Below are 72,089 nucleotides of genomic sequence, written 5' to 3' on the forward strand. Positions count from 1 at the left end.
TCTATATCAAATCATGTTATCTATATGCAGTTATCTTAGCCAGCCAGCTAACTTTAGCTATTTAGCCAACTAGCTATGTTATCTATATGCAGTTATCTTAGCCAGCCAGCTAACGTTAGCTATTTAGCCAACTAGCTATGGTCTACGAGCTGGATACCAACTTCCGGAGACCCAGTTAGAACCCAACTAACAAAACCCAACTGAAACATAACTGCAGATCAAAAGAGCAGAGACATACAGAATGATGGCAGGGGAAAATCCCCAACATCCAAAATAGACAGATTCCAGATGTCAGTCAGCTAGCGCGCTAGCAGTAAAGCCAAAATTGGGAAAAAGTTACAAAAACTCCCGTAGTCTACTTCCCAGAGAACATGCTGAGAAGTAGTGATGAGGGGGAAACGAAGCTTCCTGTAGCATCGACGCTTTCCAGCCAAATGGGTCAAAAATAGGTTCATTACTCAAGGCTTTGAGCAACACAGAATTTAGAACAGCCACATTTTTATAGATGACATCCCACACGCCCTACTGACTGTGCAGCGTCGCCTTTATGTCTTCTACTAAACCACTGGCCGTGTTGGAGAGCATCAAATCCATGCTGCATTGTGGGTAAATGTTGACTGATTTATAAATAATATAATGAGTAGTTATTTATGATGCAAGGTGATTTGTAGATCAGTCAATCGGCAGTCGCCTGCATTTTGTCGGCTGCATTGTCGAACAAGCCTATTACTAAACCAATCAGGTGGTTGTTTGACGAAATGAAGCTTCAGACGTCATTGATCACGTGCTGCTGATAAAGTGATACAGGAATCGGCACACTGCTTTGAAGTATACTGCTTAGGGATTTCAACGCATTCCTTGTAGCTCCGGTATCAAACCTAAGATCCCTACTGAAAAGTTAACAAAACAAAAAGGAACAAGCAGGTCTGATTTTCTCTTTTCTTTTGAGCCCACCGCAAGAAGGTACCAGAGCTGAACCGTGTTAACGGGTTCCCACTAGATAACACAACCACACAGTGCATGAAAAACATGAGTAATAACGCAAAAACATAACTGTTTGTACTTAATAGGTAACCAGATCGTGACTACAACTAAGTTCCTAAGTCTTTAACCACACTGTGTTGTTACATTGGTGAGTAAAAACTCATGCTTCCTACCCTTTAACTTTTTGTCTGAAAATAAAATCTACATTTTACTCAACTTCGTTACCCACTCCAGTCAGCAGATGGCGATGTGGGACTTTAAGGCTATGCTGCTAGTGTGACGTATAATCTAGTGGACGGGACGCTTCTTTCAACAGCAGCAACAGTTAGTCAGACACCTCGGTAGCTTGCTAGACAAAATAGCCCAACCAATAAAGCTCTTTAGACGCTTTCGTGTATATTAGCCACTGTGTTTTAAACCCACTTCTGTCGTCTAGTTAGTTATCCCATTTAATTTCATATTTACGGTGTTGTTGTTATTGGTCAGCTAGCTGGCTGGTTAAGTTAGCACTAGCCTAGCTAGCTAACATCCCCGACCATGAGGTCACTAAGCTACTCTCCTCCTGCTAAAGAAGAGGAGGTCTGCTGGACGGAGAAAGAAGCTCTAGTGAAAGAGGAGGAGGAAGAGGAGGATGTTACAATACAAAAACAAGTAGAGGGTGAAGCTGTTACCGTGAAAGAAGAAGAGAAAGACGTTACAGTGAAAGAAGAGGAAGACGCGTTCAGAGTGAAAGAGGAGGAGGATGTTACAGTGAAAGAAGAGGAAGACGCGTTCAGAGTGAAAGAGGAGGAGGATGTTACAGTGAAAGAAGAGGAGGAGGAGATGACTGTCACATCGAAAAAGGAGGAGGAAGAAGAGGAGGAAACTGGATATCTGGTTCCGGTTTCCCAAAGGCATCTTAAGGCATCCAATGGTTCTAATGATGAACTAAGCAGTAAGATGCTTTTGAGAAACCGGGCCCTGATTAACACTAGTAAGTACTGTCTTAAAAACAGAGGCACAACCTCTGCAGTTGTTGAACTGATGTGTGGTGTTAAAGGGGGAATTTGCAGTTACTACATCCATATTTGGACTTTTATATTATTTATATATATCCATTGATTCTTGAAGAATATAACACATGCCTCATGAGCTTAGTTCAACTGTCGTACCCCATCAGATCCCAAAATAAGCTTTTTCTACTCCAATGTTTAGAAACAATGTAAATGTAAACCAACACTGTATCGCCTCAACATGGTTAAAACTATAATATTGATGTCATGGATGGTCAGTCCTTGCATCCATAGGTCTGTCTATGATTTTGAGAGTAGTTACATTTCCCCAGTCCCATCCTCATCTTATTACCAAAACAGTGGTGGAATGACAGCTTTGTTATTGTTTGAACTGCAGATTGGTTGATTGATTGATGTGTGGCTTTTTTTAAAGGGGCAACCTAGGTTTTAAACAGCAGCAAAATTGGGGGCTGGAGAAATGTAACCACTCTCAAATTCATGGAGAAAGTTATTGTAGCAACCTTAACCCAAAACCTAGCGACCTCATCAAGAAGTTCAGACATCTTGGTATAACAGTTATAAGGTGTTGGCTTGACAGTCTCTGGACCCAGGTTTGAGTCCAGCTCAGGGCTACCCCTGGAATTCACTACACTATGAATACAAGGACTGGCCATCCATGAGGTCAAAATCATAGTTTTAACCTGTTTTTGAAGATATACAGTGTTTATTTACAACCAGTGGCATTATACAGTGGGGGAAAAAAGTATTTAGTCAGCCACCAATTGTGCAAGTTCTCCCACTTAAAAAGATGAGAGAGGCCTGTACTTTTCATCATAGGTACACGTCAACTATGACTGACAAAATGAGAGAGAAAAAATCCAGAAAATCACATTGTAGGATTTTTTATGAATTTATTTGCAAATTATGGTGGAAAATAAGTATTTGGTCAATAACAAAAGTTTCTCAATACTTTGTTATATACCCTTTGTTGGCAATGACACAGGTCAAACGTTTTCTGTAAGTCTTCACAAGGTTTTCACACACTGTTGCTGGTATTTTGGCCCATTCCTCCATGCAGATCTCCTCTAGAGCAGTGATGTTTTGGGGCTGTCGCTGGGCAACACAGACTTTCAACTCCCTCCAAAGATTTTCTATGGGATTGAGATCTGGAGACTGGCTAGGCCACTCCAGGACCTTGAAATGCTTCTTACGAAGCCACTCCTTCGTTGCCCGGGCAGTGTGTTTGGGATCATTGTCATGCTGAAAGACCCAGCCACGTTTCATCTTCAATGCCCTTGCTGATGGAAGGAGGTTTTCACTCAAAATCTCACGATACATGGCCCCATTCATTCTTTCCTTTACACGGATCAGTCGTCCTGGTCCCTTTGCAGACAAACAGCCCCAAAGCATGATGTTTCCACCCCCATGCTTCACAGTAGGTATGGTGTTCTTTGGATGCAACTCAGCATTCTTTGTCCTCCAAAAACGACGAGTTGAGTTTTTACCAAAAAGTTATATTTTGGTTTCATCTGACCATATGACATTCTCCCAATCCTCTTCTGGATCATCCAAATGCACTCTAGCAAACTTCAGACGGGCCTGGACATGTACTGGCTTAAGCAGGGGACACATCTGGCCCTGCAGGATTTGAGTCCCTGGCGGCGTAGTGTGTTACTGATGGTAGGCTTTGTTACTTTGGTCCCAGCTCTCTGCAGGTCATTCACTAGGTCCCCCCGTGTGGTTCTGGGATTTTTGCTCACCATTCTTGTGATCATTTTGACCCCACGGGGTGAGATCTTGCGTGGAGCCCCAGATCGAGGGAGATTATCAGTGGTCTTGTATGTCTTCCATTTCCTAATAATTGCTCCCACAGTTGATTTCTTCAAACCAAGCTGCTTACCTATTGCAGATTCAGTCTTCCCAGCCTGGTGCAGGTCTACAATTCTGTTTCTGGTGTCCTTTGACAGCTCTTTGGTCTTGGCCATAGTGGAGTTTGGAGTGTGACTGTTTGAGGTTGTGGACAGGTGTCTTTTATACTGATAACAAGTTCAAACAGGTGCCATTAATACAGGTAACGAGTGGAGGACAGAGAAGCCTCTTAAAGAAGAAGTTACAGGTCTGTGAGAGCCAGAAATCTTGCTTGTTTGTAGGTGACCAAATACTTATTTTCCACCATAATTTGCAAATAAATTCATTAAAAATCCTACAATGTGATTTTCTGGAAATTTTTTCCTCAATTAGTCTGTCATAGTTGACGTGTACCTATGATGAAAAGTACAGGCCTTTCTCATCTTTTTAAGTGGGAGAACTTGCACAATTGGTGGCTGACTAAATACTTTTTCCCCCACTGTACAAGCTTATGTTTTGGTTTTTGATGGGGAAATACATTTGAGGCATTTATAAGTTATATTCTTCAAGAATCAATGGCTATACAGTATATGGGTCTTTCTATAACTGCCAGTGAGGATTTCCTTGCATTTATGGCAGTGTGGTTCCCTTAAGGGTCAGTCAACTTTGGTACAACATACTATGGGGAGTCACACTCTCGCGACTTCGAGGCTATATACAGGGGGTACCGGTACCGAGGTAATGTGCTGGGGGCTATATACAGGGGGTACCGGTACCGAGGTAATGTGCTGGGGTACAGGTTAGTCCAGGTAATAATGAGGCTATATACAGGGGGTACTGGTACCGAGGTAATGGGCTGGGGTACAGGTTAGTCCAGGTAATAATGAGGCTATATACAGGGGGTACCGGTACCGAGGTAATGTGCCGGGGTACAGGTTAGTCCAGGTAATAATGAGGCTATATACAGGGGGTACTGGTACCGAGGTAATGGGCTGGGGGTACAGGTTAGTCCAGGTAATAATGAGGCTATATACAGGGGGTGCCGGTACCGAGGTAATGGGCTGGGGGTACAGGTTAGTTCAGGTAATTTGTACATGTCGGTAGGGGGTAAAGTGACTGTGCTTAGATGATAAACAGCGAGTAGCAGCAGTGTAAAAACAAAGGAGGGAGGGGATTAATTGTTCAGCAGTCTTATGGCTTGGGGGTAGAAGCTGTTAAGGAGCCTTTTGGTCCTAGACTTGGCGCTCCGGTACCGCTTGCTGTGCGGTAGCAGAGAGAACAGTCTATGACTTGGGTGACTGGAGTCTTTGACGATTTTCCTCTGACATGCCTAGTATCTAGGTCCTGGATGGCAGGAAGCTTGACCCCAGTGATGTAAAAAACAAACAAAATATAACTATTGTAAAATAGATTGTGTCCGTAAAATGTATATAGTATGTATAAGTTGGAAGTAGAAGCCTAAGTGTTGTTGTTCATTAGTTTGCTGCAATTAGGGGAGAGGTGGTAGGGTTAGTGGAAAATAATACATTTACATTTTAGTCATTTAGCAGACGCTCTTATCCAGAGCGACTTACAGGAGCAATTAGGGTTAAGTGCCTTGCTTAAGGGCACATCGACAGATTTTTCACCTAGTCGGCTCGGGGATTAGAACCAGCGACCTTTCGGTTACTGGCACACCGCTCTTAACCACTAAGCTACCTGCCGCCATAATAAAGGAAAATATATTTTTAAAAGATATATATATATATATATTTTACATTTACATTTGAGTCATTTAGCAGACGCTCTTATCCAGAGCAACTTACAGTTAGTGTACACTATGTACACTACCAGTCAATAGTTTGGACACACCTACTCATTCAAGGGTTGTTCTTTATTTTTTTACTATTTTCTACATTGTAGAATAATAGTGAAGACATCAAAACTATGAAATAACACATATGGAATCATGTAGTAACCAAAAAAGTGTTAAACAAATCAAAATATATTTTTTATTTGAGATTCTGTAAAGTAGCCACCCTTTGCCTTGATGGCAGCTTTGCACTCTTGGCATTCTCTCAACCAGCTTCCTGAGGTAGTCACCTGGAATGCATTTCAATTAACAGGTGTGCCTTAAGTTAATTTGTGGAATTAATTTCCTTCTTAATACATTTGAGCCAATCAGTTGTGTTGTGACAAGGTAGGGTTGGTATACAGAAGATAGCCCTATTTGGTGAAAGACCAAGTCCATATTATGGCAAGAACAGCTCAAATAAGCAAAGAGAAACGACAGTCCATCATTACTTTAAGACATGAAGGTCAGACAATACGGAACATTTCAAGAACATTGAAAGTTTCTTCAAGTGCAGTCGCAAAAACCATCAAGCGCCATGATGAAACTGGCTCTCATGAGGACCGCCACAGGAATGGAAGACCCAGAGTTAGCTCTGCTGCAGAGGATAAGTTCATTAGAGTTACCAGCCTCAGAAATTGCAGCCCAAATAAAGACTTCACAGATTTCAAGTCACAGACGTATCTCAACATCAACTGTTCAGAGGGGACTGGGTAAATCAGGCCTTCATGGTTGAATTGCTGCAAAGAAACAACTACTAAAGGACACCATTAAGAAGAAGAGATCTGCTTGGGCCAAGAAACACGAGCAATGGACATTAGACCGGTGGAAATTGAGATTTTTGGTTCCAACCGCCGTGTCTTTGTGCGACGCGATGTGGGTGAACGGATGATCTCCGCGTGTGTAGTTCCCACCGTGAAGCATGGAGGAGGAGGTGTGATGATGTGGGGGTGCTTTGATGGTGACACTGTCTGTGATTTATTTAGAATTCAAGGCACACTTAACCAGCATAGCTACCACAGCATTCTGCAGTGATACGCCATCCCATCTGGTTTGGGCTTAGTGGGACTATCATTTTGCTTTTCAACAGGACAATGACCCAACACACCTCCAGGCTGTGTAAGGGCTATTTTACCAAGGAGAGTGATGGAGTGCTGCATCAGATGACCTGGCCTCCACAATCCCCCGACCTCAACCCAATTGAGATGGTTTGGGATGAGTCGGACCGCAGAGTGAAGGAAAAGCAGCCAACAAGTGCTGAGCATATGTGGGAACTCCTTCAAGACTGTTGGAAAAGCATTCCAGATGAAGCTGCTTGAGAGAATGCCAAGAGTGTGCAAAGCTGTCATCAAGGCAAAGGGTGGCTATTTGAAGAATCTCAAATATAAAATATATTTTGATTAGTTTAACACTATTTTGGTTACTACATGATTCCATATGTGTTATTTCATAGTTTTGATGTCTTCACTATTGTCCTACAATGTAGAAAATAGTAAAAATAAAGAACAACCCTTGAATGAGTAGTTGTGTCCAAACTTTTGACTGGTACTGTATGTTATTGTTAGGTGAAGTTATGGGCCAATTTGGCATACACTTAGTGTGCAAAGGTAGCCAAAGAGCATTTTACGACACAGAGCTTAATGTGAGTTTCCATGAGTAGCACTCCCGATCTTGCTCTGATAATGTGTGGTAATATTCAGAATACATTGTGAAAAACTAAAATCTTTGCTCACCATTTTTGCTCCATGCAGATATACTACATCCATAACTAGAGGTTATTAGCATGGAGGAGTTCAGATATACTACATCCATAACTAGAGGTTATTAGCATGGAGGAGTTCAGATATACTACATCCATAACTAGCGGTTATTAGCATGGAGGAGTTCAGATATACTACATCCATAACTAGAGGTTATTAGCATGGAGGAGTTCAGATATACTACATCCATAACTAGCGGTTATTAGCATGGAGGAGTTCAGATATACTACATCCATAACTAGAGGTTATTAGCATGGAGGAGTTCAGATGTACTACATCCATAACTAGAGGTTATTAGCATGGAGGAGTTCAGATATACTACATCCATAACTAGCGGTTATTAGCATGGAGGAGTTCAGATATACTACATCCATAACTAGAGGTTATTAGCATGGAGGAGTTCAGATATACTACATCCATAACTAGAGGTTATTAGCATGGAGGAGTTCAGATATACTACATCCATAACTAGAGGTTTTTAGCATGGAGGAGTTTCTGCAGCCAAATTGTGTTGCACAGCAACAAACAGCAAACACAGAAAGGGTCCTATATTGGAGAGTAAAAGTCGTCTGGCACTCTGCTTAGGATTTCAACAACTTTAAACTTTAACTTATTTCTAGCCTACAGTCATCGATGTTACTACTAATGTGAAAACAAGACAAAATATGACTATTGTTGCTCACTTGACTGTATAAAAGACAATTGTCAAATAATTTAAGGCATCAATTGTTGTACAATTTAATGGGTACGCTCTGGGTATCACCTTTTACCTCAAATAAACAGTGTATTTCTGCTGTTGTGGTTCTTTAACCATCTGTCTGACTTTGTCGTTCACACAGGAGAGAGACGTGGCTATCGTGGATCCTCTGGGGAGGCTCAACAACATGATGCTGATGAGGCAGAAAGGTCTCTCTCCAGATCAGAACACCTTAAGAAAAACCATCTGAGACCCACTGGGAAGAAATCTCACTGCTGCTCTGACTGTGGGATACGTTGCAAGTTTTCATCAGAACTTAAAATACACCAGCGAGTACACACAGGAGAGAAACCTTATAGCTGTGATCAATGTGGGAGGAGTTTTACTCGGTCAAGCTACCTGATAGTACATCTGAGAATACACACAGGAGAGAAACCTTACGACTGCTCTGACTGCGGAAAGACTTTTGTTAATTTAATAGATTTCAAATCACACCAGAGAACACACACAGGAGAGAAATCACCATATAGTTGTTCTCAATGTGGGAAGAGTTTTACTCGGTCAAGCTCCCTGATAGTGCACCAGAGAACACACACAGGAGAGAAACCTTATAGCTGTACTCAATGTGGGAAGAGTTTTTATGCATCTTGCCATCTGACGAGACACCAGAGAACACACACAGGAGAGAAACCTTACTACTGCTCTGACTGCGGAAAGACTTTTGTTAATTTAATAGATTTAAAATCACACCAGAGAACACACACAGGAGAGAAATCACCATATAGTTGTACTCAATGTGGGAAGAATTTTACTCGGTCAAGCTCCCTGATAGTGCACCAGAGAACACACACAGGAGAGAAACCTTATAGCTGTACTCAATGTGGGAAGAGTTTTGTTGTATCTTGCCATCTGACGAGACACCAGAGAACACACACAGGAGAGAAACTTTTTAGCAGGAGATAAATGATATAGCTGTGATCATGTGACAAGAGATACTTTGATAAAAGATCTCTGATCAAACATCAGAAAATACATACATGAGTTGTTTCATGATATCAATGAAATAATGTCACAATGTAGAATGTTTTAACATTGTAGAAGGAGTATTTTAATTAATAATGTCACAATGTAGAACCCTAAACATTTCCCCCTGTTCAATTTATTTCAGCGTGATATGGATATTAGCCTCTGGGAAAAATCCAGGCTATGAATTGAAAGAGTATTTATGTGATTCAACAAAAAGTAAAAAAATATAAAAAAAAGTTGTGTTCCACGTTCTTGAATCAAAATGCAACACTTCTAAATGCAGCTAGCTGTTTTCTACAAATTGTCCTCTGACCAGTGATGTACACATTATTCCCAGATTCCGTGTGGTGTTTGAGCTGTTAGTTTTAACAGGACGTGCAACCTCATCTCCCCCCCTCTTGCGCAATTGATTTCAACATGATATCGATGAAATAAGTGTTGCGTTCCTTTGTTTAGCGACCCATAAATGTAAATGCATCACTCCAAAATGTAGCTGACTGTCTTCTGCAGGTTGTCCTCTAACCAGTGAGGTAAAAGTTATCTCCCATTTCCATGTGTTTTTTTAGTTGTGTTAGTTTCAACAGCAGGTACAACCTGATCTCCCCCATAATCGATATCAGTGACTTATTGTTGGTGCTTGTGCAGTTTATAAGGTGCTTGTTTTAATATGATTATTGTGGCACATTTGTGTAGATAGGACAGTTTAGGTTTCGGTTTTCAATATATCACAAACTGTTTTTGCATATTGGTTATTGATTTGGACATGTTAAAACTGTGTTTTGACATTGAGGTTTCCCACGTAGCAAAATGTCATTGAAAAGACATTGAAAAGAAGACTATGCCTGATGTCCAATATAAACTCAGCAAAAAAGAAACGTCCCTTTTTCAGGACCATGTCTTTCAAAGATAATTTGTAGAAATCCAAAATAACTTCACAGATCTTCATTGTAAAGGGTTTAAACACTGTTTCCCATGCTTGTTCAATGAACCATAAATAATTAATGAACATGCACCTGTGGAACGGTCGTTAAGACTTACAGATGGTAGGCAATTAAGGTCACAGTTATGAAAACTTAGGACACAAAAGAGGCCTTTCTATTGACTCTGGAAAACACCAAAAGAAATATGCCCAGGGTCCCTGCTCATCTGCGTGAACGTGCCTTATGCATGCTGCAAGGAGGCATCCTCCCTCATGTGGTACCCTTCCTGCAGGCTCATCCTGACATGACAATGCCACCAGCCATACTGCTCATTCTGTGCGTGATTTCCTGCAAGACAGGAATGTCAGTGTTCTGTCATGGCCAGTGAAGAACCCGGATCTCAATCCCATTGAGCACGTCTGGGACCTGTTGGATCGGAGGGTGAGAGCTAGGGCAATTCCCCCCAGAAATGTCCGGGAACTTGTATGTGCCTTGGTGGAAGAGTGGGGTAACATCTCACAGCAAGAACTGGCAAATCTGGTGCAGTCCATGAGGAGGAGATGCACTGCAGTACTTAATGCAGCTGGTGGCCACACCAGATACTGACTGTTACTTTTGATTTTGACCCCCCCCAGGGACACATTATTTGTGTGTGGAACTTGTTCAGTTTATGTCTCAGTTGTTGAATATTGTTATGTTCATACAAATATTTACACATGTTAAGTTTGCTGAAAATAAACGCAGTTGACAGTGAGAGGACTTTTTTGTTGCTGAGTTTACATTCGGTTTTAGTTGAAAATATGTATTTTCAGGTCGCTTTTTCAACGACTTGACAACAACTTCATTTCAACGTACTTGCAGCCTTTAAACATGGACGCAGTATAATAAATTGGTCTATAATCAGTTTTATTAACAATCTTACATCACTCCAGTATTTCTTTACAACATTCAAGTGCTACTTGTCTTTATTCCACTACTGAAGAAGCATGACTCAAATCACCTACTCATATTTCAAACATCCAGCCTGACAAAATATACATTTTTAATTATTCAATGCCTCACCATTAAGTGAATTATTGCCAATACATATTAACAAAGGGGTGTACATTCTGTTTTGAAATTCCATAATATTTACATTTCATGTAACATTTAGTAATTATAATTTATGCAACCAACTGACAATTTTTTGCTACTATTATATTGACATTGTTGCCCTGCTTGTAGAATATCAGGGTTCATTCTCAGATGTGCCAACCCAAATGTACTAGAGTATGACATTGGGGACTCGGCCCCGAACCAACAACATGCCTATCGAGTGAACCCTGAAAAGAGAGATAAGGTCCGCAGTGAGGTGGAAAGTTCCTACGGATATTGCAGGAGTTTCCTCTTGAAATCAGACATGTCCGTGGTAAGGACAACTTGGTTGCTGATTGTCTCAAGGGTAGGCAGTCAAAAGGATTTGTGTTTTGCATTTAGCCAGTGCGTTGTCATGGATCACAATTTATTTTGACTGCACGTTTTCTGTATTGGAGATGAGTTTTGTTTGGGCTCGTTCCAAGGGGACGAGAGTTCTAGAAGCTAAGGAGTTTTAGGAAGACGAGAGTTCTAGAAGCCAGTTAGTTTTGGAAGCTAGTGAGTTTTAGGAAGACCAGAGTTCTAGAAGCTAGTGAGTTTTAGGACGACCAGAGTTCTAGAAGCTAGTGAGTTTTAGGACGACCAGAGTTCTAGAAGCTAGTGAGTTTTAGGAAGACCAGAGTTCTAGAAAATAGTGAGTTTTAGGAAGACCAGAGTTCTAGAAGCTAGTGAGTTTTAGGACGACCAGAGTTCTAGAAGCTAGTGAGTTTTAGGAAGACCAGAGTTCTAGAAGCTAGTGAGTTTTAGGACGACCAGAGTTCTAGAAGCTAGTGAGTTTTAGGACGACCAGAGTTCTAGAAGCTAGTGAGTTTTAGGACGACCAGAGTTCTAGAAGCTAGTGAGTTTTAGGACGACCAGAGTTCTAGAAGCTAGTGAGTTTTAGGATGACCAGAGTTCTAGAAGCTAGTGAGTTTTAGGAAGACCAGAGTTCTAGAAGCTAGTGAGTTTTAGGAAGACCAGAGTTCTAGAAGCTAGTGAGTTTAAGGAAGACCAGAGTTCTAGAAGCCAGTGAGTTTTAGGAAGACCAGAGTTCTAGAAGCTAGTGAGTTTTAGGACGACCAGAGTTCTAGAAGCTAGTGAGTTTTAGGAAGACCAGAGTTCTAGAAGCTAGTGAGTTTTAGGAAGACCAGAGTTCTAGAAGCTAGTGAGTTTTAGGACGACCAGAGTTCTAGAAGCTAGTGAGTTTTAGGAAGACCAGAGTTCTAGAAGCTAGTGAGTTTTAGGACGACCAGAGTTCTAGAAGCTAGTGAGTTTTAGGACGACCAGAGTTCTAGAAGCTAGTGAGTTTTAGGGACGACCCAGAGTTCTAGAAGCTAGTGAGTTTTAGGACGACCAGAGTTCTAGAAGCTAGTGAGTTTTAGGATGACCAGAGTTCTAGAAGCTAGTGAGTTTTAGGAAGACCAGAGTTCTAGAAGCTAGTGAGTTTTAGGAAGACCAGAGTTCTAGAAGCTAGTGAGTTTAAGGAAGACCAGAGTTCTAGAAGCTAGTGAGTTTTGGGACGACCAGAGTTCTAGAAGCTAGTGAGTTTTAGGAAGACCAGAGTTCTAGAAGCTAGTGAATTTTAGGAAGACCAGAGTTATAGAAGCTAGTGAGTTTTAGGAAGACCAGAGTTCTAGAAGCTAGTGAGTTTTAGGAAGACCAGAGTTCTAGAAGCTAGTGAGTTTTAGGAAGACCAGAGTTCTAGAAGCTAGTGAGTTTTAGGACGACCAGAGTTCTAGAAGCTAGTGAGTTTTAGCAAGACGAGAGTTATAGAAACTAGTGAGTTTTAGGTCAGTAACTTATAACCACGGAACCACCCCAGACCTTTCATGCATGACTTAAAGCACCTAAGTATTAGATTTACTGCCAGGGTCTAGTATGTCACTGCCAGGTCTGATTTTCTCTTTGGTTTTGAGCCCACGGCAAGAAGGCACCAGAGCCTATTGTGGTAACAGGTTCACACTAGATAACACAACCACACAGTGCATGAAAAACATGAGGTGTGAATAACGTTTGCAAGCTTGAGCTAGCTTCCGAGCTAGCATACAAACTCGGCAGCACAGAGTAGATCCTCCATATGACGTTGAGAAATAGTGCATTGTGGGTAGTTTAGAAGATATCTGGAAATAAGTTAATAAATATGTAATAACGCAAAAACATAACTGTTTGAACTTAATAGATAACCAGATCGTGACTACAACTAAGTTCCTAAGTCTTTAACCACACTGTGTTGTTACATTGGTGAGTAAAAACTCATGCTTCCTACCCTTTAACCTTTTGTCTGAAAATTAAATCTACATTTTACTCAACTTCGTTACCCACTCCAGTCAGCAGATGGCGATGTGGGACTTTAAGGCTATGCTGCTAGTGTGACGTATAATCTAGTGGACGGGACGCTTCTTTCAACAGCAGCAACAGTTAGTCAGACACCTCGGTAGCTCGCTAGACAAAATAGCCCAACCAATAAAGCTCTTTAGACGCTTTCGTGTATATTAGCCACTGTGTTTTAAACCCACTTCTGTCGTCTAGTTAGTTATCCCATTTAATTTCATATTTACGGTGTTGTTGTTATTGGTCGGCTAGCTGGCTGGTTAAGTTAGCACTAGCCTAGCTAGCTAACATCCCCGACCATGAGGTCACTAAGCTACTCTCCTCCTGCTAAAGAAGAGGAGGTCTGCTGGACGGAGAAAGAAGCTCTAGTGAAAGAGGAGGAGGAAGAGGAGGATGTTACAATACAAAAACAAGTAGAGGGTGAAGCTGTTACCGTGAAAGAAGAAGAGAAAGACGTTACAGTGAAAGAAGAGGAAGACGCGTTCAGAGTGAAAGACGAGGAAGATGAGATAGAGGAGGATGCAGTTTTTGGAGTGAAGAAGGAGGGAGAGATTACTGTCACGTTGAAAGATGAAGAGGAGGAGATGGGAGATCTGATTAACACCAGTAAGTACCGCCTTAAATGTGTTTTTCACTTTGGATATTTGGAGTTCGCTCGTCAATTCAATGGTGAGAGATGCTATGCTACTAGCATCATGTTATGAATTTGCAAAGCCATCTCCTATAGTGTTTTTTCTCAAAGTTGTCGGTATGTCACGTGTCCTACTTATCAGTACACTCAGAACAACTTAAGCATTAAGAAACTTCTATTCGATCAAGTAAACATCACGTAGTACGTAAGCCATTCATTTTGTTGACCAACCTGGACCAGCTCATTGACCTCCATACAAAAACTCCACCTGCTGGAAGGAGAGATATTCCCGTGAGTTGGTTCTCTCTCTTCCTCTAGGGCTACACTAGCTTGTGCTAGCTAGCTAGTAATCTCCTTCCCAGACACTTCCACGCAGTGTGGGACGAGGTTAGCCAGCTAGCTACATTCCCTCGGCGTAAAGCAGTGCTCGGCAGGCCGGGGCTAAGGACACAGTGTACCGATGCAAAATCGTGTGTGTGCATACATTTTTACGTATGGGTGGTCCCGGGGATCGAACCCACTACCCTGGCGTTACAAACGCCGTGCTCTACCAATTGACCACCAATGTCATGCAATAAAATGCAAATGAATTACTTAAAAATCATACAATGTGATTTTCTGGATTTTTGTTTTAGATTCCGCCTCTCACAGTTGAAGTTGTTATTATGATAAAAATTACAGACCTCTACATGCTTTGTAAGTAGGAAAAGCTGCAAAATCGGCAGTGTATCAAATACTTGTTCTCAAACATATACTCATTAAAATACAAAAACACAGTCATGGGAAAATATATTGAGACCTAGGTGTCTTTTACACATGTGTATACAGTGGGGAGAACAAGTATTTGATACACTGCCGATTTTGCAGATTTTCCTACTTACAAAAATCCATAAAATCACATTGTATTATTTTTAAGTAATTAATTTGCATTTTATTGCATGACATAAGTATTTGATACATCGGAAAATCAGAATTTAATATTTGGTACAGAAACCTTTGTTTGCAATTACAGAGATCATACGTTTCCTGTAGGTCTTGACCAGGTTTGCACACACTGCAGCAGGGATTTTGGCCCACTCCTCCATACAGACCTTCTCCAGATCCTTCAGGTTTCGGGGCTGTCGCTGGGCAATACGGACTTTCAGCTCCCTCCAAAGATTTTCTATTAGGTTCAGGTCTGGAGACTGGCTAGGCCACTCCAGGACCTTGAGATGCTTCTTACGGAGCCACTCCTTAGTTGCCCTGGCTGTGTGTTTCGGGTCGTTGTCATGCTGGAAGACCCAGCCACGACCCATCTTCAATGCTCTTACTGAGGGAAGGAGGTTGTTGGCCAAGATCTCGCGATACAAGGTCCCATCCATCCTCCCCTCAATACGGTACAGTCGTCCTGTCCCCTTTGCAGAAAAGCATCCCCAAAGAATGATGTTTTTCCACCTCCATGCTTCACGGTTGGGATGGTGTTCTTGGGGTTATACTCATCCTTCTTCTTCCTCCAAACACGGCGAGTGGAGTTTAGACCAAAAAGCTCTACGTTTGTCTCATCAGACCACATGACCTTATCCCATTCCTCCTCTGGATCATCCAGATGGTCATTGGCAAACTTCAGACGGGCCTGGACATGCGCTGGCTTGAGCAGGGGGACCTTGCGTGCGCTGCAGGATTTTAATCCATGACGGCGTAGTGTGTTACTAATGGTTTTCTTTGAGACTGTGGTCCCAGCTCTCTTCAGGTCATTGACCAGGTCCTGCCGTGTAGTTCTGGGCTGATCCCTCACCTTCCTCATGATCATTGATGCCCCACGAGGTGAGATCTTGCATGGAGCCCCAGACCCGAAGGTGATTGACCGTCATCTTGAACTTCTTCCATTTTCTAATAATTGCACCAACAGTTGTTGCCTTCTCACCAAGCTGCTTGCCTATTGTCCTGTAGCCCATCCCAGCCTTGTGCAGGTCTACAATTTTATCCCTGATGTCCTTACACAGCTCTCTGGTCTTGGCCATTGTGGAGAGGTTGGAGTCTGTTTGATTGAGTGTGTGGACAGGTGTATTTTATACAGGTAACGAGTTCAAACAGGTGCAGGTAATACAGGTAATGAGTGGAGAACAGGAGGGCTTCTTAAAGAAAAACTAACAAGTCTGTGAGAGCCGGAATTCTTACTGGTTGGTAGGTGATCAAATACTTATGTCATGCAATAAAATGCAAATTAATTACTTAAAAATCATACAATGTGATTTTCTGGATTTTTGTTTTAGATTCTGTCTTTCACAGTTGAAGTGTACCTATGATAAAAATTACAGACCTCTACATGCTTTGTAAGTAGGAAAACCTGCAAAATCGTCAGTGTATCAAATACTTGTTCTCCCCACTGTATATATATATTTTTTTACACTGGCCCCCCGTGGGAATCGAACCCACAACCCTGGCGTTGCTAACGCCATGCTCTATCAACTGAGCTACATCCCTTTATCTCATGAATGTTTTGGCTTTCAGTTACAAAAAGTCACTTTCTTACCACTTCTTCCATAGGCAAACATGTAAGGAAAGCTTTTTTTAAATCAAAAGGGATGCTGTCAAAAATGTATTGAATTCAAATGGATTTACCCAGTGTACAAAGCACTACAGCCACTCTGTGATGACAAGCTCTGCTCTTTTATTTAGGGATCTAGTCTAGGTTAAACATCATAGGAAGACAGTTTTATCATGTGGAGGTTTCATTCAAGTCTCTGTTTAACTAAATACTCTGTTTGTCTTTGGCAGGAGAGAGACCAGACTCTCACTCTGACAGCGGGAAGAGTCCCTTCAGCGGAACCAGACCCAGAGACGCCCAAACCAGCGAGACAACACCACTGCTTCCAATGTGAAAAGAGATTTTCCCGATCAGGGGACCTCAAAGCTCATGAGAGGACACACACAGGAGAAAAGCCTTTCCAATGTTCCCAGTGTGGAAAGAGTTTTACCATGTTAAATAACCTGAAAAGGCATGAGAGAATACACACAGGAGAAAAGCCATTCCAATGTTCCCATTGTGGAAAGAGTTTTACTCAGATAGGGCACCTAAAAGAGCATGAGCGAAAACACACAAGAGAAAAGCCTTACCACTGCTCCAAGTGTAAAAATAGATTTTCCCGAGTAGGGGACCTAAAAGCTCATGAGAGGACACACACAGGAGAAGAGCCTTTCCAATGTTCCCAGTGTGGAAAGATTTTTACCCTGTTAGCTAACCTGAAAAGGCATGAGAGAATACACACAGGAGAAAAACCTTACCACTACTTCCAATGTGAAAAGCGATTTTCCCGATCAGGTGACCTAAAAGCTCATGAGTGGACACACACAGGAGAAGAGCCTTACCACTGCTCCCAGTGTAAAAAGCGTTTTACCGTGTTAGCTAACCTGAAAAGGCATGAGTGGACACACACAGGAGAAAAGCCTTTCCAATGTTCCCAGTGTGGAAAGAGTTTTATCGTGTTAACTAACCTGAAAAGGCATGAGCGAATACACACAGGAGAAAAGCCATTCCAATGTTCCCAGTGTGGAAACAGTTTTACTCAGAGAGGGCATCTAAAAGAGCATGAGAGAATACACACAGGAGAAAAGCCTTACCACTGCTCCCAGTGTAAAAAGAGATTTTCCCGAGTAGGGGACCTAAAAGCTCATGAGTGGACACACACAGGGGAAAAGCCTTTCCAATGTTCCCAGTGTAGAAATAGTTTTACCGTGTTAGCTACCCTGAAAAGGCATGAGAGAATACACACAGGAGAAAAGCCATTCCAATGTTCCCAGTGTGGAAAGAGTTTTACTCAGATAGGGCACCTAAAAGAGCATGAGCGAAAACACACAAGAGAAAAGCCTTACCACTGCTCCAAGTGTAAAAATAGATTTTCCCGAGTAGGGGACCTAAAAGCTCATGAGAGGACACACACAGGAGAAGAGCCTTTCCAATGTTCCCAGTGTGGAAAGATTTTTACCCTGTTAGCTAACCTGAAAAGGCATGAGAGAATACACACAGGAGAAAAACCTTACCACTGCTTCCAATGTGAAAAGCGATTTTCCCGATCAGGTGACCTAAAAGCTCATGAGTGGACACACACAGGAGAAGAGCCTTACCACTGCTCCCAGTGTAAAAAGCGTTTTACCGTGTTAGCTAACCTGAAAAGGCATGAGAGAATACACACAGGAGAAAAGCCTTATCAATGTTCCCAATGTGGAATGAGTTTTATTCAGTTAGGGAGCCTGAAGGAGCATGAGTGGACACACACAGGAGAAAAGCCATTCCAATGTTCCCAGTGTGGAAACAGTTTTACTCAGAGAGGGCATCTAAAAGAGCATGAGAGAATACACACAGGAGAAAAGCCTTACCACTGCTCCCAGTGTAAAAAGAGATTTTCCCGAGTAGGGGACCTAAAAGCTCATGAGAGGACACACACAGGGGAAAAGCCTTTCCAATGTTCCCAGTGTAGAAACAGTTTTACCGTGTTAGCTACCCTGAAAAGGCATGAGAGAATACACACAGGAGAAAAGCCATTCCAATGTTCCCAGTGTGGAAAGAGTTTTACCTGGTTAAGGAGCCTGAAGGAGCATAAGAGAACACACATGAAAAAAGCCCCACCACTGCTCTCTCTCTGTGTGGAAGGACAATTTCCCAGTCAGAGAACCTGAAATCACATGAGAGAATAGAGAGGCTGTGTTCTGACTTATGCTTTTAACTGACAATTTGTGTTTTTGTTTATGCCACATGAAAACATTTTGTTTATATGAATTCTTACTCAGAAATAGGCATATTTTTGTTTTTTCACCTCGAGGCCTGATCATATCTAAAATCAGATTAAATACTATAAAATGTGTATTTTGTTTTGGTTATGAACTTTAATGCATTGGTTACAGGTATAAACCCTCAGTTGTTCATTATATTATTTGGATATTGCTAAATGTAAATTATTATATAGATGAATGGAACTTTGCATTTCTTGATTCTAACCTTGAAACCTATAGACTTTGATTTGATATATAAGATTAGGCTTTTGCTAAATGAATTTGATTGAAATTGATTGGATATTGCAAAATGAATTTGATTACATGATTTGGATATTGCAAAATGTAAATGATGAACTCGATTCATAGCATGTGCATTTCTTGATTCTAACATTGAAACCTTTTGAATTTACTTGTGTTTCATTTAGTTAATTTGTATAATAAAGTCCTCAAGCTAAAGGTGTATGAAAATGTGTTGTTCTGATAACATTGATAAGTTGTTGACATGAAAAACATTCACTACCTCATGACTGTTTCCATCAGTATTATTCCACCATGTCAGAGAGAACTGGTGCTGATTGTAAAAATGATTTTATTAATGCAGCGTAATTTTATCTGAATAGAAATAAAATCACATGAGAGAATAGTGAGGCTGTGTTCTGACTTATGTTTTTGACTGAGAATTTAGTGTTTTTGTTCATGGCACATTACATCATATTGTTTACGATTATACCTGTCTATATAAGGTCCCACAGTTGACAATGCATGTCAGAGCAAAAACCAAGCCATGAGGTCGAAGGAATTGTCCATAGCGCTCTGAGACAGGATTGTGTCTGGGGAAGGGTACCAAAACATGTCTGCAATATTGAAGGGTCCAAAGAACACAGTGGCCTCCATCATTCTTAAATGGAAGAAGTTTGGAACCACCTAGACTCTTCCTAGAGCTGGCCGCCCAGCCAAACTGAGCAATCGGGGGAGAAGGGCCTTGGTCAGGGAGGTGACCAAGAACCCGATGGCCACTGACAGAGTTCCACAGTTCCTCTGTTGGGATGGGAGAACCTTCCAGAAGGACAACAATCTCTGTAGCACTCTACAAATCAGGCCTTTACGGTAGAGTGGCCAGACGGAAGCCACTGCTCAGTAAAAGGCACATGACAGCCCGCTTGGAATATGCCAAAAGGTACCTAAAGGACTCTCAGACTGGCGGTGAAGGTTCACCTTCCAATAGGACAACGACCCTAAGCACACAGCCAAGACAACGCAGGAGTGGCTTCGGGACAAGTCTCTGAATAACCTTGAGTGGACCAGCCAGAGCCCGACTTGAACCAGATCAAACATCTCTGTAGAGACCTGAAAATAGCTGTGCAGCGACGCTCCCCATCCAACCTGACAGAGCTTGAGAGGATCTGCAGAGAAGAATGGGAGAAACTCCCCAAATACAGGTGTGCCAAGCTTGTAGCATCACACCCAAGAAGACTCGATGCTGTAATCGCTGCCAAAGGTGCTTCAACAAAGTACGTAGTAAAGGGTCTGAATACATATATGTAAATGATATATTAACGTTTTTATTAATTAATTAATTAATGTTAATATTAATATTTATGTAAATGTGATACTTCATTATTTCTTTATTTATATAAATTAGCAACAAAAACAAAAACGTGTTTTTGCTTCGTCATTATGTATTTATGTATTGATGAGGATTTTTATTTTATTTTAGTCTATTTTAGAATAAGGCTGTAACGTAACAAAATGTGGGAAAAGCCAATGGGTCTGAACACTTTCCGAATGCACTGTATTGTTACCCATGTAGGAGCAGTATAGACCTAGTCTGTTCATTATATACATCTATATGATGTATTGTTACACCATGTTGGAGCAGTATAGACCTAGTCTGTTCATTATATACATCTACATGATGTATTGTTACACCATGTAGGAGCAGTATAGACCTAGTCTGTTCATTATATACATCTATATGATGTATTGTTACACCATGTAGGAGCAGTATAGATCTAGTCTGTTCATTATATACATCTATATGATGTATTGTTACACCATGTAGGAGCAGTATAGATCTAGTCTGTTCATTATATACATCTATATGATGTATTGTTACACCATGTAGGAGCAGTATAGACCTAGTCTGTTCATTACATACATCTACTTTATGTATTGTTACACCATGTTGGAGCAACATGTTAGATAGTTACTTATTTAGATTTTGTTTGACTTAATGAAACTGCCTTAAATGCGGATGTGCTGTAGTATATATTTTTTTTTTGAACTCGTTAAAAATCTGCACTAATCAACACATCCCTGTCTTTGTACGTCTCAATATAATAGTATTATTTAATTATATACATTTAAAACAAACTTTGAAAATAAAATATTTTCCTCAACCACGATACCCACTCCAGTCAGCAGATGGCGATGTGCGTCTTTCAGGCGATGCTGAAAGCGTGACGTATAATCTAGTGGACGGGAGGCAACAGTCAACCACCTCCGTAGCTGGTTAGCCAACAGCCGAAAGATTCAAGCACTTTCGGTGTATATTAGCTACTGTGTTTTAAACACACTTCTGTCGTCAAGTTAGTTATCCCATTTAATTTCATATTTACGGTGTTGTTGTTATTGGTCAGCTAGCTGGCTTGTTAAGTTAGCACTAGCCTAGCTAGCTAACATCCCCGACCATGAGCTCACTAAGCTACTCTCCTCCTGCTAAAGAAGAGGAGGTCTGCTGGACGGAGAAAGAAGCTCTAGTGAAAGAGGAGGAGGAAGAGGAGGATGTTACAATACAAAAACAAGTAGAGGGTGAAGCTGTTACCGTGAAAGAAGAAGAGAAAGACGTTACAGTGAAAGAAGAGGAAGACGCGTTCAGAGTGAAAGAGGAGGAGGATGTTACAGTGAAAGAAGAGGAAGACGCGTTCAGAGTGAAAGAGGAGGAGGATGTTACAGTGAAAGAAGAGGAAGACGCGTTCAGAGTGAAAGAGGAGGAGGATGTTACAGTGAAAGAAGAGATAGAGGAGGATGCCGTTTTTGGAGTGAAGAAGGAGGGAGAGATTACTGTCACATTGGAAGATGAAGAGGAGGAGATAGGAGATCTGATTAACACCAGTAAGTACCGCCTTAAATGTGTTTTTCACTTTGGATATTTGGAGTTCGCTTGTCAATTCAATGGAGAGAGATGCTATGCTACTAGCATCATGTTATGAATTTGCAAAGCCATCTCCTATAGTGTTTTTTCTCTAAGTTGTCGGTATGTCACGTGTACTACTGTAACCTACTGGTCACCATAGCAACATCCACCGTACTGACCTGGAGAGCTAAAGTTTTAAAGTTCCCGGAATTTAAATGAATATTTTCCAGTAATAATAATAAGTTGTGTCTTCCTATCCACACGTCCTAGAGATCTACAGACCACTACTGTGGGTTCCCTCTCCAATAACAGACAACTACTGTGGGTTCCCTCTCCAATAACAGACCACTACTGTGGGTTCCCTCTCCAATAACAGACAACTACTGTGGGTTCCCTCTCCAATAACAGACAACTACTGTGGGTTCCCTCTCCAATAACAGACAACTACTGTGGGTTCCCTCTCCTTTGTCATCCACTCTACACATACACTCTACACTCTACACATATAATGCCTCTTCAGTATCATTTAATATGTTGAGACGAGAAGAAGAAGGGGAGGGTTATGTGGAGAAGAAGATATAGGCCAGTCTCTCTTCACAATGTCCTCCGCTGGCTTCCACCAATTCTTTGAATTGCCCTTTGATTTAACAAAAAATCTATTTCCCATTACATATGTCACCAGTAGTAAATCTACCGTTAATCCCCTGTCATTTGGTTAGATTAATTTCTGTGAAAGCATATATTTAATTACAGGCCTCACTCCAATGACAACGGAACCAGAATAAAGACCAGACTAGAGTTCCACATTGTAGAAAGGAACTGCCAATGCAACGCATCTCCACGCCTTGTACTAACACACTGGAACCAGTTGCTGAAGCATCTCCACGCCTTGTACTAACACACTGGAACCAGTTGCTGAAGCATCTCCACGCCTTGTACTAACACACTGTAACCAGTTGCTGAAGCATCTCCACGCCTTGTACTAACACACTGGAACCAGTTGCTGAAGCATCTCCACGCCTTGTACTAACACACTGTAACCAGTTGCTGAAGCATCTCCACGCCTTGTACTAACACACTGTAACCAGTTGCTGAAGCATCTCCACGCCTTGTACTAACACACTGGGAACCAGTTGCTGAAGCATCTCCACGCCTTGTACTAACACACTGGAACCAGTTGCTGAAGCATCTCCACGCCTTGTACTAACACACTGGAACCAGTTGCTGAAGCATCTCCACGCCTTGTACTAACACACTGGAACCAGTTGCTGAAGCATCTCCACGCCTTGTACTAACACACTGGAACCAGTTGCTGAAGCATCTCCACGCCTTGTACTAACACACTGGAACCAGTTGCTGAAGCATCTCCACGCCTTGTACTAACACACTGGAACCAGTTGCTGAAGCATCTCCACGCCTTGTACTAACACACTGTAACCAGTTGCTGAAGCATCTCCACGCCTTGTACTAACACACTGGAACCAGTTGCTGAAGCATCTCCACGCCTTGTACTAACACACTGTAACCAGTTGCTGAAGCATCTCCACGCCTTGTACTAACACACTGTAACCAGTTGCTGAAGCATCTCCACGCCTTGTACTAACACACTGGAACCAGTTGCTGAAGCATCTCCACGCCTTGTACTAACACACTGGAACCAGTTGCTGAAGCATCTCCACGCCTTGTACTAACACACTGTAACCAGTTGCTGAAGCATCTCCACGCCTTGTACTAACACACTGGAACCAGTTGCTGAAGCATCTCCACGCCTTGTACTAACACACTGTAACCAGTTGCTGAAGCATCTCCACGCCTTGTACTAACACACTGGAACCAGTTGCTGAAGCATCTCCACGCCTTGTACTAACACACTGGAACCAGTTGCTGAAGCATCTCCACGCCTTGTACTAACACACTGGAACCAGTTGCTGAAGCATCTCCACGCCTTGTACTAACACACTGTAACCAGTTGCTGAAGCATCTCCACGCCTTGTACTAACACACTGTAACCAGTTGCTGAAGCATCTCCACGCCTTGTACTAACACACTGTAACCAGTTGCTGAAGCATCTCCACGCCTTGTACTAACACACTGGAACCAGTTGCTGAAGCATCTCCACGCCTTGTACTAACACACTGGAACCAGTTGCTGAAGCATCTCCGCCTGTACTAACACACTGTAATCAGTTGCTGAAGCATCTCCACGCCTTGTACTAACACACTGGAACCAGTTGCTGAAGCATCTCCACGCCTTGTACTAACACACTGGAACCAGTTGCTGAAGCATCTCCACGCCTTGTACTAACACACTGTAACCAGTTGCTGAAGCATCTCCACGCCTTGTACTAACACACTGGAACCAGTTGCTGACGTGGCAAAAAACACCCTCCAAAAAGGAATGAACGGCTTCCCCAGTATCTCCCAGTATCTTCACCGGCTGCTTAACAGCATCACCACTCTGCAGTGACCCAGAACCTGTCTGAAACAAACGGTTCGTACACATCTGATCCAACATCTGGTTTAGGAGATACCCCAGTCCCAACCAGAGACTTAATGAGAGTCCCAACCAGAGACTTAATGAGAGTCCCCAGTCCCAACCAGAGACTTAATGAGAGTCCCAACCAGAGACTTAATGAGAGTCCCAACCAGAGACTTAATGAGAGTCCCAACCAGAGACTTAATGAGAGTCCCAACCAGAGACTTAATGAGAGTCCCAACCAGAGACTTAATGAGAGTCCCAACCAGAGACTTAATGAGAGACCCCAGTCCCAACCAGAGACTTAATGAGAGTCCCAACCAGAGACTTAATGAGAGACCCCAGTCCCAACCAGAGACTTAATGAGAGTCCCAACCAGAGACTTAATGAGAGTCCCAACCAGAGACTTAATGAGAGTCCCAACCAGAGACTTAATGAGAGTCCCAACCAGAGACTTAATGAGAGACCCCAGTCCCAACCAGAGACTTAATGAGAGTCCCAACCAGAGACTTAATGAGAGTCCCAACCAGAGACTTAATGAGAGTCCCAACCAGAGACTTAATGAGAGTCCCAACCAGAGACTTAATGAGAGTCCCAACCAGAGACTTAATGAGAGTCCCAACCAGAGACTTAATGAGAGACCCCAGTCCCAACCAGAGACTTCATGAGAGACCCCAGTCCCAACCAGAGACTTAATGAGAGTCCCAACCAGAGACTTAATGAGAGTCCCAACCAGAGACTTAATGAGAGTCCCAACCAGAGACTTAATGAGAGTCCCAACCAGAGACTTAATGAGAGACCCCAGTCCCAACCAGAGACTTAATGAGAGTCCCAACCAGAGACTTAATGAGAGTCCCAACCAGAGACTTAATGAGAGTCCCAACCAGAGACTTAATGAGAGTCCCAACCAGAGACTTAATGAGAGTCCCAACCAGAGACTTAATGAGAGTCCCAACCAGAGACTTAATGAGAGTCCCAACCAGAGACTTAATGAGAGTCCCAACCAGAGACTTAATGAGAGTCCCAACCAGAGACTTAATGAGAGTCCCAACCAGAGACTTAATGAGAGTCCCAACCAGAGACTTCATGAGAGTCCCAACCAGAGACTTCATGACAGACCCCAGTCCCAACCAGAGACTTAATGGGCTGGAGTGCTCCCACAAGAAGAAACATATTTTTCTGTTTCAACTTAGGACACTGAGAAACAATGTGTCCTTTCTCATGGCAGTAATTACAAACGGGTGGATACGATAAACCAGTTTTCTGCCAATCTTTATCTTTTGGCACTGTAGAAAAGGACTAAAATCTCGCAGTAGGAGGTGACTTCTCTGGATTGATTTTTGCATAGAGATACAGTGGGGGAAAAAAGTATTTAGTCAGCCACCAATTGTGCAAGTTCTCCCACGTAATGTAGAATGATGAAACAAGATTGGTTGCCTTCTAGAGTGTCTGAGGATTGCACAGAAACCGAACTTGACTGGGTGAAACAAGGTTTAGCGTTTAGATTTCATCGATTGTTTTGTTGCAAGTTGAGAGAGTCGGAATTCATGCGAAACACTGTATACAACATGGTTCGTGTTAGGATATAAAAATGGATTTTTATCAAACAAAAATACGCTACATTTTATCTCTGGGACCCTCAGGATGTCAAATCAGAGCAAGATTACTGAATGTAAGTACATTATTTACCTTCAGAGGTGAATGTATCAAACCAGTTGCCGTGATAACTTTTTTGTTGTTGTGCACTCTCCTCAAACAATAGCATGGTATTTTTTCACTGTAATAGCTACTGTAAATTGGACAGTGCAGTTAGATTATCGAGAATGTAAGCTTTTCTGCCCATATAAGACATGTCTATGTCCCGGAAAGTTGGCTGTTGTTTACAACGTCATTCTAGTCACATTATCGCATATCGAGCAACAACCGTCCCGATTTCGGGACACTGATCCAGTAGAGGCCCTTAACCAACGATGCAGTTTTAATAACAAAAAATACAAAATAAGCGTTCAAGTATTTACTAAATAAACTGAAGTAAACAATTAAATAAATAAAATAATAAACTGTTCATTACTATTGTGTCTAAGTTTAATGGTTTTAACACACAGTGGTTAAAAACTCGGGTCACAAAAATGTAATGACATTGAGCAACAGACCACATTACTTGTTACTACTAATATATTTCTGGTTTTAGAAACAAAGCATGGTCATTCATTACTTGTTACTACTAATATATTTCTGGTTTTAGAAACAAAGCATGGTCATTCATTACTTGTTACTACTAATATATTTCTGGTTTTAGAAACAAAGCATGGTCATTCATTTTTGTGATTTTTGGTGTAATCATGGCAAAAACAATATTTTGGCTGGTAACAAAAACTGAATGGCTGGTATATTCTTTAATCTGCCTGCCACAGTGGCTGGTATATTCTTTAATCTTTCTGCCACAGTGGCTGGTGGACCAAAAACGAACCAAAACAAGACTTAGAAGACAATTGTCAAAGTTTGTGAAAGACATTTTTAAAATTCACTAGATTAGCTAGGTTTCCTTCCAATTTGTGACAGATTTTCATGTGAATATTCAAAATATATTCATACAAATATATGCACATGTTTCCATCCAACCTGTTTTCAGATAAAGGTCAGTGCGTGATGACGTAGTATCAGAATAACTCCTGCGGTTAAATTCCCATCTACCGAATAAAGAAACAACCAGTTCAATGGGATTCAGCAGCCAAGCATCGATCATCATGTCACCAGACTAAGACCGTCGATACTTATTGGAATTGGAGCGTCAAGCTCATCACCGTGGCACTTTCACCAACCCTGTGAAGTTCATCGTAACTTATTTAATCTGTAGCCTAATAAACATAAAAGCGTTTCCGCTGCCATTTCTCGAATAATTAATTTTACTGACAGAAAAAGTTCCCACCATGTTGAATGAACAAATGTCTGTCGGCATTTATAAAATTGTACCTGCATTTCCTGTTTCCATCAGCCCAGTCGTGACCTTTTTCATGTGTTCATCTGAATGAAATGGTTGAATGGAAACCTGGTTAGTGACTGTGTGACTTTGTCGTTCACACAGGAGAGAGACGTGACTGAAAAAAGAGAAAAAAGAGGACTGAGCACGCCCCCCATTCTCATCGACGGGGCTGTAGTGGAACAGGTTGAGAGCTTCAAGTTCCTTGGTGTCCACATCACCAACGAACTATCATGGTCCAAACACACCAAGACAGTCGTGAAGAGGGCACGACAAAGCCTATTCCCCCTCAGGAGACTGAAAAGATTTGGCATGGGTCCTCAGATCCTCAAAAAATTCTACAGCTGCACCATCGGAGCATCCTGACTGGTTGCATCACCGCCTGGTATGGCAACTGCTTGGCCTCTGACCGCAAGGCACTACAGAGGGTAGTGCGTACGGCCCAGTACATCACTGGGGCAAAGCTCCCTGCCATCCAGGACCTCTATACCAGGCGGTGTCAGAGGAAGGCCCTCAAAATTGTCAAAGACTCCAGTCACCCTAGTCATAGACTGTTCTCTCTGCTACCGCACGGCAAGCGGTACCGGAGTGCCAAGTCTAGGTCCAAAAGACTTCTCAACAGCTTCTACCCCCAAGCCATAAGACTCCTGAACAGCTAATCATGGCTACCCGGACTATTTGCACTGCCCCCCACCCCATCCTTTTTACGCTGCTGCTACTCTGTTAAGTATTTATGCATAGTCACTTTAACTCTACCCACATGTACATATTACCTCAACTACCTCAACTAGCCGGTGCCCCCGCACATTGACTATGCAACGGTACCCCCCTGTATATATAGCCTCCCTACTGTCACTTTATTCTATTGTATATATAGCCTCCCTACTGTCACTTTATTTTTTACTTCTGCTCTTTTTTCTCAACACTTTTTTGTTGTTGTTTTATTCTTACTTTTTTGTTTAAAATAAATGCACTGTTGGTTAAGGGCTGTAAGTAAGCATTTCACTGTAATGTCTGCACCTGTTGTATTCGGCGCATGTGACCAATAAAATTTGATTTGATTTGATTTGATTTGATTTGTGGATCCTCTGGGGAGCCTCAACAACATCATGATGCTGACGAGGCAGAGAAGAGTCTCTCCAGATCAGAACACCTCAAGAAACACCAGCGGAGACCCACAGGGAAGAAACCTCACTGTGGGAAACGTTGCAAATCTTCATCAAAACATGAAATACACCAGCGAGTACACACAGGAGAGAAATCTTATAGCTGTGATCAATGTGGGAAGTGTTTTGCTCATTCAAGAAATATGAAAACACATCAGCGGATACACACAGGAGAGAAACCTTTTAGCTGTGATCAATGTGACAAGAGTTTTACTCATTCAAGCAACCTGAAAACACACCAGCGGACACACACAGGAGAGAAGCTTCACCACTGTTCAGATTGTGGGAAAAGCTTTTCAACATCACAGACTTTGATGCTGCACCAGAGAACCCACACAGGAGAGAAGCCTTATAGCTGTGATCGGTGTGGGAAAAGTTTTTCTTGTATAGAACACCTTAAAGAACACCAGAGAACCCACACAGGAGAGAAGCCTTATAGCTGTGATCAATGTGGGAAGAGATTCACTCAGTCAGCACACCTGACTGTACACCAGAGAATCCACACGGGAGTGAATCCTTATAGCTGTGATCGGTGTGGGAATTTTTTTCTCTCGTATAGAACACCTTAAAGAACACCAGAGAACACACACAGGAGAGAAACCTTATAGCTGTGATCAGTGTGGGAAAAGCTTTGGTAGAGCTTATTATCTGACTGAACATAAGCAAACACACACTGGAGGCAAACCTTACCACTGCTCTGACTGTGGGAAGAGCTTTGCTTCCCTAAGAAACCTGACACAACACCAGAGAACACACACAGGAGAGAAACCCTATAGCTGTGATCAATGTGACAAGAGATACTCTCATTCAAGTTCTCTGATTAAACATCAGAAAATACATGCGGGAGATCCACAGAGTGTGGAATGATCTCCAACACCAGACCTGGATAGTAGAACACAGAGTGTGGAATGATCTCCATCACCAGACCTGGGTAGTAGAACACAGAGTGTGAAATGATCTCCAACACCAGACCTGGGTAGTAGAACACAGAGTGTGGAATGATCTCCATCACCAGACCTGGGTAGTAGAACACAGAGTGTGGAATGATCTCCAACACCAGACCTGGGTAGCAGAACACAGAGTGTGGAATGATCTCCAACACCCAGACCTGGGTAGTAGAACACAGAGTGTGGAATGATCTCCAACACCCAGACCTGGGTAGCAGAACACAGAGTGTGGAATGATCTCCAACACCAGACCTGGGTAGTAGAACACAGAGAGTGGAATGATCTCCAACACCAGACCTGGGTAGTAGAACACAGAGTGTGGAATGATCTCCAACACCCAGACCTGGGTAGCAGAACACAGAGTGTGGAATGATCTCCAACACCAGACCTGGGTAGTAGAACACAGAGTGTGGAATGATCTCCAACACCAGACCTGGGTAGTAGAACACAGAGTGTGGAATGATCTCCAACACCAGACCTGGGTAGTAGAACACAGAGAGTGGAATGATCTCCAATACCAGACCTGGGTAGTAGAACACAGAGTGTGGAATGATCTCCAACACCAGACCTGGGTAGTAGAACACTGAGTGTGGAATGATCTCCAACACCAGACCTGGGTAGTAGAACACAGAGTGTGGAATGATCTCCAACACCAGACCTGGGTAGTAGAACACAGAGTGTGGAATGATCTCCAACACCAGACCTGGGTAGTAGAACACAGAGTGTGGAATGACCTCCAACACCAGACCTGGGTAGTAGAACACAGAGTGTGGAATGATCTCCAACACCAGACCTGGGTAGTAGAACACAGAGTGTGGAATGATCTCCAACACCCAGACCTGGGTAGTAGAACACAGAGTGTGGAATGATCTCCAACACCCAGACCTGGGTAGCAGAACACAGAGTGTGGAATGATCTCCAACACCAGACCTGGGTAGTAGAACACAGAGTGTGGAATGATCTCCAACACCCAGACCTGGGTAGTAGAACACAGAGTGTGGAATGATCTCCAACACCCAGACCTGGGTAGCAGAACACAGAGTGTGGAATGACCTCCAACACCAGACCTGGGTAGTAGAACACAGAGTGTGGAATGATCTCCAACACCAGACCTGGGTAGTAGAACACAGAGTGTGGAATGATCTCCAACACCAGACCTGGGTAGTAGAACACAGAGAGTGGAATGATCTCCAATACCAGACCTGGGTAGTAGAACACAGAGTGTGGAATGATCTCCAACACCAGACCTGGGTAGTAGAACACTGAGTGTGGAATGATCTCCAACACCAGACCTGGGTAGTAGAACACAGAGTGTGGAATGATCTCCAACACCAGACCTGGGTAGTAGAACACAGAGTGTGGAATGACCTCCAACACCAGACCTGGGTAGTAGAACACAGAGTGTGGAATGATCTCCAACACCAGACCTGGGTAGTAGAACACAGAGTGTGGAATGATCTCCAACACCAGACCTGGGTAGTAGAACACAGAGTGTGGAATGATCTCCAACACCAGACCTGGGTAGTAGAACACAGAGTGTAATGATCTCCAACACCAGACCTGGGTAGTAGAACACAGAGTGTGGAATGATCTCCAACACCAGACATGGGTAGTAGAACACAGAGTGTGGAATGATCTCCAATACCAGACCTGGGTAGTAGAACACAGAGTGTGGAATGATCTCCAATACCAGACCTGGGTAGTAGAACACAGAGTGTGGAATGATCTCCAACACCCAGACCTGGGTAGTAGAACACAGAGTGTGGAATGATCTCCAATACCAGACCTGGGTAGCAGAACAATCATCATTGCATATCGTTTTTATATAGCACATGCGCAGAGCGTTATATGTCAGACATTTAGAAAATGCAAAAAAGTGTGTTTGTGTTGGAGGTGTTTTTATTCACACTCATGGGTTATTAAATCACTTTTATCTTTAGTTTTTACCGCATGGAATGGTCTCTAAAATTATGCTCCCTAGTGAAAATGATTGTTATCAATCAATAATGACAAACCTCCTGGCATTGACAACTTAGATGGAAAGCTACTGAGGATGGTAGCTGACTCTATAGCCACATTTTTAATCTGAGCCTAGAGGAAAGTCTTTGTCCTCAGGCCTGGAGGGAAGCCAAAGTCATTCCGCTATCAAGAATGGTAAAGCAGCCTTTACTGGTTCTAACAGCAGACCTATCAGCTTGCTGCCAGCTCTTAGCAAACTGTTGGAAAAGATTCTGTTTGACCAAATACAATGCTATTTCTCCGTAAACAAATTAACAACAAACTTTTAGCATGCTTATATAGAAAGGCACTCAACATGTACTGCACTGTCACAAATGACTGATGATTGGTTGAAAGAAATTGATAATAAGAAGATTGTGGGAGCTGTAGTGTTAGATTGCAGTGCAGCCTTTGAAATTATTGACCATAACCTGCTGTTGAAAAAGCGTATGTGTTATGGCTTTTCAACCTCTGCCATATCGTGGATTCAGAGCTATCTATCTAATAGAACTCAAAGGGTTTTCTTTAATGGAAGCTTCTCTAATGTTAAACATGTAAAGTGTGGTGTACCACAGGGCAGCTCTCGAGGCCCTCTACTCTTTTCTATTTTTACCAATGACCTGCCACTGGCATTTAAACAAAGCATGTGTGTCCATGTATGCTGATGATTCAACCATATACGCATCAGCAAACACAGCTAATGAAGTCACCGAAACCCTTAACAAAGAGTTGCAGTCCGTTTTGGAATGGGTGGCCAATAATAAACTGGTCCTGAACATCTCTAAAACTAAGAGCATTGTATTTGGTACAAATCATTCCCTAAGTTCTAGACCTCAGCTGAATCTGGTAATGAATGGTGTGGCTGTTGAACAAGTTGAAGAGACTAAATTACTTGGTGTTACCTTCGATTTTAAACTGTCATGGTCAAAACGTATGGATTCAATGGTTGTAAAGATGGGGGAGAGGACTGTCCGTAATAAAGGGATTTTTTGACAGCACACTCCACAAAAGCATGTCCTGCAGGCTCTAGTTTTGTCTTATCTTGATTATTGTCCAGTCGTGGTCAAGTGCTGCAAAGAAAGACCTAGTTAAGCCGTGTCGTGGAAATACTTCTCAAAGATATCTCTCAGACACTGGAGCTTGTGAATTCAGTATAGACTTTATTACAAAGTAACAAAGCTGACGTGGTCTATGGAGCAACTGCCGGTCCCAGACTCGGCGATCTCTTTTTATACAGTTATATGTTTTGCATAACACTCATAGCCACTCCTCTTTATGTTAACACACTGGAACCAGTTGCTGAAGCATCTCCACGCCTTGTACTAACACACTGGAACCAGTTGCTGAAGCATCTCCACGCCTTGTACTAACACACTGTAACCAGTTGCTGAAGCATCTCCACGCCTTGTACTAACACACTGGAACCAGTTGCTGAAGCATCTCCACGCCTTGTACTAACACACTGGAACCAGTTGCTGAAGCATCTCCACGCCTTGTACTAACACACTGTAACCAGTTGCTGAAGCATCTCCACGCCTTGTACTAACACACTGGAACCAGTTGCTGACGTGGCAAAAACACCCTCCAAAAAGGAATGAACGGCTTCCCCAGTATCTCCCAGTATCTTCACCGGCTGCTTAACAGCATCACCACTCTGCAGTGACCCAGAACCTGTCTGAAACAAACGGTTCGTACACATCTGATCCAACATCTGGTTTAGGAGATACCCCAGTCCCAACCAGAGACTTAATGAGAGTCCCAACCAGAGACTTAATGAGAGTCCCCAGTCCCAACCAGAGACTTAATGAGAGTCCCAACCAGAGACTTAATGAGAGTCCCAACCAGAGACTTAATGAGAGTCCCAACCAGAGACTTAATGAGAGTCCCAACCAGAGACTTAATGAGAGTCCCAACCAGAGACTTAATGAGAGTCCCAACCAGAGACTTAATGAGAGACCCCAGTCCCAACCAGAGACTTAATGAGAGTCCCAACCAGAGACTTAATGAGAGACCCCAGTCCCAACCAGAGACTTAATGAGAGTCCCAACCAGAGACTTAATGAGAGTCCCAACCAGAGACTTAATGAGAGTCCCAACCAGAGACTTAATGAGAGTCCCAACCAGAGACTTAATGAGAGACCCCAGTCCCAACCAGAGACTTAATGAGAGTCCCAACCAGAGACTTAATGAGAGTCCCAACCAGAGACTTAATGAGAGTCCCAACCAGAGACTTAATGAGAGTCCCAACCAGAGACTTAATGAGAGTCCCAACCAGAGACTTAATGAGAGTCCCAACCAGAGACTTAATGAGAGACCCCAGTCCCAACCAGAGACTTCATGAGAGACCCCAGTCCCAACCAGAGACTTAATGAGAGTCCCAACCAGAGACTTAATGAGAGTCCCAACCAGAGACTTAATGAGAGTCCCAACCAGAGACTTAATGAGAGTCCCAACCAGAGACTTAATGAGAGACCCCAGTCCCAACCAGAGACTTAATGAGAGTCCCAACCAGAGACTTAATGAGAGTCCCAACCAGAGACTTAATGAGAGTCCCAACCAGAGACTTAATGAGAGTCCCAACCAGAGACTTAATGAGAGTCCCAACCAGAGACTTAATGAGAGTCCCAACCAGAGACTTAATGAGAGTCCCAACCAGAGACTTAATGAGAGTCCCAACCAGAGACTTAATGAGAGTCCCAACCAGAGACTTAATGAGAGTCCCAACCAGAGACTTAATGAGAGTCCCAACCAGAGACTTCATGAGAGTCCCAACCAGAGACTTCATGACAGACCCCAGTCCCAACCAGAGACTTAATGGGCTGGAGTGCTCCCACAAGAAGAAACATATTTTTCTGTTTCAACTTAGGACACTGAGAAACAATGTGTCCTTTCTCATGGCAGTAATTACAAACGGGTGGATACGATAAACCAGTTTTCTGCCAATCTTTATCTTTTGGCACTGTAGAAAAGGACTAAAATCTCGCAGTAGGAGGTGACTTCTCTGGATTGATTTTTGCATAGAGATACAGTGGGGGGAAAAAAGTATTTAGTCAGCCACCAATTGTGCAAGTTCTCCCACGTAATGTAGAATGATGAAACAAGATTGGTTGCCTTCTAGAGTGTCTGAGGATTGCACAGAAACCGAACTTGACTGGGTGAAACAAGGTTTAGCGTTTAGATTTCATCGATTGTTTTGTTGCAAGTTGAGAGAGTCGGAATTCATGCGAAACACTGTATACAACATGGTTCGTGTTAGGATATAAAAATGGATTTTTATCAAACAAAAATACGCTACATTTTATCTCTGGGACCCTCAGGATGTCAAATCAGAGCAAGATTACTGAATGTAAGTACATTATTTACCTTCAGAGGTGAATGTATCAAACCAGTTGCCGTGATAACTTTTTTGTTGTTGTGCACTCTCCTCAAACAATAGCATGGTATTTTTTTCACTGTAATAGCTACTGTAAATTGGACAGTGCAGTTAGATTATCGAGAATGTAAGCTTTTCTGCCCATATAAGACATGTCTATGTCCCGGAAAGTTGGCTGTTGTTTACAACGTCATTCTAGTCACATTATCGCATATCGAGCAACAACCGTCCCGATTTCGGGACACTGATCCAGTAGAGGCCCTTAACCAACGATGCAGTTTTAATAACAAAAAATACAAAATAAGCGTTCAAGTATTTACTAAATAAACTGAAGTAAACAATTAAATAAATAAAATAATAAACTGTTCATTACTATTGTGTCTAAGTTTAATGGTTTTAACACACAGTGGTTAAAAAAACTCGGGTCACAAAAATGTAATGACATTGAGCAACAGACCACATTACTTGTTACTACTAATATATTTCTGGTTTTAGAAACAAAGCATGGTCATTCATTACTTGTTACTACTAATATATTTCTGGTTTTAGAAACAAAGCATGGTCATTCATTACTTGTTACTACTAATATATTTCTGGTTTTAGAAACAAAGCATGGTCATTCATTTTTGTGATTTTTGGTGTAATCATGGCAAAAACAATATTTTGGCTGGTAACAAAAAACTGAATGGCTGGTATATTCTTTAATCTGCCTGCCACAGTGGCTGGTATATTCTTTAATCTTTCTGCCACAGTGGCTGGTGGACCAAAAACGAACCAAAACAAGACTTAGAAGACAATTGTCAAAGTTTGTGAAAGACATTTTTAAAATTCACTAGATTAGCTAGGTTTCCTTCCAATTTGTGACAGATTTTCATGTGAATATTCAAAATATATTCATACAAATATATGCACATGTTTCCATCCAACCTGTTTTCAGATAAAGGTCAGTGCGTGATGACGTAGTATCAGAATAACTCCTGCGGTTAAATTCCCATCTACCGAATAAAGAAACAACCAGTTCAATGGGATTCAGCAGCCAAGCATCGATCATCATGTCACCAGACTAAGACCGTCGATACTTATTGGAATTGGAGCGTCAAGCTCATCACCGTGGCACTTTCACCAACCCTGTGAAGTTCATCGTAACTTATTTAATCTGTAGCCTAATAAACATAAAAAGCGTTTCCGCTGCCATTTCTCGAATAATTAATTTTACTGACAGAAAAAGTTCCCACCATGTTGAATGAACAAATGTCTGTCGGCATTTATAAAATTGTACCTGCATTTCCTGTTTCCATCAGCCCAGTCGTGACCTTTTTCATGTGTTCATCTGAATGAAATGGTTGAATGGAAACCTGGTTAGTGACTGTGTGACTTTGTCGTTCACACAGGAGAGAGACGTGACTGAAAAAAAGAGAAAAAGAGGACTGAGCACGCCCCCATTCTCATCGACGGGGCTGTAGTGGAACAGGTTGAGAGCTTCAAGTTCCTTGGTGTCCACATCACCAACGAACTATCATGGTCCAAACACACCAAGACAGTCGTGAAGAGGGCACGACAAAGCCTATTCCCCCTCAGGAGACTGAAAAGATTTGGCATGGGTCCTCAGATCCTCAAAAAATTCTACAGCTGCACCATCGAGAGCATCCTGACTGGTTGCATCACCGCCTGGTATGGCAACTGCTTGGCCTCTGACCGCAAGGCACTACAGAGGGTAGTGCGTACGGCCCAGTACATCACTGGGGCAAAGCTCCCTGCCATCCAGGACCTCTATACCAGGCGGTGTCAGAGGAAGGCCCTCAAAATTGTCAAAGACTCCAGTCACCCTAGTCATAGACTGTTCTCTCTGCTACCGCACGGCAAGCGGTACCGGAGTGCCAAGTCTAGGTCCAAAAGACTTCTCAACAGCTTCTACCCCCAAGCCATAAGACTCCTGAACAGCTAATCATGGCTACCCGGACTATTTGCACTGCCCCCCACCCCATCCTTTTTACGCTGCTGCTACTCTGTTAAGTATTTATGCATAGTCACTTTAACTCTACCCACATGTACATATTACCTCAACTACCTCAACTAGCCGGTGCCCCCCGCACATTGACTATGCAACGGTACCCCCCTGTATATATAGCCTCCCTACTGTCACTTTATTCTATTGTATATATAGCCTCCCTACTGTCACTTTATTTTTTACTTCTGCTCTTTTTTCTCAACACTTTTTTGTTGTTGTTTTATTCTTACTTTTTGTTTAAAATAAATGCACTGTTGGTTAAGGGCTGTAAGTAAGCATTTCACTGTAATGTCTGCACCTGTTGTATTCGGCGCATGTGACCAATAAAATTTGATTTGATTTGATTTGATTTGATTTGTGGATCCTCTGGGGAGCCTCAACAACATCATGATGCTGACGAGGCAGAGAAGAGTCTCTCCAGATCAGAACACCTCAAGAAACACCAGCGGAGACCCACAGGGAAGAAACCTCACTGTGGGAAACGTTGCAAATCTTCATCAAAACATGAAATACACCAGCGAGTACACACAGGAGAGAAATCTTATAGCTGTGATCAATGTGGGAAGTGTTTTGCTCATTCAAGAAATATGAAAACACATCAGCGGATACACACAGGAGAGAAACCTTTTAGCTGTGATCAATGTGACAAGAGTTTTACTCATTCAAGCAACCTGAAAACACACCAGCGGACACACACAGGAGAGAAGCTTCACCACTGTTCAGATTGTGGGAAAAGCTTTTCAACATCACAGACTTTGATGCTGCACCAGAGAACCCACACAGGAGAGAAGCCTTATAGCTGTGATCGGTGTGGGAAAAGTTTTTCTTGTATAGAACACCTTAAAGAACACCAGAGAACCCACACAGGAGAGAAGCCTTATAGCTGTGATCAATGTGGGAAGAGATTCACTCAGTCAGCACACCTGACTGTACACCAGAGAATCCACACGGGAGTGAATCCTTATAGCTGTGATCGGTGTGGGAATTTTTTTCTCTCGTATAGAACACCTTAAAGAACACCAGAGAACACACACAGGAGAGAAACCTTATAGCTGTGATCAGTGTGGGAAAAGCTTTGGTAGAGCTTATTATCTGACTGAACATAAGCAAACACACACTGGAGGCAAACCTTACCACTGCTCTGACTGTGGGAAGAGCTTTGCTTCCCTAAGAAACCTGACACAACACCAGAGAACACACACAGGAGAGAAACCCTATAGCTGTGATCAATGTGACAAGAGATACTCTCATTCAAGTTCTCTGATTAAACATCAGAAAATACATGCGGGAGATCCACAGAGTGTGGAATGATCTCCAACACCAGACCTGGATAGTAGAACACAGAGTGTGGAATGATCTCCATCACCAGACCTGGGTAGTAGAACACAGAGTGTGGAATGATCTCCAACACCAGACCTGGGTAGTAGAACACAGAGTGTGGAATGATCTCCATCACCAGACCTGGGTAGTAGAACACAGAGTGTGGAATGATCTCCAACACCAGACCTGGGTAGTAGAACACAGAGTGTGGAATGATCTCCAACACCCAGACCTGGGTAGTAGAACACAGAGTGTGGAATGATCTCCAACACCCAGACCTGGGTAGCAGAACACAGAGTGTGGAATGACCTCCAACACCAGACCTGGGTAGTAGAACACAGAGTGTGGAATGATCTCCAACACCAGACCTGGGTAGTAGAACACAGAGTGTGGAATGATCTCCAACACCCAGACCTGGGTAGCAGAACACAGAGTGTGGAATGATCTCCAACACCAGACCTGGGTAGTAGAACACAGAGTGTGGAATGATCTCCAACACCAGACCTGGGTAGTAGAACACAGAGTGTGGAATGATCTCCAACACCAGACCTGGGTAGTAGAACACAGAGAGTGGAATGATCTCCAACACCAGACCTGGGTAGTAGAACACAGAGTGTGGAATGATCTCCAACACCAGACCTGGGTAGTAGAACACTGAGTGTGGAATGATCTCCAACACCAGACCTGGGTAGTAGAACACAGAGTGTGGAATGATCTCCAACACCAGACCTGGGTAGTAGAACACAGAGTGTGGAATGATCTCCAACACCAGACCTGGGTAGTAGAACACAGAGTGTGGAATGACCTCCAACACCAGACCTGGGTAGTAGAACACAGAGTGTGGAATGATCTCCAACACCAGACCTGGGTAGTAGAACACAGAGTGTGGAATGATCTCCAACACCCAGACCTGGGTAGTAGAACACAGAGTGTGGAATGATCTCCAACACCCAGACCTGGGTAGCAGAACACAGAGTGTGGAATGACCTCCAACACCAGACCTGGGTAGTAGAACACAGAGTGTGGAATGATCTCCAACACCAGACCTGGGTAGTAGAACACAGAGTGTGGAATGATCTCCAACACCCAGACCTGGGTAGCAGAACACAGAGTGTGGAATGACCTCCAACACCAGACCTGGGTAGTAGAACACAGAGTGTGGAATGATCTCCAACACCAGACCTGGGTAGTAGAACACAGAGTGTGGAATGATCTCCAACACCAGACCTGGGTAGTAGAACACAGAGAGTGGAATGATCTCCAATACCAGACCTGGGTAGTAGAACACAGAGTGTGGAATGATCTCCAACACCAGACCTGGGTAGTAGAACACTGAGTGTGGAATGATCTCCAACACCAGACCTGGGTAGTAGAACACAGAGTGTGGAATGATCTCCAACACCAGACCTGGGTAGTAGAACACAGAGTGTGGAATGACCTCCAACACCAGACCTGGGTAGTAGAACACAGAGTGTGGAATGATCTCCAACACCAGACCTGGGTAGTAGAACACAGAGTGTGGAATGATCTCCAACACCAGACCTGGGTAGTAGAACACAGAGTGTGGAATGATCTCCAACACCAGACCTGGGTAGTAGAACACAGAGTGTAATGATCTCCAACACCAGACCTGGGTAGTAGAACACAGAGTGTGGAATGATCTCCAACACCAGACATGGGTAGTAGAACACAGAGTGTGGAATGATCTCCAATACCAGACCTGGGTAGTAGAACACAGAGTGTGGAATGATCTCCAATACCAGACCTGGGTAGTAGAACACAGAGTGTGGAATGATCTCCAACACCCAGACCTGGGTAGTAGAACACAGAGTGTGGAATGATCTCCAATACCAGACCTGGGTAGCAGAACAATCATCATTGCATATCGTTTTTATATAGCACATGCGCAGAGCGTTATATGTCAGACATTTAGAAAATGCAAAAAAGTGTGTTTGTGTTGGAGGTGTTTTTATTCACACTCATGGGTTATTAAATCACTTTTTATCTTTAGTTTTTACCGCATGGAATGGTCTCTAAAATTATGCTCCCTAGTGAAAATGATTGTTATCAATCAATAATGACAAACCTCCTGGCATTGACAACTTAGATGGAAAGCTACTGAGGATGGTAGCTGACTCTATAGCCACATTTTTAATCTGAGCCTAGAGGAAAGTCTTTGTCCTCAGGCCTGGAGGGAAGCCAAAGTCATTCCGCTATCAAGAATGGTAAAGCAGCCTTTACTGGTTCTAACAGCAGACCTATCAGCTTGCTGCCAGCTCTTAGCAAACTGTTGGAAAAGATTCTGTTTGACCAAATACAATGCTATTTCTCCGTAAACAAATTAACAACAAACTTTTAGCATGCTTATATAGAAAGGCACTCAACATGTACTGCACTGTCACAAATGACTGATGATTGGTTGAAAGAAATTGATAATAAGAAGATTGTGGGAGCTGTAGTGTTAGATTGCAGTGCAGCCTTTGAAATTATTGACCATAACCTGCTGTTGAAAAAGCGTATGTGTTATGGCTTTTCAACCTCTGCCATATCGTGGATTCAGAGCTATCTATCTAATAGAACTCAAAGGGTTTTCTTTAATGGAAGCTTCTCTAATGTTAAACATGTAAAGTGTGGTGTACCACAGGGCAGCTCTCGAGGCCCTCTACTCTTTTCTATTTTTACCAATGACCTGCCACTGGCATTTAAACAAAGCATGTGTGTCCATGTATGCTGATGATTCAACCATATACGCATCAGCAAACACAGCTAATGAAGTCACCGAAACCCTTAACAAAGAGTTGCAGTCCGTTTTGGAATGGGTGGCCAATAATAAACTGGTCCTGAACATCTCTAAAACTAAGAGCATTGTATTTGGTACAAATCATTCCCTAAGTTCTAGACCTCAGCTGAATCTGGTAATGAATGGTGTGGCTGTTGAACAAGTTGAAGAGACTAAATTACTTGGTGTTACCTTCGATTTTAAACTGTCATGGTCAAAACGTATGGATTCAATGGTTGTAAAGATGGGGGAGAGGACTGTCCGTAATAAAGGGATTTTTTGACAGCACACTCCACAAAAGCATGTCCTGCAGGCTCTAGTTTTGTCTTATCTTGATTATTGTCCAGTCGTGGTCAAGTGCTGCAAAGAAAGACCTAGTTAAGCCGTGTCGTGGAAATACTTCTCAAAGATATCTCTCAGACACTGGAGCTTGTGAATTCAGTATAGACTTTATTACAAAGTAACAAAGCTGACGTGGTCTATGGAGCAACTGCCGGTCCCAGACTCGGCGATCTCTTTTTATACAGTTATATGTTTTGCATAACACTCATAGCCACTCCTCTTTATGTTAATATCCGACATCCTCTGGCCAATCGCCACTATTATCTCTTTGTCCCATTTACTCTTGTTCACGCCCAGTTCTGCTTTGGTTTCCCCTCCTCCTTTCTGGCACTTATCTTGTGGCGTGAACTATATTGGTGGCGTGATTTTAACAGTTTCTTTTTTAAAAAAATAAGGCAAATAAAATACCATAATAAAGTACGTACTTTTAGGGCCATTTATAGGATTCTATAGTTGATAGAGGAATTTGTTAACGTGACTAAAAGTATTACACCCTGAAAATTATAGGAATGTGATAGAATCATAAAACTACAATAAAGTTTAGTTAGAAGAAAAACGAGGGCTTTGGCTTTATTTTCATATCTATGCAGGAAACAGGATGTGAAACTAGACACGTCCCCATCTTAGGTGTCTGTATGAGATGCATATCTGCCCAGCAACGGAGTATATGTTAAGGTACAGGAAGAGACAACTGGGTTGCTACGCAAGCTTACAGAGAAATGTGACAAATTGCCTAATTATGGGCTAGGAGCTTTTTCATTGGCCCATTTAGGGGCGTAGTAAAGGTGTGAAAACATTGTGCATTGTGTGATTTTCAGAGCGCTCTCGATGACCATTGCAGAATTGGGTCTTTGCTTATTTTTATTTAAACTAAGAGATTTACAACCTCTTGGGAAATATTCAAAGATTTAAGAAGTAGTTGACTTCAACCATTGAGGTGACAAAATTCTCGTGACAATAGTCAACTCCCTTAAACCCTCTAAGGGCCATTATAGGGTTATATAGTCAACTCCCTTAACCCCTCTAAGGGCCATTATAGGATTATATAGTCAACTCCCTTAAAACCTCTAAGGGCCATTATAGGATTATATAGTCAACTCCCTTAAACCCTCTAAGGGCCATTATAGGATTATATAGTCAACTCCCTTAAACCCTCTAAGGGCCATTATAGGATTATATAGTCAACTCCCTTAAACCCTCTAAGGGCCATTATAGGATTATATAGTCAACTCCCTTAAACCCTCTAAGGGTTATATAGTCAACTCCCTTAAACCCTCTAAGGGCCATTATAGGATTATATAGTCAACTCCCTTAAAACCTCTAAGGGCCATTATAGGATTATATAGTCAACTCCCTTAAACCCTCTAAGGGCCATTATAGGATTATATAGTCAACTCCCTTAAACCCTCTAAGGGTTATATAGTCAACTCCCTTAAACCCTCTAAGGGCCATTATAGGATTATATAGTCAACTCCCTTAACCCTCTAAGGGCCATTATAGGATTATATAGTCAACTCCCTTAAACCCTCTAAGGGCCATTATAGGATTATATAGTCAACTCCCTTAAACCCTCTAAGGGCCATTATAGGATTATATAGTCAACTCCCTTAAACCCTCTAAGGGCCATTATAGGATTATATAGTCAACTCCCTTAAACCCTCTAAGGGCCATTATAGGATTATATAGTCAACTCCCTTAAACCCTCTAAGGGCCATTATAGGATTATATAGTCAACTCCCTTAAACCCTCTAAGGGCCATTATAGGGTTATATAGTCAACTCCCTTAAACCCTCTAAGGGCCATTATAGGATTATATAGTCAACTCCCTTAACCCTCTAAGGGCCATTATAGGATTATATAGTCAACTCCCTTAAACCCTCTAAGGGCCATTATAGGGTTATATAGTCAACTCCCTTAAACCCTCTAAGGGCCATTATAGGGTTATATAGTCAACTCCCTTAAACCCTCTAAGGGCCATTATAGGATTATATAGTCAACTCCCTTAACCCTCTAAGGGCCATTATAGGGTTATATAGTCAACTCCCTTAAACCCTCTAAGGGCCATTATAGGGTTATATAGTCAACTCCCTTAACCCTCTAAGGGCCATTATAGGATTATATAGTCAACTCCCTTAACCCCTCTAAGGGCCATTATAGGATTATATAGTCAACTCCCTTAACCCTCTAAGGGCCATTATAGGATTATATAGTCAACTCCCTTAAACCCTCTAAGGGCCATTATAGGATTATATAGTCAACTCCCTTAAACCCTCTAAGGGCCATTATAGGATTATATAGTCAACTCCCTTAACCCTCTAAGGGCCATTATAGGATTATATAGTCAACTCCCTTAACCCCTCTAAGGGCCATTATAGGATTATATAGTCAACTCCCTTAACCCTCTAAGTGCCATTATAGGGTTATATAGTCAACTCCCTTAAACCCTCTAAGGGCCATTATAGGGTTATATAGTCAACTCCCTTAACCCTCTAAGGGCCATTATAGGATTATATAGTCAACTCCCTTAACCCTCTAAGGGCCATTATAGGGTTATATAGTCAACTCCCTTAACCCTCTAAGGGCCATTATAGGGTTATATAGTCAACTCCCTTAAACCCTCTAAGGGCCATTATAGGATTATATAGTCAACTCCCTTAACCCTCTAAGGGCCATTATAGGGTTATATAGTCAACTCCCTTAAACCCTCTAAGGGCCATTATAGGGTTATATAGTCAACTCCCTTAACCCTCTAAGGGCCATTATAGGATTATATAGTCAACTCCCTTAAACCCTCTAAGGGTTATATAGTCAACTCCCTTAAACCCTCTAAGGGCCATTATAGGATTATATAGTCAACTCCCTTAACCCTCTAAGGGCCATTATAGGATTATATAGTCAACTCCCTTAACCCCTCTAAGGGCCATTATAGGATTATATAGTCAACTCCCTTAAACCCTCTAAGGGCCATTATAGGATTATATAGTCAACTCCCTTAACCCTCCAAGGGCCATTATAAGTCATTACTATCTTATGACTTCACAATACATACAATGGAAAAATACCTACAGCTGCAACTGGCCCAGAACAGAGCGACACGTCTTGCTCTTCATTGTAATCAGAGGGCTAATATAATTATTACGCATGCCAGTCTCTCTCTTGGCGAAGTGTTGAGGAAAAGACTGACTCACCACTTCTTGTTTTTTTATAAGAAAATATGAACGTTGGAAATTCCAAATTTGTTTGCGTAGTCACCTTACACACACACACACACACACAGCACTGAAACACACACTTACCCCCCCACCAGACATGCCCACCAGGGGTCTTTTCACAGTCCCCGTAGTCCAGAACGAATTCAAGAAAAAGGTACAGTATTATACAGAGTCATGATTGCATTGGAACTCCCTTCCATCTCATATAGTGCAGGTGAACAGCAAACCAAAAAACAAAGCAACACCTCACGGCACCACGCCTCTCCCCCACGTCACCTACTTGTTGTGTGTCTGTACTGACATGTATGTAACTGAGAGATACACTAACATGTAGTGTTTGTAAATTGTAGTCTTTTGTCTGTAATGTATTTTTCGATGTGTCGGAAGACTAGTTGTCGCCATTGGCGTCGGCTAATGGGGATCCAGATAAAAATCAAATGAACAAATACTCAGATATGCGATTATATAATATATATATATTATATTTATAATTGTCATAAATTCTTATTATGTACTTAGTATTTTATGCTGCGTTGTAAAACAGGGCACCTTGTAAAAGTGACATCAGACTTAATGTTGTTTAACCCAGAACGGAAATATTTCTAAATGGTCGATTAAATTCTCAGCCAAAGGGTATATGTTGGTGGAATGGCCTGGTCAAACGAAACTATATGTTGGTGGTATGCCCTGGTCAGAAGAGATTAGAGGAGAGGCCAACCAGCTTGTCTAAGGATGAAACCGTTCCTGTTTGGGGAGGAGAGGCCAACCAGCTTGTCTAAGGAGGAAACCATTCCTGTTTGGGGAGGAGAGGCCAACCAGCTTGTCTAAGGATGAAACCATTCCTGTTTGGGGAGGAGAGGCCAACCAGCTTGTCTAAGGAGGAAACCATTCCTGTTTGGGGAGGAGAGGCCAACCAGCTTGTATACTTCTTTAAATGGAACGATGTCCCTTACGACCTGCCACAACTGACAACAGGTTTAGCTTGTGTAAACAAGGGGTTATTCCATGTAGGACATGAAGGGAGAGATGCTCCATTGACAGATAACCTTTTATGAACTACAGTGCCTTCGGAAAGTATTCAGACCCCTTCCCTTTTTCTACATTTTGTTATGTTACAGCCTTATTCTAAAATGTATTTATTTATTTATTATCCTTATCAATCTACACCCAATACCTCATAATGACAAAGCGAAAACAGGTTTTTATAAATGTTTGCTAATGTATTAAAATCAAAAAACAGAAATACCTTATTTACATAAGTATTCAGACCCTTTGCTATGAGACTCGAAATTGAGCTCAGGTGTATCCTGTTTCCATTGATCATCCTTGATTGGAGTCCAGCTGTGGTAAATTCAATTGATTGGACATGATTTGGAAAGGCACACACCTGTATAGATAAGGTCCCACAGTTGACAGTGCATGTCAGAGCAAAAACCAAGCCATGAGGTTGAAGGAATTGTCCGTAGAGCTCAGAAGAAGGATTGTGTCGGGGCACAGATCTGGGGAAGGGTAGCAAAACATTTCTGCAGCATTGAAGGTCCCCAAGAACACAGTGGCCTCCATCATTCTTAAATGGAAGAAGTTTGGAACCACCAAGAATCTTCATAGAGCTGGCCGCCCGGCCAAACTGAGCAATCGGGGGAGAAGGGCCTGGACAGGGAGGTGACCAAGAACCCAATGGTCACTCTGACAGAGCTCTAGATGGGAGAACCTTCCAGAAGGACAACCATCTCTGCAGCACTCCACCAATCAGGCCTTTTATGGTAGAGTGGCCAGACGGAAGCCACTCCTCAGTAAAAGGCACATGACAGCTCGCTTGGGATTTGCCAAAAGGCGGACTACAAAAGGAAAACCAGCCACGTCTCGCTTCCAGACGAGCTAAACACCTTCTTCTTCTTCGCTTTGAGGATAACACAATGCCACCGACGAGGCCCACTACCAAGGACTGTGGCATCGCCTTCTCCGTGGCCGACGTGAGTATGACATTTTAAGCATGTTAACCCCCGCAAGGCTGCCGGCCCAGACGGCATCCCTAGCCGCGTCCTCAGAGCATGCGCAGACCAGCTGGCTGGAGTGTTTGCGGACATATTCAATCTCTCCCTATCCCAGTCTGCTGTCCCCACTTGCTTCAAGATGTCCACCATTGTTCCTGTACCCAAGAAAGTAAAGGTAACTGAACTAAATGACTATCGCCCCGTAGCACTCACCTCTGTCATCATGAAGTGCTTTGAGAGACTAGTCAAGGATCATATCACCTCTACCTTACCTGTCACCCATGACACACTTCAATTTGCTTACCGCCCCAATAGATCCACAGACGACGTAATCGCCATCGCACTGCACACTGCCCTATCCCATCTGGACAAGAGGAATACCTATGTAAGAATGCTGTTCATTGACTATACAGTGGGGAGAACAAGTATTTGATACACTGCCGATTTTGCAGGTTTTCCTACTTACAAAGCATGTAGAGGTCTGTCATTTTTATCATAGGTACACTTCAACTGTGAGAGACGGAATCTAAAACAAAAATCCAGAAAATCACATTGTATGATTTTTAAGTAATTAATTTGCATTTTATTGCATGACATAAGTATTTGATACATCAGAAAAGCAGAACTTAATATTTGGTACAGAAACCTTTGTTTGCAATTACAGAGATCATACATTTCCTGTAGGTCTTGACCAGGTTTGCACACACTGCAGCAGGGATTTTGGCCCACTCCTCCATACAGACCTTCTCCAGATCCTTCAGGTTTCGGGGCTGTCGCTGGGCAATACGGACTTTCCGCTCCCTCCAAAGATTTTCTATTGGGTTCAGGTCTGGAGACTGGCTAGGCCACTCCAGGACCTTGAGATGCTTCTTACGGAGCCACTCCTTAGTTGCCCTGGCTGTGTGTTTCGGGTCATTGTCATGCTGGAAGACCCAGCCACGACCCATCTTCAATGCTCTTACTGAGGGAAGGAGGTTGTTGGCCAAGATCTCGCGATACATGGCCCCATCCATCCTCCCCTCAATACGGTGCAGTCATCCTGTCCCCTTTGCAGAAAAGCATCCCCAAAGAATGACGTTTCCACCTCCATGCTTCACAGTTGGGATGGTGTTCTTGGGGTTGTACTCATCCTTCTTCTTCCTCCAAACACGGCGAGTGGAGTTTAGACCAAAAAGCTCTATTTTTGTCTCATCAGACCACATGACCTTCTCCCATTCCTCCTCTGGATCTTCCAGATGGTCATTGGCAAACTTCAGACGGGCCTGGACATGCGCTGGCTTGAGCAGGGGACTTTGCGTGCGCTGCAGGATTTTAATCCATGACGGCGTAGTGTGTTACTAATGCTTTTCTTTGAGACTGTGGTCCCAGCTCTCTTCAGGTCATTGACCAGGTCCTGCCGTGTAGTTCTGGTCTGATCCCTCACCTTCCTCATGATCATTGATGCCCCACGAGGTGAGATCTTGCATGGAGCCCCAGACCGAGGGTGATTGACCGTCATCTTGAACTTCTTCCATTTTCTAATAATTGCGCCAACAGTTGTTACCTTCTCACCAAGCTGCTTGCCTATTGTCCTGTAGCCCTTCCCAGCCTTGTGCAGGTCTACAATTTTATCCCTGATGTCCTTACACAGCTCTCTGGTCTTGGCCATTGTGGAGAGGTTGGAGTCTGGACTAAGTTTTGTAGACTTTACCGTTTGCAAAAGTGTTAAAAAATCGCGCTGTTTAGAAGGAGTGCAAAGGGCGAATTGAGTTACTGCACACGCGCACTTCACAGAATAGGTGTTCCCTAACGGAAATATGCAGACGTTTACTAGAACAAGCCAATAGGATATCACTGAAAGAGGAGGAGGAGATGACTGTCATAGTGAAAGAGGAGGACGAAGAGGAGATTGAAGGTCTGTTTAACATGAGTAAGTACTGGGTAAATCCATTTGAATTCAATCCCTTTTTGACAGCATCCCTTTTTGGTTTTAACTTTCCATACATTTGCCCATGAAAGAAGTGTTCAGAAAGTGACTTTCCCTATATGGAAATGATTGGATTGGATTGCATGGCATCACAAATGGTGTATCTAGATTTGAGAGTTATTGCTCGCTATTAGAATACAGTCCTCCACATTTCCTTTCTGTATTTCCTATTTCTATTGAACATGAACAACAGGATACAAACGGTTCACAACAACACAGATGTGACCTTTACAGCTGAGCTAAATGTTGTGGAAAAACAACGTTTAGGTTAAAGTGGCAATATGGAACTTATTGGGCGACCTGACCAAAATTCACATAGAAATGTGAGTTATAGATCTGTCATTCTACTTGAAAGCCAGTCTAAGAAGCGGTAGATCTGTTCTATGTGTGCTATTTCTATGCTTCCCGTTCTTAAGTTTAGTTTTTCAGTCTTTTACTTTCGGTTTTGTACACAAGCTTCAAACAGCTGAAAATACAATATTTTTGGTTATTGAAAATATATTCCACAGCGGTTTGGATGGTACAATGATTCTCTACACTTTTGTCACATAAAACTGAAATTATGCAAAATATTAGTTTTAGCCAACCAGGAAATGGCGGAGTGATTTGTGCATAGTGCAACTTGAAACGTTTTTGAAATGTGACTAAAAAGATGAATCAAAATGCTGTTTGCTGTTGCAAAAATACTGTTTGGACAGTCAACCTTTGGGAAATGATTTGAAAAACAAAACGGTCTGCAGTGAGAACAAAGCTTTAGTAAACAGTGTTTTTGCATAACAATCATGCAGTAGAACAACAATAATCAACACCTTCTGACCAATCTGCCCTCCCCTTACCCCCAGCCCACCTCATGCCAACCTACAGCCAACCTAGTATCAACCTACTGCCAACCTAGTTCCAACCTACTGCCAACCTACTGCCAACCTAGTATCAACCTACTGCCAACCTAGTGCCAACCTACAGCCAACCTACAGCCAACCTCATGCCAACCTAGTTCCAACCTAGTACCAACCTACAGCCAACCTAGTATCAACCTAGTGCCAACCTAGTATCAACCTAGTACCAACCTAGTGCCAACCTACAGCCAACCTAGTGCCAACCTAGTGCCAACCTACTGCCAACCTAGTGCCAACCTAGTTCCAACCTACTGCCAACCTAGTGCCAACCTAGTACCAACCTAGTATCAACCTACTGCCAACCTAGTGCCAACCTAGTATCAACCTAGTGCCAACCTACAGCCAACCTAGTACCAACCTAGTGCCAACCTAGTGCCAACCTAGTATCAACCTACTGCCAACCTACTGCCAACTAGTTCCAACCTACAGCCAACCTAGTGCCAACCTAGTGCCAACCTAGTATCAACCTACAGCCAACCTAGTGCCAACCTAGTTCCAACCTACAGCCAACCTAGTGCCAACCTAGTACCAACCTAGTGCCAACCTAGTTCCAACCTAGTGCCAACCTAGTTCCAACCTACTGCCAACCTAGTATCAACCTACTGCCAACCTAGTGCCAACCTAGTATCAACCTAGTGTCAACCTACTGCCAACCTACTGCCAACCTACAGCCAACCTAGTGCCAACCTAGTGCCAACCTACAGACAAATTAGTGCCAACCTACAGACAACCTAGTGCCAACCTTACCCCAACCTAGTGTGGTTTATGCTTTCTTTTTAAGCTCTATTGTATTGTGAAAAAACAAACATTTTTAATGTCCCTCCATGATCTTGATTTGAGAGCCGGTTTACTAAGAACAACAAGCATGAACTAGACCAGGTACTGTGGTTACAGCTGCTCTCTCCTCCTCAATGTCATGAACTAGACCAGGTACTGTGGTTCCAGCTGCTCTCTCCTCCTCAATGTCATGAACTAGACCAGGTACTGTGGTTCCAGCTGCTCTCTCCTCCTCAATGTCATGAACTAGACCAGGTACCGTGTTCCAGCTGCTCTCTCCTCCTCAATGTCATGAACTAGACCAGGTACCGTGTTCCAGCTGCTCTCTCCTCCTCAATGTCATGAACTAGACCAGGTACCGTGTTCCAGCTGCTCTCTCCTCCTCAATGTCATGAACTAGGTCCAAAGTTTCCCCAACCTAAACTCTCTGAGATGAGGTCCAAAGCCCTCTCCTCCGCGGTTTCCCCAACCTAAACTCTCTGAGATGAGGTCCAAAGCCCTCTCCTCCGCGGTTTCCCCAACCTAAACTCTCTGAGATGAGGTCCAAAGCCCTCTCCTCCGCGGTTTCCCCAACCTAAACTCTCTGAGATGAGGTCCAAAGCCCTCTCCTCCACGGTTTCCCCAACCTAAACTCTCTGAGATGAGGTCCAAAGCCCTCTCCTCCACGGTTTCCCCAACCTAAACTCTCTGAGATGAGGTCCAAAGCCCTCTCCTCCACGGTTTCCCCAACCTAAACTCTCTGAGATGAGGTCCAAAGCCCTCTCCTCCGCGGTTTCCCCAACCTAAACTCTCTGAGATGAGGTCCAAAGCCCTCTCCTCCGCGGTTTCCCCAACCTAAACTCTCTGAGATGAGGTCCAAAGCCCTCTCCTCCGCGGTTTCCCCAACCTAAACTCTCTGAGATGAGGTCCAAAGCCCTCTCCTCCACGGTTTCCCCCAACCTAAACTCTCTCTGAGATGAGGTCCAAAGCCCTCTCCTCCACGGTTTCCCCAACCTAAACTCTCTGAGATTAGGTCCAAAGCCCCTCTCCTCCACGGTTTCCCCAACCTAAACTCTCTGAGATGAGGTCCAAAGCCCTCTCCTCCACGGTTTCCCCAACCTAAACTCTCTGATAATGAGGTCCAAAGCCCTCTCCTCCACGGTTTCCCCAACCTAAACTCTCTGAGATGAGGTCCAAAGCCCTCTCCTCCACGGTTTCCCCAACCTAAACTCTCTGAGATGAGGTCCAAAGCCCATTTCCTCCACGGTTTCCCCAACCTAAACTCTCTGATAATGAGGTCCAAAGCCCTCTCCTCCGCGGTTTCCCCAACCTAAACTCTCTGATAATGAGGTCCAAAGCCCTCTCCTCCGCGGTTTCCCCAACCTAAACTCTCTGATAATGAGGTCCAAAGCCCTCTCCTCCACGGTTTCCCCAACCTAAACTCTCTGAGATGAGGTCCAAAGCCCTCTCCTCCACGGTTTCCCCAACCTAAACTCTCTGAGATGAGGTCCAAAGCCCTCTCCTCCACGGTTTCCCCAACCTAAACTCTCTGAGATGAGGTCCAAAGCCCTCTCCTCCACGGTTTCCCCAACCTAAACTCTCTGAGATGAGGTCCAAAGCCCTCTCCTCCACGGTTTCCCCAACCTAAACTCTCTGAGATGAGGTCCAAAGCCCTCTCCTCCACGGTTTCCCCAACCTAAACTCTCTGAGATGAGGTCCAAAGCCCTCTCCTCCGCGGTTTCCCCAACCTAAACTCTCTGAGATGAGGTCCAAAGCCCTCTCCTCCACGGTTTCCCCAACCTAAACTCTCTGAGATGAGGTCCAAAGCCCTCTCCTCCACGGTTTCCCCAACCTAAACTCTCTGATAATGAGGTCCAAAGCCCTCTCCTCCACGGTTTCCCCAACCTAAACTCTCTGAGATGAGGTCCAAAGCCCTCTCCTCCACGGTTTCCCCAACCTAAACTCTCTGAGATGAGGTCCAAAGCCCTCTCCTCCACGGTTTCCCCAACCTAAACTCTCTGATAATGAGGTCCAAAGCCCTCTCCTCCACGGTTTCCCCAACCTAAACTCTCTGAGATGAGGTCCAAAGCCCTCTCCTCCACGGTTTCCCCAACCTAAACTCTCTGAGATGAGGTCCAAAGCCCTCTCCTCCACGGTTTCCCCAACCTAAACTCTCTGAGATGAGGTCCAAAGCCCTCTCCTCCACGGTTTCCCCAACCTAAACTCTCTGAGATGAGGTCCAAAGCCCTCTCCTCCGCGGTTTCCCCAACCTAAACTCTCTGAGATGAGGTCCAAAGCCCTCTCCTCCGCGGTTTCCCCAACCTAAACTCTCTGAGATGAGGTCCAAAGCCCTCTCCTCCGCGGTTTCCCCAACCTAAACTCTCTGAGATTAGGTCCAAAGCCCCTCTCCTCCGCGGTTTCCCCAACCTAAATTCTCTGAGATGAGGTCCAAAGCCCTCTCCTCCGCGGTTTCCCCAACCTAAACTCTCTGAGATGAGGTCCAAAGCCCTCTCCTCCACGGTTTCCCCAACCTAAACTCTCTGAGATGAGGTCCAAAGCCCTCTCCTCCGCGGTTTCCCCAACCTAAACTCTCTGATAATGAGGTCCAAAGCCCTCTCCTCCGCGGTTTCCCCAACCTAAACTCTCTGATAATGAGGTCCAAAGCCCTCTCCTCCACGGTTTCCCCCAACCTAAACTCTCTGAGATGAGGTCCAAAGCCCTCTCCTCCACGGTTTCCCCAACCTAAACTCTCTGAGATGAGGTCCAAAGCCCTCTCCTCCACGGTTTCCCCCAACCTAAACTCTCTGAGATGAGGTCCAAAGCCCTCTCCTCCACGGTTTCCCCAACCTAAACTCTCTGAGATGAGGTCCAAAGCCCTCTCCTCCACGGTTTCCCCAACCTAAACTCTCTGAGATGAGGTCCAAAGCCCTCTCCTCCACGGTTTCCCCAACCTAAACTCTCTGAGATGAGGTCCAAAGCCCTCTCCTCCGCGGTTTCCCCAACCTAAACTCTCTGAGATGAGGTCCAAAGCCCTCTCCTCCACGGTTTCCCCAACCTAAACTCTCTGAGATGAGGTCCAAAGCCCTCTCCTCCACGGTTTCCCCAACCTAAACTCTCTGAGATGAGGTCCAAAGCCCTCTCCTCCGCGGTTTCCCCAACCTAAACTCTCTGAGATGAGGTCCAAAGCCCTCTCCTCCGCGGTTTCCCCAACCTAAACTCTCTGAGATGAGGTCCAAAGCCCTCTCCTCCGCGGTTTCCCCAACCTAAACTCTCTGAGATGAGGTCCAAAGCCCTCTCCTCCACGGTTTCCCCAACCTAAACTCTCTGAGATTAGGTCCAAAGCCCTCTCCTCCGCGGTTTCCCCAACCTAAATTCTCTGAGATGAGGTCCAAAGCCCTCTCCTCCGCGGTTTCCCCAACCTAAACTCTCTGAGATGAGGTCCAAAGCCCTCTCCTCCACGGTTTCCCCAACCTAAACTCTCTGAGATGAGGTCCAAAGCCCTCTCCTCCACGATTTCCCCAACCTAAACTCTCTGAGATGAGGTCCAAAGCCCTCTCCTCCACGGTTTCCCCAACCTAAACTCTCTGAGATGAGGTCCAAAGCCCTCTACTCCATGGTTTCCCCAACCTAAACTCTCTGAGATGAGGTCCAAAGCCTTCTCCTCCACGGTTTCCCCAACCTAAACTCTCTGAGATGAGGTCCAAAGCCCTCTCCTCCACGGTTTCCCCAACCTAAACTCTCTGAGATGAGGTCCAAAGCCCTCTCCTCCACGGTTTCCCCAACCTAAACTCTCTGAGATGAGGTCCAAAGCCCTCTCCTCCACGGTTTCCCCAACCTAAACTCTCTGAGATGAGGTCCAAAGCCCTCTCCTCCACGGTTTCCCCAACCTAAACTCTCTGAGATGAGGTCCAAAGCCCTCTCCTCCGCGGTTTCCCCAACCTAAACTCTCTGAGATGAGGTCCAAAGCCCTCTCCTCCGCGGTTTCCCCAACCTAAACTCTCTGAGATGAGGTCCAAAGCCCTCTCCTCCACGGTTTCCCCAACCTAAACTCTCTGAGATGAGGTCCAAAGCCCTCTCCTCCACGGTTTCCCCAACCTAAACTCTCTGAGATTAGGTCCAAAGCCCCTCTCCTCCACGGTTTCCCCAACCTAAACTCTCTGAGATGAGGTCCAAAGCCCTCTCCTCCACGGTTTCCCCAACCTAAACTCTCTGATAATGAGGTCCAAAGCCCTCTCCTCCACGGTTTCCCCAACCTAAACTCTCTGAGATGAGGTCCAAAGCCCTCTCCTCCACGGTTTCCCCAACCTAAACTCTCTGAGATGAGGTCCAAAGCCCATTTCCTCCACGGTTTCCCCAACCTAAACTCTCTGATAATGAGGTCCAAAGCCCTCTCCTCCGCGGTTTCCCCAACCTAAACTCTCTGATAATGAGGTCCAAAGCCCTCTCCTCCGCGGTTTCCCCAACCTAAACTCTCTGATAATGAGGTCCAAAGCCCTCTCCTCCACGGTTTCCCCAACCTAAACTCTCTGAGATGAGGTCCAAAGCCCTCTCCTCCACGGTTTCCCCAACCTAAACTCTCTGAGATGAGGTCCAAAGCCCTCTCCTCCACGGTTTCCCCAACCTAAACTCTCTGAGATGAGGTCCAAAGCCCTCTCCTCCACGGTTTCCCCAACCTAAACTCTCTGAGATGAGGTCCAAAGCCCTCTCCTCCATGGTTTCCCCAACCTAAACTCTCTGAGATGAGGTCCAAAGCCCTCTCCTCCGCAGTTTCCCCAACCTAAACTCTCTGAGATGAGGTCCAAAGCCCTCTCCTCCGCGGTTTCCCCAACCTAAACTCTCTGAGATGAGGTCCAAAGCCCTCTCCTCCACGGTTTCCCCAACCTAAACTCTCTGAGATGAGGTCCAAAGCCCTCTCCTCCACGGTTTCCCCAACCTAAACTCTCTGATAATGAGGTCCAAAGCCCTCTCCTCCACGGTTTCCCCAACCTAAACTCTCTGAGATGAGGTCCAAAGCCCTCTCCTCCACGGTTTCCCCAACCTAAACTCTCTGAGATGAGGTCCAAAGCCCTCTCCTCCACGGTTTCCCCAACCTAAACTCTCTGATAATGAGGTCCAAAGCCCTCTCCTCCACGGTTTCCCACAACCTAAACTCTCTGAGATGAGGTCCAAAGCCCTCTCCTCCACGGTTTCCCCAACCTAAACTCTCTGAGATGAGGTCCAAAGCCCTCTCCTCCACGGTTTCCCCAACCTAAACTCTCTGAGATGAGGTCCAAAGCCCTCTCCTCCACGGTTTCCCCAACCTAAACTCTCTGAGATGAGGTCCAAAGCCCTCTCCTCCGCGGTTTCCCCAACCTAAACTCTCTGAGATGAGGTCCAAAGCCCTCTCCTCCACGGTTTCCCCAACCTAAACTCTCTGAGATGAGGTCCAAAGCCCTCTCCTCCGCGGTTTCCCCAACCTAAACTCTCTGATAATGAGGTCCAAAGCCCTCTTTTCCGCGGTTTCCCCAACCTAAATCAATCAATCAATCAATTTTATTTTATATAGCCCTTCTTACATCAGCTAATATCTCGAAGTGCTGTACAGAAACCCAGCCTAAAACCCCAAACAGCTAGTAATGCAGGTGTAGAAGCACGGTGGCTAGGAAAAACTCCCTAGAAAGGCAAAACCTAGGAAGAAACCTAGAGAGGAACCAGGCTATGAGGGGTGGCCAGTCCTCTTCTGGCTGTGCCGGGTGGAGATTATAACAGAACCATGCCAAGATGTTCAAAAATGTTCATAAGTGACAAGCATGGTCAAATAATAATCAGGAATAAATCTCAGTTGGCTTTTCATAGCCGATCATTAGAGTTTAAAACAGCAGGTCTGGGACAGGTAGGGGGTTCCATAACCGCAGGCAGAACAGTTTAAACTGGAATAGCAGCAAGGCCAGGCGGACTGGGGACAGCAAGGAGTCACCACGGCCGGTAGTCCCGGCGTATGGTCCTAGGGCTCAGGTCTCTCAGTTGGCTTTTCATAGCCGATCATTTAGAGTTGAAAACAGCAGGTCTGGGACAGGTAGGGGTTTCGTAGCCGCAGGCAGAACAGTTGAAACTGGAATAGCAGCAAGGCCAGGCGGACTGGGGACAGCAGGGTGTCATCATGCCCGGTAGTCCTGACGTATGGTCCTAGGGCTCAGGTTCTCAGAGAGAAAGAGAGAACGAGAGAATTAGAGAGAGCATACTTAAATTCACACAGGACACTGGATAAGACAGGAGAAGTACTCCAGGTATAACCAACTAACCCCAGCCCCCGACACATAAACTACTGCAGCATAAATACTGGAGGCTGAGACAGGAGCGGTCCGGAGACACTGTGGCCCCATCCGAAGAAACCCCGGACAGGGCCAAACAGGAAGGATATAACCCCACCCACTCCGCCAAAGCACAGCCCCCGCACCACTAGAGGGATATCCCAACCACCAACTTACAATCCTGAGACAAGGCCGGAGTATAGCCCACAGAGGTCTCCACCACAGCACAAACCAAGGGGGGCGCCAACCCAGACAGGAAGATCACGTCAGTAACTCAACCCACTCAAGTGACGCACCCCTCCCAGGGACGGCATGAAAGAGCACCAGCAGGCCAGTGACTCAGCCCCTGCAACAGGGTTAGAGGCAGAGAACCCCAGTGGAGAGGGGAACCGGCCCGGCAGAGACAGCAAGGGCTGTTCGTTGCTCCAGCCTTTCCGTTCACCTTCACACTCCTGGGCCAGACTACACTCAATCATATGACCTACTGAAGAGATAAGTCTTCAGTAAAGACTTAAAGGTTGAGACCGAGTCTGCGTCTCTCACATGGGTTGGCAGACTGTTCCATAAAAATGGAGATCTATAGGAGAAAGCCCTGCCTCCCGCTGTTTGCTTAGAAATTCTAGGGACAATTAGGAGGCCTGCGTCTTGTGACCGTAGCGTACGTATTGGTATGTACGGCAGGACCAACTCGGAAAGATAGGTAGGAGCAAGCCCATGTAACGCTTTATAGGTTAACAGTAAAACCTTGAAATCAGCCCTTGCCTTAACAGGAAGCCAGTGTAGGGAAGCTAGCACTGGAGTAATATGATCAAATTTCTTGGTTCTAGTCAGGATTCTAGCAGCCGTATTTAGCACTAACTGAAGTTTATTTAGTGCTTTATCCGGGTAGCCGGAAAATAGAGCATTGCAGTAGTCTAATCTAGAAGTAACAAATGCATGGATTAATTTTTCTGCATCATTTTTGGACAGAAAATTTCTGATTTTTGCAATGTTACGTAGATGGAAAAAAGCTGTCCTTGAAACAGTCTTGATATGTTCATCAAAAGAGAGATCAGGGTCAAGAGTAACGCCTAGGTCCTTCACAGTTTTATTTGAGACGACTTTACAACCATCAAGATGAATTGTCAGATTTAACAGAAGATCTCTTTGTTTCTTGGGACTGTGATGCCACGAGAGGCTACCGCTTCCAGCGGGGTTGCCCAAGTAGTGCAAGGAGTCCAGGTTCAACCAAAACAAGGATTTTTATTCAAGGTCTTCGGCAACTAACGAAATTATAACACAATTCTCTTCTCTTCCAAACCCACTCTCCAGACCGTGTCTCTTCCCTTCCAAAACAACCCCAGCCTATCAGCCCCTGATTGGTTTCAGCTGCGTGGGAAGATTGGCCACAGAGGGTTGGAGTTCCCGACCATACCAGCAGATGGAGCCATAGCTGTCTGGGTTTGCAGCCACCTCAGGGGGATGTACCGTCCCTCCAGGACACAGCCTCTCGTGACATCACAGGACCTAGAACAAGCATCTCTGTTTTGTCCGAGTTTAAAAGTAAAAAGTTTTCAGCCATCCACTTCCTTATGTCTGAAACACAGGCTTCTAGCGAGGGCAATTTTGGGGCTTCACCATGCTTCATTGAAATGTACAGCTGTGTGTCATCCGCATAGCAGTGAAAGTTAACATTATGTTTTCGAATAACATCCCCAAGAGGTAAAATATATAGTGAAAACAATAGTGGTCCTAAAACGGAACCTTGAGGAACACCGAAATGTACAGTTGATTTGTCGGAGGACAGACCATTCACAGAGACAAACTGAACTCTCTGATAACTCTCTAAACTCTCTGATAATGAGGTCCAAAGCCCTCTCTCCTCCACGGTTTCCCCAACCTAAACTCTCTGAGATGAGGTCCAAAGCCCTCTCCTCCACGGTTTCCCCAACCTAAACTCTCTGAGATGAGGTCCAAAGCCCTCTCCTCCACGGTTTCCCCAACCTAAACTCTCTGAGATGAGGTCCAAAGCCCTCTCCTCCACGGTTTCCCCAACCTAAACTCTCTGAGATGAGGTCCAAAGCCCTCTACTCCATGGTTTCCCCAACCTAAACTCTCTGAGATTAGGTCCAAAGCCCTCTCCTCCGCGGTTTCCCCAACCTAAATTCTCTGAGATGAGGTCCAAAGCCCTCTCCTCCGCGGTTTCCCCAACCTAAACTCTCTGAGATGAGGTCCAAAGCCCTCTCCTCCACGGTTTCCCCAACCTAAACTCTCTGAGATGAGGTCCAAAGCCCTCTCCTCCACGGTTTCCCCAACCTAAACTCTCTGAGATGAGGTCCAAAGCCCTCTCCTCCACGGTTTCCCCAACCTAAACTCTCTGAGATGAGGTCCAAAGCCCTCTACTCCATGGTTTCCCCAACCTAAACTCTCTGAGATGAGGTCCAAAGCCCTCTCCTCCACGGTTTCCCCAACCTAAACTCTCTGAGATGAGGTCCAAAGCCCTCTCCTCCACGGTTTCCCCAACCTAAACTCTCTGAGATGAGGTCCAAAGCCCTCTCCTCCACGGTTTCCCCAACCTAAACTCTCTGAGATGAGGTCCAAAGCCCTCTCCTCCACGGTTTCCCCAACCTAAACTCTCTGAGATGAGGTCCAAAGCCCTCTCCTCCGCGGTTTCCCCAACCTAAACTCTCTGAGATGAGGTCCAAAGCCCTCTCCTCCACGGTTTCCCCAACCTAAATCTCTCTGAGATGAGGTCCAAAGCCCTCTCCTCCACGGTTTCCCCAACCTAAACTCTCTGAGATTAGGTCCAAAGCCCCTCTCCTCCGCGGTTTCCCAACCTAAATTCTCTGAGATGAGGTCCAAAGCCCTCTCCTCCGCGGTTTCCCCAACCTAAACTCTCTGAGATGAGGTCCAAAGCCCTCTCCTCCACGGTTTCCCCAACCTAAACTCTCTGAGATGAGGTCCAAAGCCCTCTCCTCCACGGTTTCCCCAACCTAAACTCTCTGAGATGAGGTCCAAAGCCCTCTCCTCCACGGTTTCCCCAACCTAAACTCTCTGAGATGAGGTCCAAAGCCCTCTACTCCATGGTTTCCCCAACCTAAACTCTCTGAGATGAGGTCCAAAGCCCTCTCCTCCACGGTTTCCCCAACCTAAACTCTCTGAGATGAGGTCCAAAGCCCTCTCCTCCACGGTTTCCCCAACCTAAACTCTCTGAGATGAGGTCCAAAGCCCTCTCCTCCGCGGTTTCCCCAACCTAAACTCTCTGATAATGAGGTCCAAAGCCCTCTCCTCCGCGGTTTCCCCAACCTAAACTCTCTGATAATGAGGTCCAAAGCCCTCTCCTCCACGGTTTCCCCAACCTAAACTCTCTGAGATGAGGTCCAAAGCCCTCTCCTCCACGGTTTCCCCAACCTAAACTCTCTGAGATGAGGTCCAAAGCCCTCTCCTCCACGGTTTCCCCAACCTAAACTCTCTGAGATGAGGTCCAAAGCCCTCTCCTCCACGGTTTCCCCAACCTAAACTCTCTGAGATGAGGTCCAAAGCCCTCTCCTCCACGGTTTCCCCAACCTAAACTCTCTGAGATGAGGTCCAAAGCCCTCTCCTCCACGGTTTCCCCAACCTAAACTCTCTGAGATGAGGTCCAAAACCCTCTCCTCCGCTGTTTCCCCAACCTAAACTCTCTGAGATGAGGTCCAAAGCCCTCTCCTCCACGGTTTCCCCAACCTAAACTCTCTGAGATGAGGTCCAAAGCCCTCTCCTCCACGGTTTCCCCAACCTAAACTCTCTGAGATGAGGTCCAAAGCCCTCTCCTCCACGGTTTCCCCAACCTAAACTCTCTGAGATGAGGTCCAAAGCCCTCTCCTCCACGGTTTCCCCAACCTAAACTCTCTGATAGTGAGGTCCAAAGCCCTCTCCTCCACGGTTTCCCCAACCTAAACTCTCTGAGATGAGGTCCAAAGCCCTCTCCTCCGCGGTTTCCCCAACCTAAACTCTCTGAGATGAGGTCCAAAGCCCTCTCCTCCACGGTTTCCCCAACCTAAACTCTCTGAGATGAGGTCCAAAGCCCTCTCCTCCACGGTTTCCCCAACCTAAACTCTCTGAGATGAGGTCCAAAGCCCTCTCCTCCACGGTTTCCCCAACCTAAACTCTCTGAGATGAGGTCCAAAGCCCTCTCCTCCACGGTTTCCCCAACCTAAACTCTCTGATAATGAGGTCCAAAGCCCTCTCCTCCACGGTTTCCCCAACCTAAACTCTCTGAGATGAGGTCCAAAGCCCTCTCCTCCACGGTTTCCCCAACCTAAACTCTCTGAGATGAGGTCCAAAGCCCTCTCCTCCACGGTTTCCCCAACCTAAACTCTCTGAGATGAGGTCCAAAGCCCTCTCCTCCACGGTTTCCCCAACCTAAACTCTCTGAGATGAGGTCCAAAGCCCTCTCCTCCGCGGTTTCCCCAACCTAAACTCTCTGAGATGAGGTCCAAAGCCCTCTCCTCCGCGGTTTCCCCAACCTAAACTCTCTGAGATGAGGTCCAAAGCCCTCTCCTCCACGGTTTCCCCAACCTAAACTCTCTGAGATTAGGTCCAAAGCCCTCTCCTCCGCGGTTTCCCCAACCTAAATTCTCTGAGATGAGGTCCAAAGCCCTCTGCTCCGCGGTTTCCCCAACCTAAACTCTCTGAGATGAGGTCCAAAGCCCTCTCCTCCACGGTTTCCCCAACCTAAACTCTCTGAGATGAGGTCCAAAGCCCTCTCCTCCGCGGTTTCCCCAACCTAAACTCTCTGATAATGAGGTCCAAAGCCCTCTCCTCCGCGGTTTCCCCAACCTAAACTCTCTGATAATGAGGTCCAAAGCCCTCTCCTCCACGGTTTCCCCAACCTAAACTCTCTGAGATGAGGTCCAAAGCCCTCTCCTCCACGGTTTCCCCAACCTAAACTCTCTGAGATGAGGTCCAAAGCCCTCTCCTCCACGGTTTCCCCAACCTAAACTCTCTGAGATGAGGTCCAAAGCCCTCTCCTCCACGGTTTCCCCAACCTAAACTTTCTGAGATGAGGTCCAAAGCCCTCTCCTCCACGGTTTCCCCAACCTAAACTCTCTGAGATGAGGTCCAAAGCCCTCTCCTCCACGGTTTCCCCAACCTAAACTCTCTGAGATGAGGTCCAAAGCCCTCTCCTCCGCGGTTTCCCCAACCTAAACTCTCTGAGATGAGGTCCAAAGCCCTCTCCTCCACGGTTTCCCCAACCTAAACTCTCTGAGATGAGGTCCAAAGCCCTCTCCTCCACGGTTTCCCCAACCTAAACTCTCTGATAATGAGGTCCAAAGCCCTCTCCTCCACGGTTTCCCCAACCTAAACTCTCTGAGATGAGGTCCAAAGCCCTCTCCTCCACGGTTTCCCCAACCTAAACTCTCTGAGATGAGGTCCAAAGCCCTCTCCTCCACGGTTTCCCCAACCTAAACTCTCTGATAATGAGGTCCAAAGCCCTCTCCTCCACGGTTTCCCAACCTAAACTCTCTGAGATGAGGTCCAAAGCCCTCTCCTCCACGGTTTCCCCAACCTAAACTCTCTGAGATGAGGTCCAAAGCCCTCTCCTCCACGGTTTCCCCAACCTAAACTCTCTGAGATGAGGTCCAAAGCCCTCTCCTCCACGGTTTCCCCAACCTAAACTCTCTGAGATGAGGTCCAAAGCCCTCTCCTCCGCGGTTTCCCCAACCTAAACTCTCTGAGATGAGGTCCAAAGCCCTCTCCTCCGCGGTTTCCCCAACCTAAACTCTCTGAGATGAGGTCCAAAGCCCTCTCCTCCACGGTTTCCCCCAACCTAAACTCTCTGAGATTAGGTCCAAAGCCCTCTCCTCCGCGGTTTCCCCAACCTAAATTCTCTGAGATGAGGTCCAAAGCCCTCTCCTCCGCGGTTTCCCCAACCTAAACTCTCTGAGATGAGGTCCAAAGCCCTCTCCTCCGCGGTTTCCCCCAACCTAAACTCTCTGAGATGAGGTCCAAAGCCCTCTCCTCCACGGTTTCCCCAACCTAAACTCTCTGAGATTAGGTCCAAAGCCCTCTCCTCCGCGGTTTCCCCAACCTAAATTCTCTGAGATGAGGTCCAAAGCCCTCTGCTCCGCGGTTTCCCAACCTAAACTCTCTGAGATGAGGTCCAAAGCCCTCTCCTCCACGGTTTCCCCAACCTAAACCTCTCTGAGATGAGGTCCAAAGCCCTCTCCTCCGCGGTTTCCCCAACCTAAACTCTCTGATAATGAGGTCCAAAGCCCTCTCCTCCGCGGTTTCCCCAACCTAAACTCTCTGATAATGAGGTCCAAAGCCCTCTCCTCCACGGTTTCCCCAACCTAAACTCTCTGAGATGAGGTCCAAAGCCCTCTCCTCCACGGTTTCCCCAACCTAAACTCTCTGAGATGAGGTCCAAAGCCCTCTCCTCCACGGTTTCCCCAACCTAAACTCTCTGAGATGAGGTCCAAAGCCCTCTCCTCCACGGTTTCCCCAACCTAAACTTTCTGAGATGAGGTCCAAAGCCCTCTCCTCCACGGTTTCCCCAACCTAAACTCTCTGAGATGAGGTCCAAAGCCCTCTCCTCCACGGTTTCCCCAACCTAAACTCTCTGAGATGAGGTCCAAAGCCCTCTCCTCCGCGGTTTCCCCAACCTAAACTCTCTGAGATGAGGTCCAAAGCCCTCTCCTCCACGGTTTCCCCAACCTAAACTCTCTGAGATGAGGTCCAAAGCCCTCTCCTCCACGGTTTCCCCAACCTAAACTCTCTGATAATGAGGTCCAAAGCCCTCTCCTCCACGGTTTCCCCAACCTAAACTCTCTGAGATGAGGTCCAAAGCCCTCTCCTCCACGGTTTCCCCAACCTAAACTCTCTGAGATGAGGTCCAAAGCCCTCTCCTCCACGGTTTCCCCAACCTAAACTCTCTGATAATGAGGTCCAAAGCCCTCTCCTCCACGGTTTCCCCAACCTAAACTCTCTGAGATGAGGTCCAAAGCCCTCTCCTCCACGGTTTCCCCAACCTAAACTCTCTGAGATGAGGTCCAAAGCCCTCTCCTCCACGGTTTCCCCAACCTAAACTCTCTGAGATGAGGTCCAAAGCCCTCTCCTCCGCGGTTTCCCCAACCTAAACTCTCTGAGATGAGGTCCAAAGCCCTCTCCTCCGCGGTTTCCCCAACCTAAACTCTCTGAGATGAGGTCCAAAGCCCTCTCCTCCGCGGTTTCCCCAACCTAAACTCTCTGAGATGAGGTCCAAAGCCCTCTCCTCCACGGTTTCCCCAACCTAAACTCTCTGAGATTAGGTCCAAAGCCCTCTCCTCCGCGGTTTCCCAACCTAAACTCTCTGAGATGAGGTCCAAAGCCCTCTCCTCCGCGGTTTCCCCAACCTAAACTCTCTGAGATGAGGTCCAAAGCCCTCTCCTCCACGGTTTCCCCAACCTAAACTCTCTGAGATGAGGTCCAAAGCCCTCTCCTCCACGGTTTCCCCAACCTAAACTCTCTGAGATGAGGTCCAAAGCCCTCTCCTCCACGGTTTCCCCAACCTAAACTCTCTGAGATGAGGTCCAAAGCCCTCTACTCCACGGTTTCCCCAACCTAAACTCTCTGAGATGAGGTCCAAAGCGTCTCCTCCACGGTTTCCCCAACCTAAACTCTCTGAGATGAGGTCCAAAGCCCTCTCCTCCACGGTTTCCCCAACCTAAACTCTCTGAGATGAGGTCCAAAGCCCTCTCCTCCGCGGTTTCCCCAACCTAAACTCTCTGATAATGAGGTCCAAAGCCCTCTCCTCCGCGGTTTCCCCAACCTAAACTCTCTGATAATGAGGTCCAAAGCCCTCTCCTCCACGGTTTCCCCAACCTAAACTCTCTGAGATGAGGTCCAAAGCCCTCTCCTCCACGGTTTCCCCAACCTAAACTCTCTGAGATGAGGTCCAAAGCCCTCTCCTCCACGGTTTCCCAACCTAAACTCTCTGAGATGAGGTCCAAAGCCCTCTCCTCCACGGTTTCCCCAACCTAAACTCTCTGAGATTAGGTCCAAAGCCCTCTCCTCCGCGGTTTCCCCAACCTAAATTCTCTGAGATGAGGTCCAAAGCCCTCTGCTCCGCGGTTTCCCCAACCTAAACTCTCTGAGATGAGGTCCAAAGCCCTCTCCTCCACGGTTTCCCCAACCTAAACTCTCTGATAATGAGGTCCAAAGCCCTCTCCTCCACGGTTTCCCCAACCTAAACTCTCTGAGATGAGGTCCAAAGCCCTCTCCTCCACGGTTTCCCCAACCTAAACTCTCTGAGATGAGGTCCAAAGCCCTCTCCTCCACGGTTTCCCCAACCTAAACTCTCTGATAATGAGGTCCAAAGCCCTCTCCTCCACGGTTTCCACAACCTAAACTCTCTGAGATGAGGTCCAAAGCCCTCTCCTCCACGGTTTCCCCAACCTAAACTCTCTGAGATGAGGTCCAAAGCCCTCTCCTCCACGGTTTCCCCAACCTAAACTCTCTGAGATGAGGTCCAAAGCCCTCTCCTCCACGGTTTCCCCAACCTAAACTCTCTGAGATGAGGTCCAAAGCCCTCTCCTCCGCGGTTTCCCCAACCTAAACTCTCTGAGATGAGGTCCAAAGCCCTCTCCTCCGCGGTTTCCCCAACCTAAACTCTCTGAGATGAGGTCCAAAGCCCTCTCCTCCACGGTTTCCCCAACCTAAACTCTCTGAGATTAGGTCCAAAGCCCTCTCCTCCGCGGTTTCCCCAACCTAAATTCTCTGAGATGAGGTCCAAAGCCCTCTCCTCCGCGGTTTCCCCAACCTAAACTCTCTGAGATGAGGTCCAAAGCCCTCTCCTCCACGGTTTCCCCAACCTAAACTCTCTGAGATGAGGTCCAAAGCCCTCTCCTCCGCGGTTTCCCCAACCTAAACTCTCTGATAATGAGGTCCAAAGCCCTCTCCTCCGCGGTTTCCCCAACCTAAATCAATCAATCAATCAATTTTATTTTATATAGCCCTTCTTACATCAGCTAATATCTCGAAGTGCTGTACAGAAACCCAGCCTAAAACCCCAAACAGCTAGTAATGCAGGTGTAGAAGCACGGTGGCTAGGAAAAACTCCCTAGAAAGGCAAAACCTAGGAAGAAACCTAGAGAGGAACCAGGCTATGAGGGGTGGCCAGTCCTCTTCTGGCTGTGCCGGTGGAGATTATAACAGAACCATGCCAAGATGTTCAAAAATGTTCATAAGTGACAAGCATGGTCAAATAATAATCAGGAATAAATCTCAGTTGGCTTTTCATAGCCGATCATTAGAGTTTAAAACAGCAGGTCTGGGACAGGTAGGGGTTCCATAACCGCAGGCAGAACAGTTTAAACTGGAATAGCAGCAAGGCCAGGCGGACTGGGGACAGCAAGGAGTCACCACGGCCGGTAGTCCCGACGTATGGTCCTAGGGCTCAGGTCTCTCAGTTGGCTTTTCATAGCCGATCATTTAGAGTTGAAAACAGCAGGTCTGGGACAGGTAGGGGTTTCGTAGCCGCAGGCAGAACAGTTGAAACTGGAATAGCAGCAAGGCCAGGCGGACTGGGGACAGCAGGGTGTCATCATGCCCGGTAGTCCTGACGTATGGTCCTAGGGCTCAGGTTCTCAGAGAGAAAGAGAGAACGAGAGAATTAGAGAGAGCATACTTAAATTCACACAGGACACTGGATAAGACAGGAGAAGTACTCCAGGTATAACCAACTAACCCCAGCCCCCGACACATAAACTACTGCAGCATAAATACTGGAGGCTGAGACAGGAGCGGTCCGGAGACACTGTGGCCCCATCCGAAGAAACCCCGGACAGGGCCAAACAGGAAGGATATAACCCCACCCACTCCGCCAAAGCACAGCCCCCGCACCACTAGAGGGATATCCCCAACCACCAACTTACAATCCTGAGACAAGGCCGAGTATAGCCCACAGAGGTCTCACCACAGCACAAACCAAGGGGGGCGCCAACCCAGACAGGAAGATCACGTCAGTAACTCAACCCACTCAAGTGACGCACCCTCCCAGGGACGGCATGAAAGAGCACCAGCAGGCCAGTGACTCAGCCCCTGCAACAGGGTTAGAGGCAGAGAACCCCAGTGGAGAGGGGAACCGGCCCGGCAGAGACAGCAAGGGCTGTTCGTTGCTCCAGCCTTTCCGTTCACCTTCACACTCCTGGGCCAGACTACACTCAATCATATGACCTACTGAAGAGATAAGTCTTCAGTAAAGACTTAAAGGTTGAGACCGAGTCTGCGTCTCTCACATGGGTTGGCAGACTGTTCCATAAAAATGGAGATCTATAGGAGAAAGCCCTGCCTCCCGCTGTTTGCTTAGAAATTCTAGGGACAATTAGGAGGCCTGCGTCTTGTGACCGTAGCGTACGTATTGGTATGTACGGCAGGACCAACTCGGAAAGATAGGTAGGAGCAAGCCCATGTAACGCTTTTATAGGTTAACAGTAAAACCTTGAAATCAGCCCTTGCCTTAACAGGAAGCCAGTGTAGGGAAGCTAGCACTGGAGTAATATGATCAAATTTCTTGGTTCTAGTCAGGATTCTAGCAGCCGTATTTAGCACTAACTGAAGTTTATTTAGTGCTTTATCCGGGTAGCCGGAAAATAGAGCATTGCAGTAGTCTAATCTAGAAGTAACAAATGCATGGATTAATTTTTCTGCATCATTTTTGGACAGAAAATTTCTGATTTTTGCAATGTTACGTAGATGGAAAAAAGCTGTCCTTGAAACAGTCTTGATATGTTCATCAAAAGAGAGATCAGGGTCAAGAGTAACGCCTAGGTCCTTCACAGTTTTATTTGAGACGACTTTACAACCATCAAGATGAATTGTCAGATTTAACAGAAGATCTCTTTGTTTCTTGGGACCTAGAACAAGCATCTCTGTTTTGTCCGAGTTTAAAAGTAAAAAGTTTTCAGCCATCCACTTCCTTATGTCTGAAACACAGGCTTCTAGCGAGGGCAATTTTGGGGCTTCACCATGCTTCATTGAAATGTACAGCTGTGTGTCATCCGCATAGCAGTGAAAGTTAACATTATGTTTTCGAATAACATCCCCAAGAGGTAAAATATATAGTGAAAACAATAGTGGTCCTAAAACGGAACCTTGAGGAACACCGAAATGTACAGTTGATTTGTCGGAGGACAGACCATTCACAGAGACAAACTGAACTCTCTGATAACTCTCTAAACTCTCTGATAATGAGGTCCAAAGCCCTCTCCTCCACGGTTTCCCCAACCTAAACTCTCTGAGATGAGGTCCAAAGCCCTCTCCTCCACGGTTTCCCCAACCTAAACTCTCTGAGATGAGGTCCAAAGCCCTCTCCTCCACGGTTTCCCCAACCTAAACTCTCTGAGATGAGGTCCAAAGCCCTCTCCTCCACGGTTTCCCCAACCTAAACTCTCTGAGATGAGGTCCAAAGCCCTCTCCTCCACGGTTTCCCCAACCTAAACTCTCTGAGATGAGGTCCAAAGCCCTCTCCTCCACGGTTTCCCCAACCTAAACTCTCTGAGATGAGGTCCAAAGCCCTCTCCTCCGCGGTTTCCCCAACCTAAACTCTCTGAGATGAGGTCCAAAGCCCTCTCCTCCACGGTTTCCCCAACCTAAACTCTCTGAGATGAGGTCCAAAGCCCTCTCCTCCACGGTTTCCCCAACCTAAACTCTCTGAGATGAGGTCCAAAGCCCTCTCCTCCACGGTTTCCCCAACCTAAACTCTCTGAGATGAGGTCCAAAGCCCTCTCCTCCGCGGTTTCCCCAACCTAAACTCTCTGAGATGAGGTCCAAAGCCCTCTCCTCCGCGGTTTCCCCAACCTAAACTCTCTGAGATGAGGTCCAAAGCCCTCTCCTCCACGGTTTCCCCAACCTAAACTCTCTGAGATTAGGTCCAAAGCCCCCTCTCCTCCGCGGTTTCCCCAACCTAAATTCTCTGAGATGAGGTCCAAAGCCCTCTCCTCCGCGGTTTCCCCAACCTAAACTCTCTGAGATGAGGTCCAAAGCCCTCTCCTCCACGGTTTCCCCAACCTAAACTCTCTGAGATGAGGTCCAAAGCCCTCTCCTCCACGGTTTCCCCAACCTAAACTCTCTGAGATGAGGTCCAAAGCCCTCTCCTCCACGGTTTCCCCAACCTAAACTCTCTGAGATGAGGTCCAAAGCCCTCTACTCCATGGTTTCCCCAACCTAAACTCTCTGAGATGAGGTCCAAAGCCCTCTCCTCCACGGTTTCCCCAACCTAAACTCTCTGAGATGAGGTCCAAAGCCCTCTCCTCCACGGTTTCCCCAACCTAAACTCTCTGAGATGAGGTCCAAAGCCCTCTCCTCCACGGTTTCCCCAACCTAAACTCTCTGAGATGAGGTCCAAAGCCCTCTCCTCCACGGTTTCCCCAACCTAAACTCTCTGAGATGAGGTCCAAAGCCCTCTCCTCCGCGGTTTCCCCAACCTAAACTCTCTGAGATGAGGTCCAAAGCCCTCTCTCCTCCACGGTTTCCCCAACCTAAACTCTCTGAGATGAGGTCCAAAGCCCTCTCCTCCACGGTTTCCCCAACCTAAACTCTCTGAGATTAGGTCCAAAGCCCTCTCCTCCGCGGTTTCCCCAACCTAAATTCTCTGAGATGAGGTCCAAAGCCCTCTCCTCCGCGGTTTCCCCAACCTAAACTCTCTGAGATGAGGTCCAAAGCCCTCTCCTCCACGGTTTCCCCAACCTAAACTCTCTGAGATGAGGTCCAAAGCCCTCTCCTCCACGGTTTCCCCAACCTAAACTCTCTGAGATGAGGTCCAAAGCCCTCTCCTCCACGGTTTCCCCAACCTAAACTCTCTGAGATGAGGTCCAAAGCCCTCTACTCCACGGTTTCCCCAACCTAAACTCTCTGAGATGAGGTCCAAAGCCCTCTACTCCACGGTTTCCCCAACCTAAACTCTCTGAGATGAGGTCCAAAGCCCTCTCCTCCACGGTTTCCCCAACCTAAACTCTCTGAGATGAGGTCCAAAGCCCTCTCCTCCACGGTTTCCCCAACCTAAACTCTCTGAGATGAGGTCCAAAGCCCTCTCCTCCACGGTTTCCCCAACCTAAACTCTCTGAGATGAGGTCCAAAGCCCTCTCCTCCACGGTTTCCCCAACCTAAACTCTCTGAGATGAGGTCCAAAGCCCTCTCCTCCACGGTTTCCCCAACCTAAACTCTCTGAGATGAGGTCCAAAGCCCTCTCCTCCACGGTTTTCCCCAACCTAAACTCTCTGAGATGAGGTCCAAAGCCCTCTCCTCCACGGTTTCCCCAACCTAAACTCTCTGAGATGAGGTCCAAAGCCCTCTCCTCCACGGTTTCCCCAACCTAAACTCTCTGAGATGAGGTCCAAAGCCCTCTCCTCCACGGTTTCCCCAACCTAAACTCTCTGAGATGAGGTCCAAAGCCCTCTCCTCCACGGTTTCCCCAACCTAAACTCTCTGAGATGAGGTCCAAAGCCCTCTCCTCCACGGTTTCCCCAACCTAAACTCTCTGAGATGAGGTCCAAAGCCCTCTCCTCCACGGTTTCCCCAACCTAAACTCTCTGAGATGAGGTCCAAAGCCCTCTCCTCCACGGTTTCCCCAACCTAAACTCTCTGATAGTGAGGTCCAAAGCCCTCTCCTCCACGGTTTCCCCAACCTAAACTCTCTGAGATGAGGTCCAAAGCCCTCTCTCCTCCGCGGTTTCCCCAACCTAAACTCTCTGAGATGAGGTCCAAAGCCCTCTCCTCCACGGTTTCCCCAACCTAAACTCTCTGAGATGAGGTCCAAAGCCCTCTCCTCCACGGTTTCCCCAACCTAAACTCTCTGAGATGAGGTCCAAAGCCCTCTCCTCCACGGTTTCCCCAACCTAAACTCTCTGAGATGAGGTCCAAAGCCCTCTCCTCCACGGTTTCCCCAACCTAAACTCTCTGAGATGAGGTCCAAAGCCCTCTCCTCCACGGTTTCCCCAACCTAAACTCTCTGAGATGAGGTCCAAAGCCCTCTCCTCCACGGTTTCCCCAACCTAAACTCTCTGAGATGAGGTCCAAAGCCCTCTCCTCCACGGTTTCCCCAACCTAAACTCTCTGAGATGAGGTCCAAAGCCCTCTCCTCCACGGTTTCCCCAACCTAAACTCTCTGAGATGAGGTCCAAAGCCCTCTCCTCCGCGGTTTCCCCAACCTAAACTCTCTGAGATGAGGTCCAAAGCCCTCTCCTCCGCGGTTTCCCCAACCTAAACTCTCTGAGATGAGGTCCAAAGCCCTCTCCTCCGCGGTTTCCCCAACCTAAACTCTCTGAGATGAGGTCCAAAGCCCTCTCCTCCGCGGTTTCCCCAACCTAAATTCTCTGAGATGAGGTCCAAAGCCCTCTGCTCCGCGGTTTCCCCAACCTAAACTCTCTGAGATGAGGTCCAAAGCCCTCTCCTCCACGGTTTCCCCAACCTAAACTCTCTGAGATGAGGTCCAAAGCCCTCTCCTCCGCGGTTTCCCCAACCTAAACTCTCTGATAATGAGGTCCAAAGCCCTCTCCTCCGCGGTTTCCCCAACCTAAACTCTCTGATGATGAGGTCCAAAGCCCTCTCCTCCACGGTTTCCCCAACCTAAACTCTCTGAGATGAGGTCCAAAGCCCTCTCCTCCACGGTTTCCCCAACCTAAACTCTCTGAGATGAGGTCCAAAGCCCTCTCCTCCACGGTTTCCCCAACCTAAACTTTCTGAGATGAGGTCCAAAGCCCTCTCCTCCACGGTTTCCCCAACCTAAACTCTCTGAGATGAGGTCCAAAGCCCTCTCCTCCACGGTTTCCCCAACCTAAACTCTCTGAGATGAGGTCCAAAGCCCTCTCCTCCGCGGTTTCCCCAACCTAAACTCTCTGAGATGAGGTCCAAAGCCCTCTCCTCCACGGTTTCCCCAACCTAAACTCTCTGAGATGAGGTCCAAAGCCCTCTCCTCCACGGTTTCCCCAACCTAAACTCTCTGATAATGAGGTCCAAAGCCCTCTCCTCCACGGTTTCCCCAACCTAAACTCTCTGAGATGAGGTCCAAAGCCCTCTCCTCCACGGTTTCCCCAACCTAAACTCTCTGAGATGAGGTCCAAAGCCCTCTCCTCCACGGTTTCCCCAACCTAAACTCTCTGATAATGAGGTCCAAAGCCCTCTCCTCCACGGTTTCCCCAACCTAAACTCTCTGAGATGAGGTCCAAAGCCCTCTCCTCCACGGTTTCCCCAACCTAAACTCTCTGAGATGAGGTCCAAAGCCCTCTCCTCCACGGTTTCCCCAACCTAAACTCTCTGAGATGAGGTCCAAAGCCCTCTCCTCCACGGTTTCCCCAACCTAAACTCTCTGAGATGAGGTCCAAAGCCCTCTCCTCCGCGGTTTCCCCAACCTAAACTCTCTGAGATGAGGTCCAAAGCCCTCTCCTCCGCGGTTTCCCCAACCTAAACTCTCTGAGATGAGGTCCAAAGCCCTCTCCTCCACGGTTTCCCCCAACCTAAACTCTCTGAGATGAGGTCCAAAGCCCTCTCCTCCGCGGTTTCCCCAACCTAAATTCTCTGAGATGAGGTCCAAAGCCCTCTCCTCCGCGGTTTCCCCAACCTAAACTCTCTGAG

General features: G+C 45.5%; 2 protein-coding genes and 2 pseudogenes across 2 annotated transcripts; all 4 read left to right on the plus strand.

The window, feature by feature from the left end:
• Positions 1-8,157: 8,157 nt before the first annotated feature.
• LOC121570106 (gastrula zinc finger protein XlCGF17.1-like) lies at positions 8,158-9,363 on the plus strand (the record flags this gene model as incomplete). Its single annotated transcript, XM_041881594.2, has 1 exon — positions 8,158-9,363. A coding segment is annotated over one exon (918 nt), but the record flags the coding sequence as incomplete, so codon positions are not given.
• A 3,686-nt stretch (positions 9,364-13,049) lies between these two features.
• LOC123491291 (zinc finger protein 658B-like) lies at positions 13,050-19,526 on the plus strand. Its single transcript, XM_045221568.1, has 2 exons — positions 13,050-13,062; positions 16,937-19,526. The coding sequence occupies exons 1-2, from the start codon at positions 13,050-13,052 to the stop codon at positions 18,787-18,789; spliced, it is 1,866 nt and encodes a 621-aa protein (XP_045077503.1). The 3' UTR covers positions 18,790-19,526.
• A 9,079-nt stretch (positions 19,527-28,605) lies between these two features.
• On the plus strand, positions 28,606-29,568 carry LOC123491259 (annotated as a pseudogene).
• A 208-nt stretch (positions 29,569-29,776) lies between these two features.
• On the plus strand, positions 29,777-38,337 carry LOC123491292 (annotated as a pseudogene).
• Positions 38,338-72,089: the final 33,752 nt, after the last annotated feature.

Source organism: Coregonus clupeaformis, chromosome 7 (genome assembly GCF_020615455.1).
Source record: "Coregonus clupeaformis isolate EN_2021a chromosome 7, ASM2061545v1, whole genome shotgun sequence".
Lineage (NCBI taxonomy): Eukaryota > Metazoa > Chordata > Actinopteri > Salmoniformes > Salmonidae > Coregonus > Coregonus clupeaformis.